Source organism: Equus asinus, chromosome 5 (genome assembly GCF_041296235.1).
Source record: "Equus asinus isolate D_3611 breed Donkey chromosome 5, EquAss-T2T_v2, whole genome shotgun sequence".
Classification (NCBI taxonomy): domain Eukaryota; kingdom Metazoa; phylum Chordata; class Mammalia; order Perissodactyla; family Equidae; genus Equus; species Equus asinus.
The window spans coordinates 89,931,314-90,003,402 of NC_091794.1; the positions used below are offsets into that span (position 1 = coordinate 89,931,314).

The 72,089-nt window shown below is 44.1% G+C and overlaps 1 protein-coding gene and 1 long non-coding RNA gene across 3 annotated transcripts; one reads left to right on the forward strand and one right to left on the reverse strand.

Moving 5' to 3' along the window:
• Nucleotides 1-4,892: 4,892 nt before the first annotated feature.
• Nucleotides 4,893-30,114, reverse strand: LOC123285485 (uncharacterized). Of its 2 annotated transcripts, none has more exons than XR_011503501.1 (4): nucleotides 29,980-30,114; nucleotides 13,957-14,078; nucleotides 8,643-8,704; nucleotides 4,893-5,254 (listed from the first exon to the last, which is right to left on the reverse strand). It is a non-coding gene; the product is annotated as an uncharacterized lncRNA (long non-coding RNA). The 2 variants fall into 2 exon arrangements; XR_006527223.2 differs by lacking the exon at nucleotides 29,980-30,114 and adding an exon at nucleotides 14,334-14,406.
• Nucleotides 30,115-64,233: 34,119 nt separating this feature from the next.
• Nucleotides 64,234-65,678, forward strand: SPOCD1 (SPOC domain containing 1). The gene has a single exon (XM_044770241.2). The coding sequence runs from the start codon at nucleotides 64,308-64,310 to the stop codon at nucleotides 65,676-65,678; it is 1,371 nt and encodes a 456-aa protein (XP_044626176.2). The 5' UTR covers nucleotides 64,234-64,307.
• Nucleotides 65,679-72,089: the final 6,411 nt, after the last annotated feature.

A 72,089-nucleotide genomic window follows, 5' to 3' on the forward strand; every position in this document is an offset into this window, starting at 1 on the left:
TTATATTTGAGCTGGGCTTTGAAGTGTGAGGTGGAAAAAGTTGATGCATGAGATAGCACTTCACATCCACTAGGATGGCTGTACTCAAAAAGATGGACAATAACAAGTCTTGGCAAGAATGTGGAGAAATTGGTACCCTCGTACATTGCCGATGGGAATGTAGAGTGGTACAGCTGCTTTTGAAAAGTTTGGCAGTTTCTCAAAAAGTTAAACATAAAGTTGTCATATGACCCAGTAATTCTAGGTATATCCAATATCCAATTTTAGATATATACCTGAAAGAATTGAAAACAATAGTGGTTGCCTGGGGTGGGGGTGGGAGTGGGGATTGACTGCTAATGGATATGGGGTGATGAAAATGATCTGGAATTACATAGTGGTGCTGGTTGCACAACAGTGTGAATGGACGAGATGCCACTGTGTTGTACACTTACAAAAAAGGGTTGATGTGGGGGAAGTAAATTTCAGGCAGAAGAAATAATACAAGGAAGTGGAAGTATGAAAGAGCAAGGTGTTTGGGAGAAGTGGCATGATTTGGTCCCTCTGTAGGGTATGGATTTGTGCCAGGTGGTTTTGATCATCATCAGACTTGGAAATATGCTAGATACTCCTTCCTTGTGCCTCCCTCACCACCCCCAAGGTCACAACTAATTGGGTCAAAGATAGACAGTTGTCCCAAAGCTAACCAGTGGCCAGCAGATCCTCACTTTCAACCGAAGTAGGCTCTTGGATGTGAGGAGCTAGTAGGGCCAGTGTGTATGTTGGATCCTATGTGAGATGAGAAAACAAAGGACAGAGGGAGGAGGATGGAGTAGCAGCCTAGGGAAGCAAAATGGAGAGGCTATGGCCTGGGAGTAGGGGAGGAATGCCTTGGCTCCAGTCAAATTGCGAGTTCCACTTTCCCATGAGGTCCAGCTGTATGCCCTCCCCTGGAGTCCTTTCAGCGGTTTCTACCCCTTCCCTCACCCCTTTTTTGAAGTAGTTTGAGTCAGTTTCTTAATAACCAATAGAGCCTTGACCTCAAGGGATCATACAAATAGCATGTTAAGTGCTGTGACTGAAGTATCTATAGGAAGAGTGATGATCGATTTGGTAAGTATTTGGGCACCTGCCACATACTAAACACTCTTCTAGGCACGAGCATATAGTAGCAAACAAAATAAACTTGCTGCCCTTATAGGGCTTAAATTCTAGTGGAAAAATAGAGAAGAAACAGGTACACCAATAAGTAATATACTTTCCGAGAATAATTAGTACTATGAAGACAGGAAGAGTAAAGCGGGTAAAGGGCTGGTGACGCGTTATGTATGGAGTTAGGTGGAATGGTCAGGGAAGGTCTCTGAGGAAGGTAAAGGAGCCTGGTATGTGCAGATGCTATGTGAAGATGGTGGAAGCACTTTCCAAGCAGTATGTGTAACTATGTGTAAACTTGCAAGAATGAGCTTGGTCTGTTCAGGGAACAGCAGTGTGGGTAGTATGGCTGGAGTACAGTAAGGAGTGAAGGCGAAATTTAGGCAAAGGCCAAATTCTGCTAATTCGGTGAGACTGGGAAGGTTGAGGTCATATTGTAGAGGGTCTTATGGATCCTAGCAAGAAGTTTGAAAGTTTATCTTCTCTTCCTCAATCAGGAGGAAAGATCAGACACATGGTTTATTCAAAATGTCCATGTCCAGGCACCACGAAGGTCATTATGAATCAGAGTCTCAGGTTGGGAATCTCTGCTTTGGGCGATGGAGAGCCTTTGAAGGTTGGTAAACACAGTGGTCACATGGTCAGATGTGAACTCAAAAAGCTTATTCAAGAAACTCCTTAGAGACCATACGTGTTATCTAAACTCACTGCCTGATTCGTACTGTGCTTGCAACAAGTGTCAGTTGAATGAATGAGAAGGAATTGGAGAGAGAAGCCAAGAGACCATTATGGATGGTGGTTTGATGATCTCTTGCAGGAGGCCAGAACAGAGGTGTTGGGGCCTCAACTAAGGGAACAGCAGAGGAACAGAGTAGAACACTCTTTCCTTTCAGCCACCAGAACCCAGATTACGTGAAAAGGTGACCAGTATATCTGCATTCACATTTCAAGAGATTAATTTACATCAACTGGGATTTCTGGTCATGGGAAAGATTCGCAAAATCGCCCCCACCTCTGGTTTCTCTGCAAATCACACATGCAAATGGAAGCAATTAGAATACCTCGCTGTTTGCAACCTTGCCAACCACTCTGGAAGAGTTCACTGGCAAGTGGTACGACAATGTGACGCCTCTGTCTTCTTTGCTGTTTTGGGTTGGAGGAGTGAGGAAAATGGAGGAAGAAGGGGGTAACCCTAGCCAATATCTGCCAAGTATGGCTGCGTTCAGAATTTCACATGCATTATCTCCTTTAATCTTCATAGGCTTCCACTCATTCCTGACCCCATTTTATAGATGAGGAAACTGTGAAATAATAACAAGCTGGTGGCCAGGCCAGTATTTAAATCTGGGCCTGGCTGATTGTAAAATCGGTACTTGACAGCTTGGCTGTACTGCTGTAGTAGACTGGGAAGATGTTTATGTTCAGGGCACTGCTGTGGGTTTTTCATTCAGTAAGTCCCTGTTGACTGAGCTGCATCTTTATGTCAAGTTGGGGTTGGGGAGCGCATGTGCGTGTAGCAGTTCTGTCTAGTCAGTGGATTTAACTTGTGCAAACTGTGTGTAATGGGCCCTACCAGTAACAAACCAGAACATTTGAGCAGAGTGGTTTATAGTTTATAATTGGCTCCCTATTACTGTTGGCTGGTTCTCCCACACATAGAGTATTACTCCAGGATTGGTATTTGATTTAAGAAATTTTCAAATTGATTTTATCTTCAGTGCATTAATGCGTGGCCTAAATTCCTGCAGAGGCATTAGATAACCAGCTTGGACTTGCTTTAACAATCATAACTGGATCTCAGCTGCCAAAGCTACAGCTTTTATTCAGCATAGATAAATCACTTTTCTGAAAATACTTTTCTCTCTAAGCCCTGTGACTTATTTTTTAGGGCACCTCAAGTTTAGGCCCCTTGAAATTGGAATATATTTCCTGAATCATGCTAAAACACATAAATGGGAGTTTGTTAACACTAATAGATTTAATCTCTATCTTCCTGTCAAAACGGAACACATAAATATTCAAGGAACAGTGTGGAAATCAGCCTAATTTTCAAGGGTGCACAATTGTAATGCCTTTTAAAATCAGGAAATATGAAATGTGACCCCACATGAAAATGCTATAAATGTAACTGAATACATGGAAAACTCGAGAGTGTTCTGCAATTTCATGAGGATTAGCATAGGTGAATGTTTTTAGCAAAAAATGTTTTTCAGTTCTAGAAGTGCAGACACCTAGCTGCATGAAAATACCAATTAATCATCTTTTAATGATTTTATGCAAATAATTATATTTGACTTTCATTTAGAGTTTCCATTAACACCTGGAACCCTAAGGTTGATAACAAGTAAAATTTTAGTGAATACATAAATTAAAGATTTCAATCATGTTTAGATTCATTTATAGCACCTTTATTCATTACTTCAAGTCCTCTTGAAACGTAAAAATCACAGGATGAGACAGAAAATAGAGAAGAGGAGACAGCCTTTGAACTTATCCACTTTTTTAGTGGTGAAAAAGGATGACTTGGAAATGCTGAACTCTGAAGTGTTTTTCCTGCCCTTTGCAATAATTTGCCCGGGTGATAGGCCTGTGAGCGCTACGGAAGACCGTATTTGCTCGCACCCTGACACAACACTGATCTTTTTTTTAATAGAGATTTTTCTTCCTCTGCACTCTCCTCGCTTTAAAAAGTATTTTTTTCAGAATGAAAATAAAAATAGGCTTCTTGTAGAAGTTTTGGGAAATACAGAGGAACTAAAGGGAAAAAACCTCATTGTTCTGCCATCCACGGACAACTGTTCTTAACGTTATGATATATTCCTTTCACCCCTCCTCCTCACCCCCATGGAGAATTGTAATTATGTCATTATGTATCTTGCTTTTTCACGTACATAGCCACAATAATATTTACAATTTATTGCAAGTTTACTATGTGCCAGGCACTATGCTTAATGTTTTAAGTATATTAAATATAATGTATTATTATATAATATATAATAAGTAATAAACATTAAATATATGTTATCTTTTGAGCGGTAGGTTCTATTATCTGCATTTTACAGCTTAGGACATGAAAACTCAGAGAGGGTAAGTAGCTTGCCCAGTATCACACATCTAATAACTGCCAGTGCCAGAATTCAAACTTGAAATGTCTAACTCAGAAACCCTCATCATATCACTGCACTACACTCCCGTTGCATTCAGTAAGTGAAAACTATTATTATTAACTGAAACCAAGTTGTCCCCTGAGGACACTGCTTTCTCAGCGACCTCAAAAACGGAGGCTACTCATTCTCCCATGACCCATGTACTACAAAGGCCAGTGAGAGATGAGGATTCTGCTCTCCATGACCACATGCAAACTATTGCTCTTTTGCCCTTGGGTAATACCAGCTTGAGACAGTTATCATCAGGCTGTTACAACCACTCCCCTCATTGCTGCTGTCCTCTGCCACCCTCCCCATCACGCAATGCATGGAGTTCCTTGGGCCTTGAAAGCCCACCCCTAGTCATTCTCTCATCCTGGGTAAGTTCAGTGCCTCTTCCAGCCCCTCGGCAATGAAGGCCTTTACTACCTGAATGTGAATGGCCCATTCCCATGGGACTGAGGTTGCTGTGCCTCTGATGTGGTGGGGAGGTTGAACGATGTGTGTGGGGAACAATTGTGTGTGTAGGTGTGTATACACATATACATATATACATACACACATATTACTTTACTATAAATTTTACTGATATAAAGGATGAGTAATTTACAATTTAAAAATAATAAAATATGCATTAATCTTTATTGTAAATTCCATAGAGCCAATTGATTCTCACAGAATGCTTCTGTTGGTTTTTGCCAAACTCTTATATCCTAGCTAACCTATGGCTGCAATTGACAAATTCAACATAAAGGTTGGCTGATATTTTCTTTTATGTTAAAGATGCGAAAGTAAGGGGCTGGCCCCGTGGCCGAGTGGTTGAGTTCGCGCGCTCCGCTGCAGGCGGCCCAGTGTTTCGTTGGTTCGAATCCTGGGCGCGGACATGGCACTGCTCATCAAACCACGCTGAGGCGGCGTCCCACATGCCACAACTAGAAGGACTCACAACGAAGAATATACAACTATGTACCGGGGGGCTTCAGGGAGAAAAAGGAAAAAATAAAATCTTTGAAAAAAAATGCGAAAGTACTACAATGAAGACATGTTAGAACTTCACTCAGTTATCAATGATGTGAGTGACTTCTTTTCCGAATTGGATTATAGTTTTTGAATACTGGAAGACTATTTCCTTGATTTTTTTGGTGCCGTCTACAATGTAATGGCTACAGACACAATGCACTTTTAAGTTTAATATGAGTTACTCACATTTTCCCCATTACTTTCTTAAGTGTAGACAATCAATAGAACAATAAATCAAGCTCTGATTTGTAGCACTTGCCAATTTCCATGGTCTAAACACTCCCACCGTGGCCAATTTCAAGCAATCAACTGATGTCACTGAATACAGGGATGGGAAGGGACATGCAGTGGCACACTATTATAGTATTTCCACCACACAGATACAACAAATAATAGCATAAATAATAGTGAAACATAGTAAAATAATTAGGAAATGATGAGTTTTAAGAATTTATGAACTTTGTCTTTAATATGATTGATTTAATTATAAGTTTTTACAACTTAGTTTTTAATAATGCCTGTATTTAACAACCAGCTTCCAAAATTCCTAAAATTCAACCGTCACTTGGTTTGAGCTATCCCAGCACACCACTGTGTATAGTCGTCTCTGTACCTACACTCTGGCCACAGCCCGTCAATCCATCTCTCGCTTTCTCATCCGCAGCACATATACTTACCCTTTGATTTGTTTTCTCTTCTCTCCTGAACCCATCACAACCTGACTTTTGTCCTTTTCATGACAGACCCTGTGCTAGAAAGTCTCGTTTTCCTTCACTGGCACCCAGAATTCCAGTTGTCCCCAGGGCTCTGTCTTAAATGGTCTGCTTCTCTCTTCCTACGCATTTTGCTTTGATCATCTCATCCAAATCCCTGACATTAAGTAGGCTGGTGGCTCCAAAATCTGTAAGTCCAGCCCAGGCCCTCTCCTGAGCTCCATTTGTCCAACTGTCTGTTGGCATCTCTCTTGCTTGACTTACGGCAATTCCAACTCAGCATTTCAAGAATGTATTCACTGTTTCCCCAGACTGCAACCTCCATCCTCCAAATATGACTGTGCCCCTCTTTTTCCTGCCTCAATAAATGGAGATGCCTTATTGACTAAGTCTTCCAAATGGGATACCTGGGATCATCCTTGATTCCTCTTTTCATTGCCTCCACCTTTCACCCTGGTACCAAATCCAGATTTACTTGTTCATTCACTCATCCATCGAAACTTTCAGCAAATATTTATTACAATGGCTACATAGTGTATTGGGTAAGAACATCAGAGCTTGCAGTCAGCCTGCCAAACATCAAATCCTGGTTCTGCTATTTACCTAGCTTTGTAACCTTGGGAAATTTGCTTGACTACTCTGTGTTTCAGCTTTCTTAAATATAAAGTGGAAATAATAATAATACAATCTTCCTCACAAGGAATTGAGAGGATGAAATGGGTTGCTCTGAGTAAAGCACTTTAAACACAGCCTGACACAGAGTAAGCACTCAAGAAATGTTAGCTATTGGTATTTATTGAGCTTTGTAAGTATGCCAGGACAGCATCCTACGTAAGAGGCAGTATATTAGTTTCTTAGGGCTGCTCTAACAAAGTACTACATACTGGGTGGCGTATACAATAGAAATTTATCATCTCATCGTTTTGGAGATTAGAAGTCCAAAGTCCAAATCCAGGGCCACGCTCCCTCTGGAAGCTGTAGGAGACTCTTTCCTTGCCTCTCCTAGCTTCGGGTGGTTTGCTGGCAGTCTTTGGCATTCCTCAATTGCAGCTACGTCACTCCAACCTCTGCCTCCATCATCACATGGCCTTCTCCCTGTGTGTCTCCATCTTCACATGGCTGTCTTCTCACAAGGCTACCAGTCATATTGGATTAGGAGTCCATCCTACAACACTATGACCTCATCTTAACTAATTACGTCGGCAATGACCCCATTTCCAAATAAGGTCACATTCTGAGGTGCTGGGGTTTAGGACTTCAACATATCTGTTTTGGGGGGGACACAATCCAACCCATAGCAGTCAGGAACCATGATCTAGGGATCCCATCTGGTCCCTGACCTTCTTACCTCCTCTCTCCCCACAGCCAGTCTTCGCTCTCTCTGTCGTGCAACACCTCCTGACTAGACCGTAGTCTGGCCCCACCATCACCCATCCTCCACATGGCTGTCAGGATGCTCTTTACAAAACATAAAGTTGATCGGGTCATCTCCTTCCGAAGCACCTTGAGCTTTCAGGTAAAGGTTTAGCACCAAAGACCCTTCTTGCTCCAGCTCCTTCCTGCCTCTCTGCACTGAACCTTACACCACAGCCCCAAAGCTGTAGTTCCCCAACTGTATCCTCTTTCACAACTCTGGACAAGTGCCCTTCTTTCTGCCTTGCACACACTGAGCCTCGCATTTCTTCACCTGGCTGGGGAAGGCTCCCCTCGCACCTTTCCCACCTCTCTTCTGAGCTCCTCTGGCACCCTATGCACACCCTGAACATGGGACTTACCGAATTCATTGTTTTTCTTATGCTTCGTTGACAAGACAGAGTGTCCCTTGAGGACTGGACTGTCTTTGTATCCCCTGTTGTTAGATATTCATGTCATTTTCAATCTTTTCACTATTGTAAATAATACCATGATGAGTATCCTTATGTTTAAATACTGCTTCCAATTTAAAAAAATTTTTAGGCACGACTCAACAACAAAAAGACAAATGACTTAGTTTAAAGAATGGACAAAAGACTTGAATAGACATTTCTCCAAAGAAGATATACAAGTGGCCAATAAGCACCTGAAAAGATGCTTAGTATCATTAGTCATTAGGGAAATGCAAATCAAAACCACAATGACATACCACTTCAGACCACTAGGGCGGCCACAAGAAAAAAAAACAAAAATGAAAACAAAAAAACAGGTAGAAGATGTGGAAATTCCACTCTTAGGTATATACCCAAAAGAATTGGGGGCCGGCCTGGTGGCGCAGCGGTTAAGTTCATATGTTCTGCTTCTCAGCAGCCCGGGGTTCGCCAGTCCGGATCCCCCAGGTGCAGACATGGCACCACTTGGCACGCCATGCTGTGATAGACGTCCCACATATAGAGTAGAGGAAGATGGGCATGGATGTTAGCTCAGGGCCAGTCTTCCTCAGCAAAAAGGGGAGGACTGGCAGTAGTTAGCTCAGGGCTAATCTTCCTCAAAAAAAAAAAAAAAAAAGAATTGAAAACAAGTCTTTAAACAAAAATTTGTACATAAATGTCCATGGCAACACTATTCACAATAACCAAAAGATGGAAATGATCCAAATGTCCATCAGTGGAGGAATGGATAAACAAAATGTATATCCAAACAATGAAATATTACTCACCCGTAAAAAGGTACGAAGCACTGATACATACCACAATGTGGATGAACCTCGAAAACACCATGCTAAGTGAAAGAAGCCAGACACAAAGGTCACATAATATATAACTCCATTGATGTGAAATATTCAGAATACATAAATCCCTAGAGACAGAAAGTAGATCCATGGTTGCCAGGGGCTGGGGCAGGTGGGTCTGGGAGGGGGTCGGGGAGTGACTATTTAATGGCTATGAGGTTTCCTTTTGGGGTAATGAAATGTTCTGGAACTAGACAGTGGTGCTGGTTGCACAACATTATGAATGTATTAAATTGTACACTTTAAAATGATTAAAATGATAAATTTTACGTAATGTGCATTTTACTGCAATAAAAAAATATTTCCTTAGGAAAGATTTTTTTGAAGTGAAGTCAGAGTCAAAGCATGTGGTCTATTGCTGACTTTTGAGAAGGGGTCACTCATTGCCCTCCCACCGGCAGTGTTTGCGAGAGTCTTTCGTGTCCTCACTAGACTTGGGTATTGTGGTTAAAAAATACAAAACTTCCTTCGACAAAGGAGCCTACAATGGAGAAAAGAAAGTCTCTTCAACAAATGGTGCTGGGAAAACTGGAAAGCCAAATGTAAAAGGATGAAAATTGACCATTCTTTTTCACCATTCACCAAAATAAACTCAAAATGGATCAAAGATCTAAAGATTAGGCCTGAAACAATAAGTCTTCTAGAAGAGAATATAGGCAGTACACTCTTTGACATCAGTTTCAAAAGAATGTTTTCGGACACCATAACTCCTCAGACGAGGGAAACAATAGAAAGAATAAACAAATGGGACTTCATCAGACTAAAGAGCTTCTTCAAGGCAAGGGAAAACAGCATTGAAACAAAAAAACAGCCCACTAATTGGGAAAAAATATTTACAAGTTATTTATCCGACAAAGGGTTAATCTCCATAATATATAAAGAACTCACACAGCTCAACAACAAAAAATCAAACAACCCGATCAAAAAATGAGCAGGGGACATAAACAGACATTTCTCCAAAGAAGATATAAGGATGGCCAATAGACACATGAAAAGATGCTCATATCACTAATCATCAGGGAAATGCAAATCAAAACTACACTAAGATATCACCTTACACCTGTTAGAATGGCAAAAATATCCAAAACCAAGAGTGACAAATGTTGGAGAGGTTGTGGAGAAAAAGGAACCCTCATCCACTGTTGGTGGGAGTGCAAATTGGTGCAGCCACTATGGAAAACAGTATGGAGATTTCTCAAAAAGTTAAAAATAGAAATACCTTATGACCCAGCCATCCCACTACTGGGTATCTATCCTAAGAACCTGAAATCAGCAATTCCAAGAGTCCCATGCACCCCTGTGTTCATCGCAGCATTATTCACAATAGCCAAGACGTGGAACCAACCTAAGTGCCCAGCAACTGATGATTGGATAAAGAAGATATGGTATATATACACAATGGAATACTACTCAGTCATAAAAAAGGACAAAATTGTCCCATTCACAACAACATGGATGGACCTTGAGGGTATTATGTTAAGTGAAATAAGCCAGACAGAGAAAGACGAACTCTGTATGACTCCACTCATAGGTGGAAGTTAACATATAGACAAAGAGAACTGATTGGTGGTTACCAGGGGAAAGGGGGGTGGGGTGGGGGGAGGGCACAAGGGTGAAGTGGTACACCTACAACATGACCAACAATGATGTACAACTGTAATTTCACAAGGTTGTAAACTATCATAATCTTAATTGAAAAAAAAAACTCCATCAAGACTGAAAACACACACACACACACAAAATTCAAAACTTCACTAACTTGACATAACGTTGTTCCTCATCAAGAAGTTCCTCGTGCTTCTAAGCATAAGGTTAGATTGAATGAGAAGACTTGTTTAGGAACATAGCCAGAGTAAAGAGATTTTAGAGCTGGGAGGGACCTAGAGAGCATCTAGACCGTTGGATTCCATCCTTATCAGACCAATATTTAGCAACAACCTTACTATTCTGAAATAAAATGCATAGATAACTTACCTAAAGTCTATATGATGTGGTGCTTTAGACAATGTGAATTTTGGAGTAAACTTCCTGGGCTCAAATTCCTGCTCTGCTGCTTATTAGCTGTGTGAACTAGGGTACTATTCTGTGCCTCAGTTTCTTCATCTATAAAATGGGGCCAATGACAGTATCTTCCTCACAGGATTGTTTTGAGGATTAAATTAGTTTATATGTATACTATGTTTAGGATTATAATATCAACTGTAAAAAAAAGGAGAAATAAAAGGAAAGTAATTTATAATAAAATGCATTTTAGATTTGTGAATACCTAGGCATGATTTCCCTAGAAGAGACCGAAATAGTCAGATGTTTGCCCCTATACACAGACTCACTCTGGGTGTTCCGGCTATAAATGTGAACTGATACAGGTGTGCTGCCCCTCACAAACCATGAGCATTGTTATTGGTGACATGCTCTTCCAAAATCAATGCTTGGGCAAATTTCTAAACAGATCAAAGCTCTTGATTTTCACTTGAGTTGAATTCCTGGGAAGTATTATTATTATTATTTTTTTTTTTGAGGAAGATTAGCTCTGAGCTAACAGCTGCTGCCAATCCTCTTTTTGCTGAGGAAGACTGGCCCTGAGCTCACACCCATGCCCATCTTGGGACGCCTGCCACAGCATGGCTTGACAAGCAGTGCGTAGGTCCGCACCCAGGATTCAAACCAGTGAACCCTGGGCCGCTGAAGCAGAACGTTCGAACTTAACCACTGAGCCACCGGGCCAGCCTGTCCTGGGAAGTATTTTTAAAAACCATGCTTGTATGTAAAATGGAGTTAAATGCCGGGTCAGATACTTTTAAAGGTTTTTTTATCTTCCTAAATGTGCAGTGAGGCATTTGAAAGTGGGACATGGGACCATTCTTTATTGTGTGGGACGTCCCACATGTTTCAGGATGTCTAGAATCCCTGGTCCCCTCCTCTAAATGTCAGTATTCTGTAGTGGGTGTTTCCACTCCCACTGAGAACCAGTGAAGCTATTCCAACCATCTCCTTTTCCAGACCAGGTTACTGAGGCTCAGAGAGGGAATTTTAAACGGACGTGGGCACGCACTGCTTTGACTGCCTGTTCTCCCCACCCCCACCGTCAACCACTTGATGTCAATGGGAGATGCCTTGTTAGTAGCAAGGAGCTCTGCCCCTGCCGCATTTGCCCACCTTACTCCTTTCTTTGCCTACACACCATCCTTCTTCCCTCCCCCTTCTTCTTCCCCAGCGCCCAACCCATTAGCAAGTCCAGTTGGCTGTACCTTCAACATGTACCCTCCTGATTCTCCGCTCCCACACTTGCCCCACTGCAACCCCTTCTCAGAGCGTAGCAGCCAAAGGAGCTTTTGAGAAAAGTCACATCAAGCCAGTCCTCTGCTTCAGCTGTGCCAGAGGCTTTCCAAGACATGGGGAATAAAAGGAAAATTCCTCTCCCGGCCCTGCAAGACCCTCCATGGTCTGGCCTCATCCCCTTCCATTCTCCCGACCATGCTCCAGCCACACTGGCCTCACACACCTGCCTCAGGGTCTTCACACCTGCTGTTCCTTCTACCAGGACCTAACTTCTCTTCAGCCAGATCTTTGGAGAGCTGACCCCTTATCCTTCATGTCTATTAAATGTTACCTCCTCAGAGACCATCCCCGGCCACCTTATCGAAAGTCGCCTGTGCCCCATCACTGTCTCTGCCCTTACTCTCATTTTTGTTGTTTAAAGCACTTACCACAGTTTGAAGTGGGAGTGTTCATTTGTTTGCTTGTTTACTGTCTGTCTCCTCAGTAGACTATAGGCTACACTGGGGCGGAGATTTCATTCGTCTCAATCTCCTTGGGATCCCAGGGCCTAGCACCAAGCCTGCAACGGCTGCTCAATACTTTTTTAATAAGTGAACAAAGGCCCAACACACAACTCAAAATGGACCAGTCAGAACCTTTCCCCATGACTTCTGCAACTCGACTCAGAGAGAAGTCTCTTTCTTTTCTTTTTGAATGCCTGGGCCTTAGGATATAAAGGTCAGAAAGTATTGGCAGCTGAATGTTCTGCCTTTGGGCCAGAGAACTGGAAAGGAACCAGCCAGTGGGGAGGTTAGAGAAAGAGAGAGAAGAATGAGGTAGGTATATAGAGAACCAGAGACAAGAGAGAGACAAGCCGAGAGAAAGACAGAGAGAGCATCTTTGCAGCAGTGGCAGGTGGGCACCAGATGTTCCCGGGGCCCAGCTGCAAACCTGTTCTCTCTGTGTGTGTGTGTGCCCGGGTATAGGTCCTCTTTGTTAAAAATCAATTTCATTGAGGTATAATTTACATATAACAAAACCCACTGATGTTAAGCATGCAATTTGATGAGCTTTAACAACTGTATACAGTTGTGTAACTACCACCACAATTAACATACAGAACGTTTCCTTCAACCCAAAAAGCATAAACTGTTTCTCGAGTACCGCATGACACCCCACAATTCTTCTTGTAAAACACAGCTTTGTTGAGATATAATTGATATACAATAAACTGCATGTATTTAAAATGTGTAATTTGATAAGTTTTGACAAACGTGTACACCCATGAAACCATCACTATGATGAAGATAGTAAACATCTCCGTCACCCCCAAAAGTTCTCTCCTGCTCTTTGTCGTCCTTCCCTCCCAGTCCTCTTTGCCTCCCTCTCCGAACAACCACTAATGTGCTGTCTGTCGCGATTAGCCTACAATTTCTAGAGATTTATATAGATGGAATCATACAGTATGCACTCTTTTTTGCCTAGCTTGTTCTCATTCAATATAATTACTTTTAGATTCATCCATGTTGTTTCAAGCATCAGTACTTCATTCTTTTTTATTGCTGAATACTACTCCATAGGATGGATATGCCACAATTTGTTTATCTACTCATCTGTTGATGGACATCTGGGTTGTTTCCAGCTCAGGATTATTACAAATAAAGCTGCTGCGAACATTCCTGTACAAGTCTTTGTATGGACATAATATTTCTTTTTCTGTTGGGTAAATACCTAGGAATAGAATAGCTGGATCATATATTACCCTTACATTATTCTTAATAATATCTTTCTCTTTTTTGCTTAAGCCAGTCAATTTAGGCTTGGACAGGTCCCTCAGGAGAACTCAGTTCCCTCTCTCCCGACTCCCTCCAAGCCGCCTCTGGTCCTGTGCAAGTCACGCTGCTGCGGCAGGCGGAGGGGGCACCTTACCTTCCCGAGCACGTCGCATTTGCGCAGCAGTCTTGGCTTACATAAGCATACTGACCTCTCGCTTCTTGCCAGAGTCTAAAGGCGTGGAATCTTCTGCAAGTGTGCGCTGGCTGCCTCTGGACTGGAATGTTAAGTGCCGGTGGAGTTGTCTGGCTCAACAGTCTGATCAAAATATGTCTGTGGATAGACAAGGTCAGTGATTGACTCCACAGAAGGAGAGCCCTAGATGAAAAGACAGTCTGAGGAGCACAGAGCCATGGGGATGAGCTGTGAGCAAGGCTCATGCATTCAGAGCAGCTTAAAGACAGCCTCACCCGGGCAGCATGTTTTACATTTGAGTTTAATTTATTTCTGAAAAAGGAACACATTCAGATGGTTCAAAGTTCGAGAGCTAGGCTGGGTATACAGTCCTGGGAAAAGTCTTTCTCTTACCTGCGTCCCCAGCCGCCAAGTTCCTCTCCCCAGAGGCAACCACAACTCCTCCCCCCAGTTCCTTGTATATTCTTCCAGAGATTTGCATATACAAGTACACATGTGTCTATCTTGTGTGTGTGTGTGTGTAGCACTTTTTACACAAGTGCTAGCAGACTAAACACGTTGGACGCTTTGATTTTTTTCACTTTGTATATCTTAGAGCTTGGTCTAATGGAAAGACCCTGCTCATTCTTTTTTAATATTTACGTAGTATTCCATTATATTTATTTAACCAGTTGAGGCAGTATTTGACCTCTGGTCTTGGTAGGACAACACGATGACAGGGTGAATAATTTTAGTTTGCACAGTAAATAATGACAAAGCCACAGGTGGCTTCTCTTGGCCTGCTGAACTGCAATATAATCTCGGCGACAGTAGACTGAAGGGAAGGTAATATTTCTAAGCACTTGATATGCCAAATGGTTCATGGAGTAGTGGTTCTTCAACTTTGGTGTCTTTAAGAATTACCAGGGGAGCTAATTAAGAGGGAAGCCGAGCAGACGCTCCCTCTCCTCCACCGCCCCGGAAATTCTGATTCACTGGAGCTAGCGGTGGGGGGAGCACGGAATTCTAATAAAGGTAGTCCTCAGCCCAAACTTGGAGGAAAATAGTGCTCTGCAGAGGGAAAAGAGCTTTCCACTGAAGGAGTAACTGAGTCGTTCATTAATTCAAATTATTAAAAAAATTCCATTCCCATATTTTTAAACCCACAAAGAATTCACGAACATGTAAATGACTTTTTCGAACAGTTGGGAAGGCGATGCAGTCTCCCCATCCCGCCTCCTGGTTTTCTCTCTCTAGAGACAACAGATTCTTGGCAGTCATATTTTTAAAGAGACATAAGGTCCCCACTGCACTGCAGGGAGCACCATTGTCACTGAGGAAGTAGGCCTTGTCCCTACGGAGAGGCAGTGCGTTGGGCTGGGAAGAGCAACAAATTTGCATTTGAGAGTTGCCTTTTTTAAATATCAGCGATTCACTGTGTGCCTGGCACTGAGCTCACGATTTTACGTGCATTATCCTAGTTAATCTTACAACGACCCATTTTATAGAGAGCAAAATCAAGGCTGAGAGGTTTTGTTATTTGCCTGGGTACAGAGAGCTCACACAGCTAAGGAGAAGAACCAGGATTTCAAAGTCTAAGGCCATCGCTCTTCAACACTCTGTTTGAGGTACTAACCACTTCGTCACTGGGCCATTCAGGGAAAAGCTCTTCACCACTCTCAGCTTCTTGGGCCTCCCCAACGCTTTATGGAAACCACTGCATCCTTGTCCTTTTTCCCCACCTTGCGAGCTCTGCGAGGACGCGTCTGTATCTTGTTCTCCACCGTAGATGGAGCACGTTGCCATCTGGGCAGACGATGGGCACCCAGCAGACGACTCTTGCAATGGGGTTTGGGTGGAATATCGGGGAAAATTCACTTAATTCCCACAAGTGTTGCAACTCCTCAGCCCACTAAATTTTTTAAAGGTGGTTTTAATTTTTAATAAATGTTTCCTAATTATAGACTGCTCAGTGCAGACCAGAAAATCATTTTTAAAAAAAATCTAAATAGCCATAATTACATCACCAGGAAAAAACTTTCTTGACCTTCCTCTGATCTTACCTATCTACGTTTTACATATATGATATGTATATAGTATATGATATAGAATACATACATATGTATATGTTGTATATGTGTGTATATATATAAAATGTAGGCAGGCAAGATCATTATATATATATATATACACAATTTTTACATAATTCATATATATAAATATATTCAAATTTATATATAAATTTATATATAATATATGTATATAAAATGTGTGTGTGTGTAGATATCCCCATCCATCTCTCTCCCATTTCCCTTCCGTCAAACAGGCTGAATAATCTCTACGCTTAGGGCTCCAAAGATGCCCCTGAGGGGATTTTCACCAGCGCAGTGCCCGGCACACACTGGCTTGCTTTTCCTACATGAAAGGAAAAACATGGGTATTTCAGGGAATTAGGGGGGCCCAGGCCTGTCTCGTGTTCTACCAAACAGGAGCCTCGAGATTCACCTTCCACTCCACAGGGCTGACTGCAGGGTCACCGAGCGGCCTCCTGGTTACAGCAGGATTTCTCAGGAAGACTCTCTCCAGGAGAGACACTGTGTTCCCAAAGGACCCACGTGTCTGATACCCGTGGTCTTTCTAATTCTCGCTGTAAACAAACATCTTGACCTCCTGTTTATCAATTTGGCTCCTTTGAGTTTGGTTAATGTGGGTCAGTCCTCTGGAGACGGAACACTTCTGGAGCTCTCACAAACTGTGGTTTCTACTTTTGCAAAGTGGACCCAGCTTGAACACTTGCTAACTTCCCCAACAGATTTACTGTCATCTCTCTCAGCTCCAGGAGCATCCCCAGCTGAAGGGCTGTAGTAGATTACATTTCTGTTCAAATTATTCTCTGTCCATCCTAGGAGACGGTTATATACCTCTGCCCTGTTGAATTCAGGAGTGGCCATAGGACGTGATTTAGTCATTGGAATGTGGGTATAAATGGCCATGTCACTTCTGAGCAGATGTTTTAAGAGCTAGCTTGTGGTCTGCTATCTTTTTCTTTTGTCTCTACCACGAGTCCAGCAATGTCCCCGAGAGGGGCTGCTCCATCAGCTTGGAGTGAAGATAACACGGAGTAGAGACAAGCTGGCCTATGATGACGTGCAACATAAGAGAAAATAAATATTTGTCAGAGGAAAAAATGTTGTCTCTGAGATTATGCTACTACAGCATAACCTAGCCCACCCTTCCTCTCCATTGCAGTGGCCTTGGACATGTTAGCTGACCTCTCTGAGACTGAGTATCCTCATCTGTAAAGTGGGGATGATTGTGCTTACTTCGTTAACAGGATTGTTTTGAGGATTTTCATAAAACAATGGATTGAAGCCACTTAGTCTAGTTCCTGGAGCTCAGTAGCTGCTTGTTAAATGTTAGTTGAATTTCAAGCTAATCAGCAACTGGAGAGAGGCCAGACACAGGTTGATGCATGGCGACCTTCCATGGAAAAGCCAGATAGAAGATGGACGTCCATAGCAGCACTATTCACAAAAGTCAAAAGACGGAAACAACCCAGATAACCATCCATGGATGAACAGATAAGCAAAATGTGGTAGAGATATGAAATGGAATACTATTGTGCCTTAAAGAGGAAGGAAATTCTGACAGCTGCTACAACATGATGAATCTGGAAGACATTATACTAAGTGAAATAAGCCAGACACAAAAGGACAAATAATGTGTGATTCTACTTATATGAGGTGGGTAGATGGCCAAGGACTGGGAGCAGGAGGAATGGGGAGTTATTATTCAACGGGAATAGAATTTCAGTTTGGGAAGATGAAAAAGTTCTGGGGATGGATGTTGGCGATGGTTGCACAACAATGTGAAGGTACTTATGCCACTGAACTGTATACTTTAAAACGGTTCAGATGGTCAACTTTATGCTGTGTCTATTTTATCACAACAAAAAAAGCCGGCTAAAGCTTCTATTTCATTAAAAAAGCAAAAACAAAAACACCTCATTCCTTTTTTATTCTGCTTTGTGTTGGGCAGACCTCATTTGGAGCTCTTGCTTGTTCTGGACCACAGATTTTTATCTTTTCCCTTATTTTTATTATACACATCACACATGGTCATTACTTAACAAGTTAAAATACAGACAAGCAGAAAGAAAAGACGTGTACCCATGTACTCACCCTGCAGTAATAACCGCAGTTAATGGCTTGGTGTATCTCATGGCAAACCTTTTTCTAAGCTCGTATATGTATAATTACGCATACATCTATTTACACTACTACAAACTTGCATTTAAACGTAAAATCAGGTCACGGTATATATACCGATATATAACCTGCATTTTTTTCTACTAAATAATAAGTGCGTGAAAAGTTTTCCACGTTATCCAGTGTAGATCTGCACTGAAATTTTTAATGACTGCACGGAATTCCACTGCATAGATGAAGGCAGCATCTTTATTTGACCAATTCCCTATTGATAGACTTTTAGGTTGTTTCCAATTTTTTGTCATTATACACAAGCTTGTGGCAAATATAATAATAATTTATTGATTATTTCCTATGTATCAGATACTGTGCTAAGCCTCCAAACATTATTTAATTTAATCCTCACTAGAATCCTATAAGGTGATATAATTATAATCCCTCTTGTGTAGGAGAGGAAACGGCAATTCAGAGAGGTTAAGTCACTTTTCTACATCATTCAGCAACTGGATGACAATACTGGGATTTGAATGCAGCTCCGCCTGGTTCTACGGCCTGCTCTCTTTCCTCTAAATTGTGCTGTGTCTCCACTACTGAAATAGGGCTCCTTAAATTCCCTTTTCTACAGCCACAGAATGAGACAGAACTGTGGGCAAAGAGCCTGGAAGGTCCCCAACCTAACTCTTGAAACCTAAATGGAGTCAAAAAAGTTGTGGACCCGTTTCCCCTTAAGAAAGTTTATACACTTGCCAACAAAGATGCCACGGCTTCCCTGGGGACCATCTATAAGGTCTTAGATCTGCGTCACCCCTGTCAGGGAGCAGGCCCAGGAGTGCCTGAAGGCACATGCTCTTGAGTTGCAGGTTTGACTGCTGTCCTCTCAGCCCCAGGAGAAGCATGCTGGGCCCTCCATGCTTACCTGTCAGGTGAGGCCTAGAGACTGGCCTGGAGCCTCAGGCTTCCCTGTCAGAGAAGGTGCTCCCATGGGTCAGGTCCATGGTTTCCTTGAGTACACACCCTTGGGAGCAACAGCCACTAAGGGATGGCTCTCATGTCCAGTAACCACTTGGGTAACTGCCTCTCTTAACACAGGACCTGGGGCTGGCCCTGTGGCTGAGTGGTTAAGTTTGCGCGCTCTGCTTCAGTGGCCCAGGGTTTCGCTGGTTCAGATCCTGAGCGTGGACGTGGCACAGCTCATCAAGCCACGCTGAGGCGGCGTCCCACGTACTACAACTAGAAGGACCCATAACTAAAGTATACAACTATGTACTGGGGGAGAAAACGCAGAAAAAAAAAAACGGATTGGCAACAGTTGTTAGCTCAAGTGCCAATCTTAAAAAAAAACCAAACAACAAAACACAGGACCTACTTCCTCCAGAAGCTGACCCTGAGACGTGAATGTAAGTGCACACAGTTCTTCAGAAGTGCAGGAAACACCAGCAGGGGAGTGGGGAAATGATACAGGGAAGGGAAGGCTGCCCAAAAAAGATGTGTTATCATGCGGGCTACCACTTTGCTCAACCAGAGCCAAAGTCCGTGGGGAAACTCTGGAGCCTGGCTCAGGGTGAGCTCACCAGATGGGCAAGGGTGCTGGGGTATTAATACCCTCCCCGTCAGGCACTCTCAGGGCGCAGAGCTCTTTCACAGCTTTGGAAAAAGCCTTCAGGTAACGAGATGCAGAAACTGGAGGACGGAAGTTGACTGGAGCAGACTGAAGTGATGTGATCTGAGGGCGATGGTGGGAGAACCAGCAGGATCCACCAGATCCAGGTACCAACACTCCTAGGGCCAGGATTCCGCTGGTGAACTAAATCTTCCCACACCCAGTCATCGCCCCACCCAGTCCCCAGCTAGAGCTGGAAGCAGTATTTTTACCATCCATGTGGAAGTCCACATGCATTCAAATCTTACATATCCTTGTTTGTAGTTTTGTCTGCTTCTTCTATCAATTATAAGTGAAGTTCGTTATTTTGTCTAGCTTCTTTTTCTGCCCCTCATCAGTTTGGAAGAAGGACTTTCTGTTTCTATTCTTTTTTTTTTCTTGAAGATTGGCACCTGAGCTAACATCTGTTGCCAATCTTTTTTTTCTTCTTCTTCTCCCCAAAGCCCCCCAGTACATAGTAGTATATTCTAGTTGTGAGCGCCTCTGGTTGTGGCATGCGGGACGCCGCCTCAGCATGGCCTGATGAGCGGTGCCGTGTCTGCGTCCAGGATCTGAACTGGCGAAACCCTGGGCCACCGAAGCGGAGCGTGTGAACTTAACCACTCGGCCACGGGGCTGGCCCCCTTTTTTGATTCTTAGGGTAGTTACCCTGGTAATTTCAACTTGCTACCTGACTATCAAAGTCTAAAATCAATCAACATCTTTTTTCCCCTGAACTATGCAACCACCTTAACACTTTAACTCCATCAACCAGCCTCCAACTTCTGTGCTGCTCTTCCTGTATATTTTAGCTTTATCTTATTTTTCTTTTTAACCCCCAGAAGGCATTATCATTATGGTTTTACGTGATCAGTGAATAACATGGATTATTCAGAAGCATAATTCTTAATTTCAAAATACATAGGGATTTTCTGATTATCTTTTCCTTATTAATTTATAAATGCACTGTGGTCTGAAAACACATTCTGTATGATTTTAGTACTGTGAAATTTGTTCAGACTTGCTTGATGGCCCAGGATATGGTTGATTTCTGTAAATGTTCCATGTGTGCTGAAAAAGAATGCGGATTCTGCGTTTGTAGGGTACTGTGTTCTATAGATGTCTACTAGGCCAGGCTTGCAAATCATTAAATCTTCTGTGTTCTTACTGACTGCTTTTTCTCCACTTGTTCTAGAAATTATTGAAAGAGATATGTTAAAATTCCCTGCTATGATTGTGGATTTTTCTATTTCTTCTTGTCATTCTACCATTTTTTTCTTTATATCTTTTTAAAAGCATGTTATTAGGTACATAGAAATTTAGAATAGTTATATCTTCCCGACAAATTGAATTTTTACCATTATGAAATGGCCTCTCCTCTTCCATTATGAAGTGTCCTGGTTTTAAAGTCTATTTTTTCTGTAACTCATCTAGTTCTGCCAGCTTTCTTTTGTTTAGTATTTGTGTAATATGCTTTTTCTACCTCTCCACCTTCAACCCTTTTTTGTATACTTATGCTTTAGATATATTTCTTATAGACAATGTATGGTTGGATTTTTATTTTCCAATCTTTGCCTTTTGATTGAAATATTTATTTTTTAAACCTCAAGATATTGTTGTTATGATTGACAGTCGATGTTCATTTAGACTTTCCAGTCTGTTTTTTGTCTGCCTGTAATAAAATATTCAGAATGGCTTTAGTGTATCTGATCTGCTGGCGGCAAACTGTCTCAGTTTTTGTTTGTCTGAAAATGTTGCCTTTATGGTTGTTTTTCTTCCGGATGTTAATATGCTGGAAGAAAACAAATGTCAGTTCAGAATTCTACACCCAGCAGAAATATCCTTCAAGAATGAAGACGACATAAAGACGTATCATTCCACTGAGCTCTTGGTTCTTCCCACCCCAAAGCTGCTCTTCTCTAGCAATTCCAAGAATTGGAGCGGGGAGCACAAAAATATTGAGGTTATCCGAGATTCATCTTCTTTTTTCTTTATCTCATATCCAGTTCTTTGTTACATCTTGTAAACTCTGTTTCAATCTAACCACTTCTTCCTTCCTCTATTTCTACTGCCTTAGCTCAAACCACCATCATCTCTCACCTAATCTGGAGCAACAGCCTCCCATTTGGTGTCTCTACTTCCCCTCTCACCACCCACATGATGTTGACATGGCATCCTTTTATAATGCAAAAGAGATATTGTTATTTCCCTGCTCTGAACCCTCCAATGTCTTCCCATCACATTTAGCATAAAATGCAAACTCTGTACATAGTATGCATGATGTGACTTCTGTCTACCTCCCTGACTTCATTTCATACCATGCTCTCCCTTGTTCCCTGAGCTCCAGTCACACAGGAATCTTCTGTTCCTCGCTCATGCCCCGTTTGTTTCCACCTCAGGGCCCTTCCGCATGCTCTTGCTTCTGCCTGGAGTGCTCCCCCTAGATCGAGCCTGACTCCCTCCCTCACTTCATTCTGTTTCTGCCCAAATTCATCAGTAAGAGTGTCCCTGAACTCTCCTTCTAAAATAAAGTCCTCTCACTCTTTCTTCCCTTCTCTGCTTTCATTTTCCTCTTAATTATTATAACTACCTGACATTATTTCATATGCACCAGCGTGTAAGCTCCATGAGGATAAGGACTTTATTTTATTCACTTTATTTATCTCTAGTGTCTCAAACAGTCCCTGGCACAGAGGAGGTTCTCAATAAACACCCATTGAATGAATAGATCTGCACTGTTGTTTATTTTACAGAGAGAAAGCATACTAAAAATTTTTAATGCAAATGTAGCCCAAGCATCTAACCTCCTCAGCTTGTCACTGCAAAGCTGGGTTTAATTGCTGAGTCACCTTTTCGCACTCAACTTATAATGACTTAACACCCCATTCATGTGATGACAAATCCTCAGTCTCTCCTCAAATGGCCCCCCAGTTATTCTGGAAGTCCCCACAGAAGGGCTCCCAGGAGTGGCATGGTAGCGTTAGCATGTGCAGGCTCCCGAGAGCTTATTGTTAAATATTCAGGAATTCTGTGAAGTGACTATTATTCTGTGGTAGCTTGAAATTGGCCACATTGGGAATTTTTACACCATGGAAATCATTGAATGCAACAAATCAGGGTGTTTTTTAAATTAAAAATATTTTTTTAGAACCGGTTTACCAGTGCAAGTAATTAGTAAGCTACTGTCCCCATTTGTTGCCAATCTTCCTCTTTTTTTTTCTCCCCAAAGCCCCAATACATAGTTGTATATCCGAGCTGTAGATCATTCTAGTTCTTCTATGTGGGATGCTGCCCCAGCATGGCTTGCTGAGCGGTATGTAGGTCTGCGCCCAGGATCGGAACCAGTGAACTCAGGCTGCCGAAGTGGAGCATGGGAACTTAACCACGCGGCCCTGGGGCCAGCCCCCAACTGCCCATCTTGAGAAGGCCCATGTCCCTGCCGAGGTTGGTCTATCATATACTCTCAAGCAGCCGATGGTGAAATTAAGGGCTGCCTCCTCAGTAGGTACAGAAACAGAATGGACCTTTGAAGATACAGGGTTTCTCCAAAACCTTCCTCAGCTTTTCCTCTCACCAGCTGACTTCTAAAGCTCTTAGACCTTTGGTGTTTTTTTTTTTTTTTTCAAATCAAGGCTTCATACTGGTGGTCCCAAAGTGTGGCTGGGGGACTTTCTCCCCACAAGGGAAGACTCTGCTAGTTGAGTTTTCCGTTTCCGTTCCTGCTTCTTCCTTATGGTGGCTGTGATGACAGAGCAGTGAATAGCAGAGCAGGAGATAGAAGAAGCCACCATAAGTTCCCTGGGGACAAAATAAAGTCCCTTTACTCACTTACGCCACTGCTGGCTGGCTTACCTGCTGCTTGAATCAATTCCCAGTTGAAACACTTCTCTATAATACCCATCAGCTCCCCCAAGCCACTTAAGTGAAAACACACATTTTCTATGCAAGTACAACAACAAAACAAGACCCCTAGGCATTCTCCGCACAACCAGATCCCTGCCTCCAGGCCCCTACATAGACTCTGGAGCTGCCTTTGTGATTCCACATACGTCCCCTTCCGGCGTATCCTGCGCTACCCCCTCCCCACTAACCCACCCAAGCAGGAGGTACTCAGAAGATCTTTCTCCCGAACCTGCTTCCTGCATAGGTCAAAGCCTTTATGTGGAGAGGACAGTAGACTGTGGGCTTTGAGGCTTGTAGTTTCAGTCCTGGCATTTGTAAGCATCCTGGGGAAGGTTATTTGTTTAATTCCCAGTTTTCTCATCTGTAAAATAGGGTCAATACTCTCAGCCTCATAGGGTTGACTACTGTGAGGATTAAATGAAAAAGTGCCCAGACTAACTGCTCAGTGGGTACTCGTTCTTACAGACTGTGTTGCAATGAACATCATGGTCCACACAATAAACCCGATCATTTCCTTGGGATAAATTCCTAAAAGAGGAATTTCTGGGTTACAGTTTCTGCTCATTCAGAATTTTGACAGATACTGAAAACTGCTCCCCAAAAGGGTTTAAACCAGTTTAAGACTATCCCATTTCTTCAGAACTTCATTAGTACTATGTATTGTCAATCTCTTTATCTTTGTGATCTTTTAGGCAAAAATAGTATCTCATTTTTTTCTCATTAATGTTCAAGTTGGATGTATCTTTAATTACCAACAGGGTTGATCACATTCTCATGTTTGTTAGTCGTTTGAATACCTTTTGCGAATCGCCTGTTCTCACCCTCTGCCCATTTTTCTCTTGGGTTGTCGGGGTGAGGGAGAGGGAGGAGTTGAGGTTGGTTTGGATGACGTGGTCCCTGGCGGTGGAAAAAACAATAAGTAGATGGATGTGAGAGAAGTTTAAAAGGCAGAATGGATGTTGGTTTCGGTGATGGTTTGGATGCAGGTGGAGAGGAGAGAAAGCAGTTCAGAAGGGCATGTGGGTTTCTGGTTTGAAGTTGGTCTCATCAGGTTTCAGTTGGTTAGATGATGGTGGCACTTTCTGAGATGGGGAAGATTGCGAGCGAAGATGATGTTTTTCCACGTGGTCATTTGAGTTTGGGATGCTCTGGGGAACATCAAGGTTCGCAAATAAACTGTTGGATTTGTCGATCTGGAGCTCTGAAGATCGAGGTGAGGGGCAGAGCCCTTGAACCGCCAGCGGAGACTCTGAGGGAGGAGGTTGTCTGTACTGGAGAAACAGGAGCAGCGCCAATGGTGAAGAGATGGGCAGAGGAAGAAAGGACAGCGGGAAGGCGTGATGGGAAAAATAAATGGGAAACTAGGGGTGTGAGGGTCATGGAAACTAAGAGAAGAAGGTGTTTCAAGAAGGAGGTGGTGAACAGTATCAGAGAAGGTGAACAGGACAAAGACGAAGAAATAGCCATTTGAGTTTAAACATGAGGCAAGAGCAGTTTAAGGACCCAGTGGTGGCGGAAGTCAGACTACAGTGGTTGAGGAGAGAATGGAGGGTGAGGAAGCAGATACCAAGGGTCCAGTCTCTACAGGTTTGGAACTGCTGAGGAAGCAAGAGTGTAGGTAGTGGGTAAGTGGCCATGCCTATTTCCCCACACCCTCACCAACTCCAGATCTGGCCCATTTTTAATCTTCACCTGTCTGATAGGTAAAGCGCCTTCTCACTATTTTTATTTTCACTTATTTGATTATCGCTGTGGTTGATTAGTTATTTGTTTTTTCTTAGAAAAGTCTACCCTCCCCAGAGTTGCTAGATTTAGCACATAAAAATACGGGATGCCCAGTTAAATTTGGATTCCAGATAAACAAGAAATCCTTTTTTTTGGTTTTGCTTTTTTACTCCCCAGATCCCCCCAGTATATAGTTGTGTATTTTTAGTTGTGGGTCCTTCTAGTTGTGGCATGTGGGATGCCGCCTCACTGTGGCCTGATGAGCGGTGCCATGTCTGCACCCAGGATCCGAACCGGTGAAACCCTGGGCTGCCGAAGCGGAGCGCGCAAACTTAACCACTCGGCCACAGGGCCAGCCCCAAGAAATCCTTTTGAAGTATAAGTATGTCCCAAATCTTGCATGGGGCATACTTATCCTGTATTTTATCTGGCAACTTTCCCTCCACCTCAAGCTTATAAAAAATATTCACCTGTACATCTTTCTAGCATATTATAGTTTCATTTAGATTTTTAAGCCATCTCAAATTTATTTTGTGAGATATGGTCCTAACTTAGCTTTTTCTTAAATGGTTGGTTGTCTCAGCACAATTTATTGAATAATCTAGCAATTTCTCACTGATTTGGAAAGACATCCTTATCATATATTGAATTCTTTTACGTACTTTTGGTCTCATCTTTCTGTTTCATTGATCACTTATCTGCTCTGTTGTACTAATCATTTAAAAAATTTTCTGTATTTTATGATGCTTTGATATTTTGGGGCCTTCCTAATCCTGGAGAGACTGCCCCTCCCAGGACTAGTTCATGCCTAGAGATAGTAAACAATTTGCCTACAAGTACGCCTTCCAAAACCCACACCCCCAATCTGCTTTATCTAACTCTTGCGCTAAGCCAATATTCTGCCTGCCCCAAATTACCCCAGGACCAGGGACCAGACAACTAGGGACCACTCCTAGTTGGTCCAAAATTATTCAAACTATCCAATTCTGAATGTTTGGCTGCTTACCCCGCCTCACCCATTCCTTCCTGTGAAAACCACAGTCAAGGCTGCGGCCCACGGTTTCCCCCTCACTCCTTCTGCCTCCTACCAACCCTTTTGATTCCTCACGTGGCCCTGCGCAGTGTGGCGTCCTCCATCCTCTTGGGAATTGTAAATAATAAGCTCCTCTTTCAAAGGCAGTTATCTTTGTGTCTGTCTCCTTACTATACCTGATTGAAACAAAATCCCAGGTACATTGTAAAACATCTGTGCCGGTGCCATATTGTTTTCACCTCCAAAACTTTATAATATTTTAATGGATAGGCAAGTCCTTTCTTACTCTTCATTTTTTCAGAATTTTCCTGAATATTCTTAGAGCATTATTCTTCAAGTTAACTTTAGAACTGCTTTGTTCAGTTCTAAGATAAGGCCTTTGGGATTTTGAGTTGAAATATGTAAGTTTTTATGGTAATTTGAATAAAATAGTGGATTTTTAACATTGAGTGTTTCTATTCGAGACATGGTGTGTGTCTCCAAGTCTTCTCCCACGTTCCTCAATAGACTTTTCTCCCCATAAAGGTCTTGCACGCTTTCTATAAGTTTATTTCTAGTTATTTTATATCTTTACGGATATTATAAATGGGACCTTTCCTCATTGTATTTTATGACTGCTTCTTATTGTTTGATGGGAATGCTATTGATTTTTGCATATTTATTTTGTAATTGGCCATATTCCTGGACTCATTGAATATTTTAATGGATTTTGAGGGAATTTCCAGATAAATAATCATATTAACTTTAAATAATGGATCATTTTGCCTACTTCTTTCTAATACTTACACCTTTTTTAATGTGTTTCCCTAATTAAATCAACTAGAACCTTCAGAACCATGTTAATTAACAGTTGTGGTAGGGATCCTCAATTGTTCTTTACCTAATGGAACTATTTCTAGAGTTTCATTGTGAAGCATGATGCTTAAAGTTGGTTTGAGACATTTAAAAAAGTAATCATAAGAAAGCATTTTCTTTCTGTTTTACTAAGATTTTAAAAACTTAGTTATGGAAATTAAATTTATCAAATGCATTTTCATTATCTTTTGGTAATATTATATGGTTTTATTTTTCTACTTATTAATAAGATAAATTTTATTAATAGATTTTCTAATATTCATCTATCTTTTTATTTCTGTAAAGGAATACCACTTGGTCACGGTATATTTTTCTTTTAAACTATTAATGTAGTCTCTTTTCTAGAATAAATTATATTAATAGATTTATTAATATTGAACTAACAACATTCCTATAATAAATACCACTTGATCCTGGCATATTTCTCTCTTAATACACTATTAGATTCTCTTTGCTAATATTTTTTAAAGAGTGTAACTCAGTTATAAACTCAGTTGCACAAGAAATATCACCTTTCTCATTCTGCCACAATCTTGTTCAGAAGTTTTGCATTAATATGAGTAAATGAGGTTGGTCTATTGTTTCCATTTTCTGCACTGTCCTTGAGTTTGGGGGACAAGGTCTTCCTAAAGAAAACCAGCAATATTTCCTTCTTTCTCTGTGCCCTGGTACAGTTGTCCCTGATGAGTGACATAACTGTCCAATACGTAGGCTGCATTCTTCCCATGTTTTCCTGGAGACCGGGGTTCAGACCGGCCTTCATGAAGCCTGGCATCCAGGCCTCGGGGAGGCCAGCCTCGTCAGTGGAAGGCAATGGAGCATGGCGGTTAAGAGTCTGGGATCTAGGGCTAAGCTAACCAGCCAGGTGACCTGGAGTTCTTATGAGACTTTAACAAGATGATTGTGTACAGAACTGAGAACAATACCTGGCACGTAGTAGATACGAAATAGACAGGAATTGAAAACAGAAGGGGAACAAAACCAAACCCAGGAGGCTATTGGATGAACCAGGAATCAGGCTAACGAAGGACAGTCCTGAGGATGGCTCCTTCTGAGCTGAGGAAAAGCCATAGAAACTCTCTCTGCCCATGGCAGCACCCCGACTCTAGAACCCGTATCGCATGTGCCTTCCAGATTCAGCACCCCTTGCCAGGACAGAATTGCAGGGGCCGCCCCGGTGGAGCAGCGGTTAATTCCCACATTCTGCTTTGGCAGCCCAGGGTTCGCCAGCCCAGATCCCTGGTGTGGACATGGCACTGCTTGGCATGCCATGCTGTGGTAGGCGTCCCACATACAAAGTAGAGGAAGATGCGCACGGATGTTAGCTCAGAGCCAGTCTTCCTCAGCAAAAAGAGGAGGATTGGCAGCAGTTAGCTCAGGGCTAATCTTCAAAAAAAAAAACAAAAAAAAAAAAACGAATTGCAGGGACCATCTCAACAGTCAGCTTTCTGCCTGGAGACCCCAGATTCTCCTAAACCAGGGCCCTACATGGTCCATCTGGGGCTTGGGATTGTATTTGGTTGCTGTATGTTCAGCAACCAAAGTAAAAACAATTCACACTTTTACTGGCGTGTCTTAAATAACGTAAAAGGGGATTCAATGAAGACTATTCATACCTAAAATTGCCTCCTTGCCTCTCAATTTGTCTCGCTTACACCTCCCAGTTGCCTTGAACACTCAGCCATTCACTCGCAGCTCCCCCTCCAGCCGGGTGATCATCTTCTCTCTCCTTCCTGTCCTCCCAGCCCCGTTCCCTTCCTTCTCCACGCTGTGCCCGCTCACGGCCCCCAGCCCCTCGGCACGACCCTCCCCTGGTAGCTTGTCTGGGCTCTGATTGCTTCTACCGCAGGAAGCGGCTGTCCCTGGGCTTTGTCGATGCGGTTCTTTGGTGCCCTTGAGGATGACTTTTGTCTACAGAGAAGACGATTTGAAGGTTTGTTTTTGGTTTTAAAAATGGAGTCAGTTTATTAAAATTACAAATTCAACAACCTTAGTTCTTCCTCAGGCTTTTATGTTCAGCTTACAAAACTTACTATTCTATTTATAAGCCTAATACATTTTAAGAATAATTTTAAAGGAGACTCTGAATCATGTTTGGTCCCATTTACGAACTCAGTTAATTGAACACCTTCACCGTTGTGAAACTGTGCTGATAAATTTAAATACATTCAATTTCTTTTTAAGTGTTTAAATTTCCTCAGTTCACAAACGAAACCTTCCTAAGTACAAAATAATTCTTAGCAGTCTAGAAAATTTAGCTAATAAATGCGGTGAGCCTAAAACTCACTTAGATGGTCTGATACTGTGCATTACTTGAGTAAGATTTCAACTTGTAATCGTAAGTCTTAGTGAATTACTCGATTACACGTTTAAATTGGAGTGACATGGTTGTCATTCTAATGGACCAAATACTCTTAAACATTACAAATACATAAAATACCAAACATGAGTAGATTTCTTCTTATCATAACGTTATTCGTGCTATGGTTTTGAGTCTCTTTTTCTACACTATTTTAAATAATAATCAGCTAACGCTTATGTCGTATTTTCTGTGTGCCAGCTTCTGCTCCAAGTGCTTCTCATATATTGTATATTAGCTGGTTTAATTCTCGCCATTCTTGACCACAGATGTCTTCAAGTGGGCCCTGAAGGCTGCCTGGCTGTCACACTATATACCAACAGACCCTTCACTCTCACCTGCTTTTAAGCGGCTATTTCATCCATTCTGCTCTCTTCTCAACCGCCAAACACCTTCTTCCCGCCTCAGTCTCAGCCAGTGACCTGTCTCACGATGATGCACTGGATTATTCCCATCAGCAAACAAATAGAGATGTTGTGATTTCTCCTAGCTGATAAAACAAAATAGACATTTCTTACCAGATTTTCCTTACCAGTTATCAGCCCGCTTTTAAAAATTCACCTTTGCAGCAAAACTCAAAAGCATCGTTGTCGTTGTTCTCCATTCCTCTCCCTCCATTCCCTTCTAAACCCACTCCAAGGAGCCCTTCTCTTCCGCTCTCCACCTAAATCGCCTTCCTTCACCTATCTGACCCGTCATTGGCGTTTGACCCTGCTCTTCACTCTCTTCATCCGTCTCCCTAGGTTTTCCTCCTAACTCACTGGTCATCCCAACTCTGTCTGCTTTGTCCTTCTTCCTCTTCTCTCTTCTCTCCTGATGTTGGATGCCTCGGTCTTGGTCCTTGCTGCTCTTCTCTTGCCTAAGTGCTCTCATCCAGTCCCATGGTTTTTAATACATGTATTTAATGACTCTCAAATTTTTATCATCGGCCCAGATCTCTCTTTTCAACTCCATACTCAAGTCTCCAACCACCTATTCAACACTTCTCCTTGGATACCTAATAGACATCTCAAACTAAACCTGTTCAAAACTGGATTCCTGATCTTTCCCCCACCCCAAAACCTGCTCCAGCTGAAGCTTCTCCCATCTCAGTTGATGAGTGTCCTTCTAGTTGCTCAGACCAAAATCTGTGGATTCCACTCTTTCTCTCACAACCCATATTCCAATTGGGAAATTACCTTGGTTTTGCCATCAAAATATATCCAGAATTCAACCACTGCTTACCGCCTCCACTGCTCTCACCCTTGTCTGAACCACCATCTCTCTTGGATTACCACAACAGCTTCCTAACTAGTCTCCCTGCTTCTACTCTGTCCACAGACATTCTATTCTTAACATCGTAGCCAGAGGGATCCTTTGAAAATGTAATTCAGATCATGTCACTCCTCTGCTCAAAACGTTCAGTGGCTCCCCATTTCACTCAGAGTAAAAGCCAAAGTCCTTGCAGTGGCCTCCAGGACCCTCCTCTGTCGGATTCCTTTTCCTCCTCGTTTTCCCCTACTCAGCTCCTGCCACATTGGCCTCCTTATTGTTTCTCCAGCATCACAAGCAAGCTCCTGCTGTGCGGCCCTTATACCAGCTGTTCCCTTGGCCTGGAAAGCTTTCCCCAGATACCTGCTTTTACTCACTCCACCTCCTTCACGTCCTCACTCAAATCTCACCATTTCAATGAGGCCAACTCTGTCCACCCTATTAATACAGCAACAGCCCTCCCGGCCCTCTCTCCATCTTACTCTGCTCTGCTTTTCCTTCCCACAGCACTTATCGTCTCCAAAAAGACAGGTAACTTACCTGAGTATTGTGCTTACTGTTTGTCTCCCCTGCTAGAGGCCAAAATCTTTGTTCCCTGATGGCTCCTAAATGCCTAGAATAATGCCTGACATTTGTAAGCACTCAGTCAAATACTTTTTACATGAACAATCCCATTAGAGAAGTACAATTTTTATTTCCATGTTACAGATGAGGAAGCTGAGGCACAGAGAAGATAAGGAACTTGTCCCAGGTCACCCAGCCAATAAGTGGTGCAGCTGGGAATAGAACTGAGAATCCACGTGCTTAATCACTTCTCTAAACTACTTTTTTGAAACTTAGAAAGTGGGAACCTCCTTGTAGGCTACTCCCTGGCTGCAAGTTACTCAAAGGAGGCTGTACTCCCACTCAGGTTGGGGCTGGATTTTGCATTTCTTTATCTCTTAACATATGTAAACATGGTTTTCCATTTTACAGGAAAGACCTTGGAACTGGATGGGGTCTTTCATTCCACCATGTTCTTATGGTCTCACAATTCTACAGACAAGCTCCATGAGGACACGTAGTCTTGAATACTCTCTTTTTTGTTCCTTATTGATTCCCCAGTGCCTAGAACAGTGTCTGGAGCAAAGGACATGCTCCACTAACGTTTGTTAAATGTTGAGTGGATGATATCTAGCTACATTTAACTATATCACATGGCTTTGTCTAACTCGCAGTCACAATTCATCATACCATTCTTCAATTTGTACACACTACTTGATCCTTTCCTGATTTCATTGTCTGAAGGTGCCGGAGTGCCTACCGTAGACTGTGCTCCTCCCCCAGTTCACGGGCCCTTGAGTAACTCCTCCCACCTCCACGTGATCTGGGTGGATCTATCGATCATGGTGCCCCAACCCCACAACCATGGAGTGGAGGAGCATGACCCAGCCCGGGCCAATCCTGGGATTGACTGACCGGCAACCCAAGCTAGGCAATCAGCCAGGAGTTTTTATTATTGTTGTAATTATTATTATTACTATTAACAGGACAGGCAGCATTCTTTCTTATATTTCACAAGGCAGAGAGGAGTAGGCTGTCAGTGAGGTCGCCTCTGAGGTTGCCAGTGGATCTCTTTTTGGTCACATAGAGACTGTGTAACATGAGGGCATGGAGCCAGCATAAAATAAAGGTAGAGAGGGGGAGAGAGAGGGAGAAAATGAGAGAAGGAGGGAGAGAGACCTATGCTGTGTTTTAATGGTAGTTCTTTAACAGTCTTTTAAATCTTTTCTTTGATTATTGATCTGTTCAGCTTTTCTACTTCTTCTTGAGAGAATTTGGATAATTTATGTTTTGATTGTCATTCTCCTGTGGACTTACACATTTGTTGCCATAATCTTATATTTTAAATTCCTGTAGCCACTTGTATATATAGTTATATCTCCTTTCTCAATATGTATATATATCTTTTTTACTTAATTAAACTTGCTAGTGGTTTTGTACTTTTAAAAAAATATTTTCAAAGAACCAGTTCTAATTTGTCCTTTTAACTGCTTTTGCTTTCTTTATTAATTTCTTGCTTTATTTTTGTTAATTTTCTTCTACTTTTCTTTATTTTGTACTTTTTCTAGGTCTTAAGTGCCTATTTGCTTTCAGCATTTTTTAACGATAAAATAATTTGAATAGTTTGAAAATAATTGAAAATCTTCTGAAGGAAGAGCACTGTACCCCATAGGTTTTAATATAAAGGACATCTCTTTTACTTAATTTGATTATTGTAATTTCTGTTTTTATTTCCTCTTTACCCAGGTATTTTCCTCCACCTGCTTTTTCTGGCTAATTCTCACTTGTTCTTTAGATTCCACTTAGACTTTATTCCTCAGGAAGTCTTTCTGACCCCCCAAATCAGCTTAGGGCTTCTTTTTTTTTTTTTGAGGAAGATTAGCCCTGAACTAACTACTGCCAGTCCTCCTCTTTTTGCTGAGGAAGCCTGGCCCTGAGCTAACATTGTACCCATCTTCCTCTACTTTATACGTGGGACGCCTACCACAGCATGGCTTGCCAAGCGTCGGCACCCGGGATCCGAACCGGCGAACCCCGGGCCAAGAAACGGAATGTACGAACTTAACCGCTGCCCACCGGGCCGGCCCTAGGTTAGCGCTTCTAATTGTAAACTCTTATAGAATTGATACTTCTGCAATTTATATAATGTTATAAACCAATGTGACCTCCATAAAAAATAAATAAATAAAAATAAAGGCAAAAAAATAGAATTGAGACTTCTGCCTCTTAATACACATCATGAACGATTATATGCGTGATTATCCACTCATTCTTACTTCCGTACCAGACTGTAAGCTCCTGAATGCAGGGACCATGTTTATCTTTTTCACTCTTTCAATATGTATTTTCAATTGAATGAATGAGTGAAAAATGGTTATTAGGGAGAATGTGAAATAGTACAATTCTTTGGGAGGCGAACTTGGCAATCCCTAAAAAACATACATGACGACTTATGCATTTGCCCTTTGGTGCAGCAATCCTACTTCCAGGATTCTAACCTAAAGATACATTGGAAAACAATGCTAAAATGATTTATGCACAAGGTTATTCATAGTGGCATTGTTTGAGACAACAAAAGATTGGAAACAATCCAGATGTCCATCACTAGGAGACTGGCAGAGTGAGCCGTGGGACATTCACAAAGTGGAATATCGTCCAGCTGTAAAAAGAACCGTGGACAATGCATAGCAGTGGTGTGATCTCCAGGATATACTGTTAAGGGAAAGACACAAAGTGTAGAACCACTATGTAGCATGCTACGCTGTCGTGTGTAACAATAGGGTGGGAAGGGGTATAAATATGTATGCAAATTGTTTAAATTTGCAAAAAGAAACACTGGAAGAATAAGCCAAAAAAAAAAAAAACCTAATAAAAATGATTACCTACGGGGGAAAGAACAGGGTGGAGGGACAGTGATGGAAGAGGATTTTTCTAAATACATATTGTTATGTATTTGACTTTGGAATCAGATAAATATTTTACTTAAAAATAATACTAAATCAAAAGGAAAGGAGAAAAAAGCAATCTCTAAAATTTGAAAACAATCTGAAATGAAAGACCTCAAATGTATATCAAGTTGGTAATAGAACCACTCAGTGAGAATAATTATTTCAAGTGACTATAACACAGCATATCAATTACAGCTTTAAAGAAATATTTCCTAACGACAAAAAAAAGCTGCAAAGAAATCTTAAAACTTCATTTGGCAGTCTTATTGTTAGTAAAAATATTGGTATTAGTTTTGAAATTATTTTATGTAAATCTGAGATAATGCAAATAGGTAATTATGTTAACGCTAGAATCCAAGATCTTTAGTGTATGAGAAAAGAGATAGGAGGATAGGACCAAAGAAGTAAAAACCCTGCAATGTTACATTTGAATTGGAAATATTAGCAGAAATTCATAGTCTTTTTGTTTTTCTGTTCAAAATTGTATTTTCTGGCTCTCTCCATTGAAAAATTTAAAAGCAATGATAACTCACCATCAGTGAGCACACCTAGTGCCCAGACGTGTTCTCCAACTACCAAGAACCAGGGCTCCTTGGAAGACTGGCTAATTCCAGGTCTGAACTAGGAAATAGACAACATGAGCCTGAGACATCTTGGGCCAGAAAGCAAGGACATCATCAAAGAGTAAGGAGCTCACCTCCAGAGGACATACATGAACCAACAAGAAGGGATGCCCACAGGTTAAAGATGGGGCGATTTGAACATCAGAAAGAATAATGACTGATAACGATTGAAACGTACGGGATATATAAATACTCATTTGTTGGGGCTGGCCCGGTGGCACAGCGGTTAAGTGCACACGTTCTGCTTCCATGGCCCGGAGTTCACTGGTTCGGATCCTGGGTGCGGACATGGCACCGCTTGACATACCGTGCTGTGGTAGGCGTCCCACATATAAAGTAGAGGAAGATGGGCACAGATGTTAGCTCAGGGCCAGTCTTCCTCAGCAAAAAGAGGAGGATTGGCAGCAGATGTTAGCTCAGGGCTAATCTTCCTCAAAAAAAAAAAACAACTCATTTGTTCATATTGATACTCAAAGAGAAAGAGAAAGCCTCAAATCGAACAAATATCATTGAATACCATTGGAGGTAACTAGCACACAGTTCCCCCTCCTGAGAATTAGCAACGGAAAAAAAGAATGAGGCCTTTATCCTGGCATTCCTCTACTATTTCATCTCGACCTAAGAGCCCCAGTTTATGAGGGAAAGTTCCTTATAAAAACAATCTCAACTAATGAATGTGGAAAGATTGATAGGATTAGAAAATCATCTTTTTTACAACCTCTAGTAAACTAATGGATTCAGGCAACAATCGCCAATGGATGAAATTATTATATGAAAGGTTGATGGGGTCTTTTATAATGGAGGGATCAGGCTGTCACCGCCTGAGCCCACTGGTCAATCTTAGCACCACTATGTGTGTCTCCTGATGTGATGTTACCTGACGTGCACAGCCCCATCTATGAAGTATCTGCCTTAGTTTGGATTCCCCCAAAAAGCAGACCCTAGGAGAAGGATTCGAGTGCAAGTAGTTTATTTGGAAGATGATCCCAGGAAGTACCTTTAAGGCAGCCAGGAAGTGAGGCAGGGAAGAAAGAAAGCCAGTGAAGAGTAAATTAATGAGTGGGACACTCAGAAGACTGGGACCTAGTTCTTCTGGGAACCCTCTGAAAGACTGTGCAGAACACATCAGAAACCTCCTCTGAGGGGCAAGGAAGCTGGAGTGCTGAACCACCAGCTCCCGCCCTGTGCTGGTCAAAGGTCGCTTCTGGGGTACTAACTCCCCCTGCTCCTCTCAGGACCAGAGAATGACCTCAGGTTATGAGGCTCAAAGGGCATTGGTGCAACACACCTGCAAGTGGGCTCCAAGATTGGCCAAGAGGTTTTGATGGAGCACCAACACCACCTGTTGTGGTGCCTGGCTAGAAGGGCTGGACTTAGGGTTGAATTCTATTCACAGGAATACAGGCATGGAGGAACAAGGTAAATGATACCACAAAGAAGCAAGTAGACAAATACACAATGCAGGACATCCTACAGGACAAATGATTTCTTTAACATAGGGTGAAGTTCTCTGAGCTGGTTACCACTGTGGGCTACTGTGCTCAATCCCACTGGGGGCCCTCTGAAGAATCATGAGGAATGGGCCTCAGAATTATTCCACTTCAGGCCAGAAAGCTGAGGCATTTATCCAGGACTCCAGTCCCCCATTATTGAGGGTTGCCCCAGGGCATCAGCTTCCTGCATTTCCAAATTGCACCCTCTTGCTTGAGGGCGGAGTGGCCTTCCCCAGCTAAAGAGAAAGCCCTGAGGCGGAAGGACCAGAGGAAGCCAGAGGGAACATTTGAAGTGGGGTTCAAAACTGGGCCCCCAGCTGCCACCCATCAGTGGGCCAACGGGATGTGGGGAGGGCACCACCAGTGTCTGTAAGATTCTCACTAGGGCTCAACAACAAGTTCCTGCTGCCAGGTGTTGTTATCGCCCTGCTGGGAACTTCCAGCAGACACCCCTGGCCCTCAGAAGGGTCCAGAATGTCTCTGTGCAAGCTGTAACAGATGTTCGGGGCCCCGCCATGGTGTGTGATGTGTGGGTGTGAGGGTATGTGTGGTGTGAAAGTGCTTTGTAGCCCCTGCCTTGCTCTCAGAAGTACCAGGTGCATCTCAGAGTGTTTGTGTTGGGCCCGGCCCATTTCCTCCTCTTAGACTTGAGCTCTGTGAACACTCGAGTTCAGTCATGTCACTTCCTTGCTTAAGATCATCCAGCCAGCCTCGGAGGGTCCCTGAGCTTCCAGACCCTGAGATGCTGGAATGGGGCTGGAGGATAGGCTGCTTGGGTCAGGCACCTGGGACCGTGGGGTCGACTGGGGTCTTGAGGCCTGTTGGGGTATAACGGAGGTGGACCCCTTCATAGGCCTACGCAGGTGCCTGGTCTCTGCCGTGGACCTCGTTAGGCCCCTGTTGCTGTCCTGGTCCCCGTCTCTCATCTCTCTGGCTCTCTCGACCTCACTTTCCCCTATCTCTCCATGTGCTTCCGTCTCTCCTTCTCCTTCCCGTCCCTCTCTCCTCCCACCTCAGCACCAGTTCCCCTCCTATGGACCCCGTTTCTGCTTCCCTCTTGGCCTCTGGCTGGCACCTCTCACTTCCCAGTGCTCTTCGTGTCCTTCCTCCTCCTTCAGAGAAATTCTCTGCCTTCCCGTCAGGAGACAGTTAAAAAATATTCTTATAAAAAGATTTTAATTACAAACATACTCTAAAGAGACATGAAAAGTTGGATAGAGGAAAAAATTAATCCCGTCATTCTAACTCAGCAGCTGTGGTCAATTTGGGTTATTTCCTTTCAGTCTTTTAAAAAGGGGTTTTTAAACATATCATCCTATACGTTGATTTTATATTCCGTTTTTTAGCTTAATAATAAATCCCTCCAGGGGTTTTCAATCTCAGGACAAAAATCAAAGTGCCTTTATGATGGCCTCTGAGGCCCCGCACCATCTGCCTACCCACCCCACCTCCCACCGGAGACCCTGTGGTGGGGTCCTTGTGGACCCCACCTTGCGGACCCCTCTCCTCTCCCTCTGTCACTCTGCTGCAACCACATTGGCCTCTTTGCTTTGCAGAGCATGCTAGGCATGCTCCAGCCTCAGGGCCTTCACACTGGCTGTTCGCGCTGCCTGGAATGTCTTGTTCCAAAAATTGGTGTGGATAACTTCTCACCATTTTTAAGAGTTTACTGAAGGATCACCTGTTCAGTCAATGGATCTACCTCAGTAGTGTCAATGCCTGGCAACTACACTCCCAATCTGTTACCCAAGTTTTCACTATTACAACAAGGTTGCAAAACAACTCTACCACACACGTGTTAGACAGAACTCCTTACTCATGATTTGCTCAACCATCCCCTGGTGGGACATTTTGACTGAAGTGGAATTGTTGGGTTTAAAGGTGCACACACTTCAAATTTCTCTGGAATTGTGAAATTTCTCTTTACTGAGCCTTCGCCAATGAATACTTCCACCAATGGCATGTGACAGTGTTTTCTCCCCTGATTTGTGTTTCTAATTTTTGCTAATTTGGTAAGCAACGTGTATCTTACTGTTTTAATTTGCATTTTCCTAATTAGAACTGACACTGAACATCTTTTCGTATACTTATTAGATGTTTGCATTTCTCCTGTGAATTTTATTTTTCATATCTTTGCCCATTTTTCTATTTGGTTATTGGTCTATTTTTTGTTGATTTATAGGAGTTCTTTATATCTTGAGGATGTATTTAGATAGGGTAGATTTAACCACTATCCAGTTTCAACCACCTTCAGATTGCACAGGGTCTTCATTTCCTCTGTAGGTGTTAAAGATCCCACCCCCTGGCTTGGGAGGCTGATGAATGGCCCGAGCCACTTGAAAAGAGGATGCATGAACAAGGATATGTGTGGATGGAGCTCCTTAGCAAAGTCTCGGGACATGGGTGGGCAACGCATCTGCTGAGCACTCCAGCCAGCTGTCAATGAAACCCCTGGCTGGACAGTGAAGAGCTGAATGGCTAATGCCGCTCTTCAGCCAAGGTGGCCTGTGGTGCCCACTTAAGCGGCCATATTGGATCTGGATGGCCTGGTCCCCGGGAAGCTCCCTGGTAGTGGTGGTGGAGGGGGCTCGGCAGTCTCCGGGCACCGACTCCGTTTTCCTCCTCTTGGTCCTGCAGGTCCAGTTCCCTCATCCCAGAGCCCCCTCGCCTCTTTCAAGGTCATGCCTTATCCCGCTCCCTTTCTCTCTCCCAGCCCAGTGACCCCATTTACTTCCCCAGGCGGCATGGCACGTGGTCTGGGTCTTCTCTGTTCTCTTTTCAATCTACAGTTAAGGCAAAAACTCTATCTCCAGCTTCCTTCAGGGCCTTCCCTTTTGATTTTCAAGAGTGTTTTCTTCTCTCAGCAAAAGCAGCCTCTTGCAGATCAAAGGCTCTGCCTTTCAAAAGCGTGGCTGCTGGTGTGGGCTTCAGCAGACTATCGGGGAAGTTAAAAAACAATCACATCTGAACGTTGGCTGTTTCTCTCTCTTTGTATTCTTGCTATAAAAGCATTAATTCTCCCGGAGGTAACATGGAACCTCTGATTGACATGAGGAAGTGGAAAAATAAAAGCAAAATTGTTATTTCGATATATATTCTTGTTGTTTTCCTGTCTGTCTGTGGGAGGTTTGCTGTCCCAGTCTGTCATTTGTCTTTTAACTCAGCTCATGCAGAAGTTAAATGTTTTTTTTTGTTGTCAAATCTATCCACCTTGCCTACTTTTCTTCTAATGCTTTTATAGGGTTTTGTTTTTTACATTTAGTTTTTTTAAATCAAAGTTACCTTGTATATGTGTCTGGTGTGAGATGGAGTTCAAATTTTATATTTTTCAAATTGGAGAGCCATTTTTTCTCGTGCCATTGATTAAATAGTCTATATTTTCCTTGTGGATTTGAAATGCTACACTTATAGTTATGTAGATAAATATATATCTATCTTGTTTTATAAGTATTTTTATTTCCAGCTTGATAGTTCCCCCTTAGCTGTAGTCACTAAATTTTTTTTTTTCTTGTGGGAAAAGGGATTGGAGAGTTATTGTTCAATGTGTACAGAATTTTAGTTTAGGATGGTGAAAGTGTTCTGGAGATGGATGGTGGTGATGGTTGCACGACAATATGAATGTACTTAATGCCACTGAACTGTACACTTAAAAATGATTAAAATGGTAAATTTTATGTTTTGTATATTTTACCACAATAAAAAAAATTCTAAAAAATGTTTTCCTTGGATATTTTATTCTTGTGTATTTTCTATGTATTTTTTCTTCTAGTTTAACTTGTGAATCAGCTTGTCAAATTCCATAAAACATACCTTTGATATTTTGATTGAAATTACATTAAATTTATAGATTACTTCAGGGAGAACTGACATCTCTATAACGCTGAGTCTTTCCATCCAGGAACGTGGTGTGTCTCTCCATTTATTCAGATCTCCTTTTATGACCTTCAGTAAAGTTTTATAATTTTATTCATATCAGCTTATTCTTAGATATATGATGGCTTTACTTGCTCCTGTGTGTGGAATCATGAGTCTAGCACAGGTGCTGCTCTTCAGGTCTGTCCCCAGCTGAGCCCCTGGAATGAACGACTGGGACCAAAAGACACGTGAGACAGGAAGTAAAAATCACATGAGTCATTTCACCAAAAGCCTCTGCAGTAGGCAGCAGTGGACCCAAGGGCGCTGAGCTGAAGGGGCTGGCAAGGTCAAGAGGAGGCACCTTCAGGATCAGACAAACCTGAGTTTGTCATCAGAGGGGTCATGAGGAGGGAGAAACTGTGATGCTGGAGGTCAGGACTAATACTTAACATTAATACTAATGTAGCTAAAATGCCTGTTTCGTTCTCTAGATTGTGGCTTTGGAGCCAGGAGACCTGTGTTTGAACCCTGACTCTGTCACTAGCTGTGTGGCCTTGGGCCAGTTACTTACTTTCTCAGAAACCCAGTGTCCTCACTCACCAGCAAAATAGGAGTGAATTCTAATTATATATATTCAGTCTTTTAATTCTTTGCCTGTCTCCCACTGGACTGTAACTCCACGTGGGGAGGGACCACATGAGTTTAATTCATTAACGTGCGGGGCTGCTGCCAGCCCCTATGGTGCTTTCGAGGGAATAAGAAAAGGGCATCCTTTTAAGCATACACAGCTTTGTGAGCCCACAGGTTTGGTGATTGGTCTGTGGGCTGGGTCTTGGCCTCGAGTTGTCCCTCAACTGGGTGTCCTTGTGCAGTGAGTGACCTGCCCTGGTGTGCATAGCCCACGCTTAGCACAGGCCTGGGACATGGAGGTGCTCAAGATGTTTATTCAATAAATAGGTTAGATGCAGGTGTTTAGAGAAAAGGAGATGAGAGAGCCCCTGAAGGGTCCTCACCTGTGCTCAAAAAGAAGCCTTCTGCTTCCGGGTGCAGAATAACATGGAACTTTCCAAGTGCGTTATTTCCTGTATTTCTGCAGGGGCTGGGGATGGTGTCCACTAGCACCCAGGCTGGGACCCCTACAGGGAAGGACCAATCTGATGACCTGGTGAGATGACCCCAGGGCTTATTTGCATGAGGCCTAGGGAGCCTCCAAAAAGCATTCTCCCTGGGGCCGGCCCCATGGCACAGAGGTTAAGTTCGCACGTTCTGCTTCGGTGGCCCAGGGTTCGCCGGTTCTGATCCCGGGTGTGGACTTGGCACACCATGCTGTGGCAGGTGTCCACATATAAAGCAGAGGAAGATGGGCACTGATGTTAGCTCAGGGCCAGTCTTCCTCAGCAAAAAGAGTAGGATTGGCGGCAGTTAGCTCTGGGCTAATCTTCCTCAAAAAAAAAAGCATCCTCCTTGTGGAGGAGGGAGCCTGTCCTGGTAAGAAAATCTTGAGCAATCCAGGGAAGTGGAGATAAAGAGTAATGGGGGAGCTGTCTGAGGAGGGGAAAGATGTGGTGACCTGAAGAGTGAGCAGGAGCCAGACACGTGAAGAGCACAGAAGAGCATTTGAGGCAAGGGGAAGGAATGTGCAAAAGTCCTGAGGCCAGAGAGAGGTTGCTTGACTCCTTTGGGGAGCTGAATATTGGGCAAAGTAGCTGGCTCTTCCATGTATCATTTCATAGAATCTTCACTAATCAGGTGCCCTTTGAGATTTCCTGTAACTGTCCTCCTCTTTGTGAACTTTGTAAAGTTCAAATAACTGAGTCATACCCTCAACTACACCACCATCTCTCAGTACAGTCAGCGTAGGGGTTGATAGAGTCATCCCACCAAGATAGATAAGAATCTCAGCTCCACTGTGTGTCGGCTGTGGACTTTGTCAACCTGTCACAGCCTCCTTCTCCATCTGTAAAATGGGTATAAGAATACTGACCTTGGGCCAGCCCTGTTGACCTAGTAGTTAAGTTGGATGTGCTCCAGTTTGGCGGCCCCAGTTTGGTTCCTGGGTGTGGACCTACACCACTTGTCTTTCAGTGGCCATGCTGTGGTGGTGGCTTGCATACAAAAAGAGGAAGATTGGCAGTGGTTGCTAGCTCAGGGCAAATCTTCCTCACCCCCCCCCCCCAAAAAAAAAACCCGACCTTACCAATTTATTGGGAAAATCCTGCCCTCAATAATAAAGACAAATAGTGCAAAAACAAAGAAAAGATAATGAAAAACTCCAGGAAAAACATAAAGATTCAGAAGGAAGGAAATAGACAAGCACACTCAATTCAACAATGAACTATATTTAGATGGTCCTAGTAATCCTTAAGCTTTTGATTTTTTTTTTCTTTCTGTGCTGGCTGGAATTTCCAGTGCAACGTTGAACAAAAGCAGTAATAGTGGGCAGCCTCGCCTTGTTCCTGACTTTAAAAGGAATAGTTTGAATGTGCACCATCACCTATGAATGCTAACTTAAGCAACAGCGGGAATGGTGAAATCTGAGTCCTCACAGAACCTCTGATCCTTTTCTTCTTGCAGCTAAACAGTAATTTTCATGCTTCAACCATTGCAGGACTCCACATTGCCTGTGGGATAAAGTTTAAGCCTTTTAAAAGCTTAACACTCAAGGCTTCTCGCCCTTTCCCAATCTTGAGTCTTCAGGGTTCACCCGCTCATCCCGTTCCAAATGTCTGGACGTTCCAGAGCACACCCTTGATGATATCTTGAATTCTATCTCAGAATATTTGTTCCATGCCTTCACGCCTGCCTGACTTTGCATACGCTCTGCTCTTTGCCTCGATACCCTTCCTCTCATGCACTTCCATTCAGCTTTCAAAGGCCAAGTCACCCCTTCAAGGAAGCTTTCGTCCCACTCTCTGGAGCACTTGGTATAAGACTCGTTTATAGACTGGGGCACAGGGCCTAACACATACTAGACTCTCTAAGGGTCTGTTGAATAGACACGTAAAAGGAACCCCTGACTAGGGCTCTAAGTCACCAAAACGAAAAAAGTCCTATTCTCCCAACAAATCGACACTGTGCAGTTGCTTCAGCCTCCAAACTCCCACACATGTTCAAAAATGTTGTCGTCTGCCTTTATACTTGATCAACAGTCTGGCTGAAAATAAAATTCTGGGACTTCCTTTCCTTGCTGGCTTTGTAGGTGGTGTTCTGTTGAATTCTAATGCTGGCTGCTGCCACAGAGAAGTCAGAGGCCAACCTGGTATTTTCCCTTTTGTCCAAAGGACTCTTTCTTAACTTTGAGATCTAATAACTTTTTTAGAATATATCTGGTATTGATCATTCTGAGTCAATTTCCCTGGGTCTCATGAACTTTTCAACCTCTCCTTTTTTCCTAAGACATTCTCTTGAATTATATCTGACAGTATGTGTTTGATGCCATCATTTTGGTTTACTTCTTCTGTTATGTGGATATGGTCTCTCTTGTAATTTTCTCTCATCATTTAAACTTAAAAACCAATCTTTTTGTTTCATTTCTCTCACTTTCCTCATTTCTATCCTCTCTGTCCTTATTGTGCTTCAGCAGAGTCTGTTTTCTTTATGCTACTTTCTCTTTGACTTTCATTTCTGCAACATTGTAACTTTTCTGAACCCTGACAGCTCATTTTATTTCCTTTTGTCATCTTGCTATTACTTCCATGAGCTCTTATATCTCTTCTCTGTACTCTTGTTTTATAGAAATAAATGCTTCATTGAGGATTTTTGTTTTGTTGTGTTTTTATTCTGGTCAGCGGTCTTTGAGTTTGTTGACTTGGTTCTTCTTTTTCATTTCTTTGCTTGTTCTTGTCCTCTGTCGGTTTCTTGTATTTGTGTACAGATCGTGAGATGGTCCGTTGTCGATTACTAATGTTTGAAGGATGCAAATTTTCCCTGGACCAGCTATTTGCAAGAGGTTCATGTTGGGGAGGGGCCAGAGCTATTTCCAGGACGGCAGGAATTATTCTTATGACTTGGGGGTGGATATGAGATCTTTGAGCCGCTACTTCTCCATCGCTAATGAAGACAGGGCTTTCACAGTTCAGAGTCCCTCTCCTCCCCAAAATCTCATTTGTCCGTGTGTGATTCTCAATTCAGCCTCAATTCCCGTGTTTCACGAAACCCACACAGGTCCAGGGAAGCTCCCGACACTGGCCTCTACCCACCCCATGCATTCTATTTCCCTTGCTGGGTGCCTCTTACCATCTCCCTCTGAGATACGAATTCTCTCCTTCCTCCTGAACTCCTTTCCAAGCCTCCCAGCTTTTGTCTGCCCTTCCACTTAATTGTGATTCCATTTCAGGTTCCTCCTGGTTTCCTCAAAGATGGGCTTTCTATGTTTTTTCCCCCTTCTTGTTGCTTTCTGAGTGGAGAAGTGGGAAAGTACTCACTGTAGCATTTGCAAACAAGACGTTCCAGCTATGTCTTCCATGCATCCACTTCTCTCCTCTTCAGTGGCTTCCATTGTGCCTAAATTAAAGACCAACTGCTCATCCGGCCTACAAGTTCTGTCAACCTCTCTGGCCTCATTTTGATTGTGCTCCACTCTGCCCACAGTGACCTCTTCCATTTCTTTTCCTTGAAAGCCCAAGATCTTCCCTGTCTTAGGGCTTTTACTCGCACTTCTCCCTCTTCCTTCTGTTCTTTGCTTGGCTGACTCCTACTCATCCTCTGGATCGCAGCTGAAAAAGTCACCTCCCCAGGGCCACCTCCTTGGCTCCCCAGCTGAGGTTCTGCAGCCCCGTCCAGTGCTCCAGGACTCTGCGCCTCTCCTTCTGGTGCACAGAGTCAGGACACATTGTAATCCTTCCTCGGCGTTGCTCTAATTCCATCCAAGGAGTGACACTGGGTACTGCATCCACCCCTGAGGTCTTGTTCAGGGTGAAAGCACAATTTCTGTCTGGCCGTTTGAAATACTGACAGTAGTACCCGGATCCCCACTGCAGAGGTACCCAGCGTTCCTGGGGTACCCTGGGGCGAGATGAGGGTCTTAGTGAGGAAATGCCAGCTGCCTCTCCAGGGATTTTTAATCCAATGAAGAGGGACGGAAGATTCAGCAGGGTTGTTTCCTGGTATTGTTTGGGCAAAACCACGAGTGTTGGCCAATGGCAGGGTGGGGCGCTGGTCCTTGGAGCTCTGTGGAGGGACAGGGGCTAAACTGCCTTCCGGAGGCAGCTTGGTTGTTCTTTTAATTGTGTTTTGATTGCACAAATGATATTTAAACAGCATTAAAGGCAATGTTTAAGAAGAAAGAAAAGTCACTGGACCCCATCCATCCGACACAGCTGATGTGTTGGAAAGAGGACTGGACTTGGAGTCCAATACACCAGGGTTGGCATCCCTCTCTGCCAGTTACTGGCTGCGCCACCTGGGCCAGAGATTGCCCTTCTATAAGCCTTAATTGCCTTCCCTTTAAAGGCAGCTCCTACCCCGTGGAGGTTTGGGGAGAACCGGGGGATCTAGCGAGGTCGTGTACATGGAAGGCCTCGGCGTAGCGTCTGACGTGTGGTGGGCGCTCTGTACCATTTCTCTTTTTTACCAATTGTTTTCATTTTCTTGTATTTTCTGCCAAGCTTTCCTCAAGTCCAGATGAGCATTTTGCACACTTATGATCGTGCTTTAAATTTAACTTTGCAGTCTGCTTGTAAACTTACTATACCATAAGCATTTGTTTCAACATTTTCCTAACTATTTAATGAGGGAACACCAGGCCACTGAATCAATGTATCATTATTTATGTGACTGTTCTTCTGTGATTGGACGTTTTTTAGTGTTATAAATAATTCTGTATTGAATTCTGTAGTCTGTATTATTGTTGCCTGCCTTTGTTTCTCATTTTTATTTCTCCGATTGAAGGTTGGATATTCTTCCATGTTTACTTACTACTTCTATTTCCTCACTTGAACTGCCTGCTTATGACCTTTGTCCAGATGTCTCTTAGCAACTGAGACATTTTTTATTGATGTGTAGGAAATCTTTACATAATGTAGACACTAACCATTTGCCATTTTCCCCATTCCCAGGTGACATTTTCACTTTAGCTCTTTTTCTAATGTATGAACGTTAAATGTTTTATCCATCAGTCTTTGCATTTATGACTTCTTTGACTGGGTTAGCTGTTTATCCAACAAACCCTGCGTGAGCACACGATTACTGTGACAGGTACATGTCACAGAGGTATGGGGCAGCGGGAGTAAAGGACACCCCAGGTCTTGATTTCCAGAAGGTCTCAGTTGAGCTTGGGATACAGAAATCAAAACGGTCACAATGTTGCCCCAATAAGTGCTAGAACAGTGGAATTGCAAACAGTAGCAGCAGTAGCAGTCAATGAGCTATCTCTCTGTGCCCGCCTTCATTCTAAGAACTTGCACATACTAACTCATTTAAATCTCACAACAATTCTGTGACTTAGATACTATATTATTCGCATTTTATAGACAAGGAGAATAGTCCTCAGAAGAATTGTATGAGTTACCCAAACCCCAACAGCTAGTAAGAGCTGAAGCCAGTATTTGAAATCAGCCAGTTACAGCAGAGCTTGCTTTCTTAATACTAAACCAGCTCCCCAGGGCAGGGGGGTGGTGGTGGTGATGAGGGCCATGGTAGGGATGCACTTGTATATCAAGGAACGCCTCCAGGAGGAGGTGAGTCAAAACTGAGAACTGAAAGATGAAGACACTTTCACCATGAGGCAAGGCATTGGGGAGGAATGGGCGTTCCATAAAGCAGCAGCTTTTCCAAAGGCATAGAGCTACGGCCCCCTGAGAGACTGTAAGTTGGCCAGTAGTGTCAAACTACAGGTGGTTCTTTTATTACCCACATTTGGTTTATCTGTTTATTCATCACAGGCTCTGTCTTAGGTGTTGGGGAAATAGAGTCATGTGAACAAGACATTCAGGATACCTACCCCATGGAGCTTTCTTTCGAGATGGGGGAAATAGACAGGAAAGAAGATGTACTGAATGTCTCTTATTCATCACAACCCAACAATTTTAAAAATTCCTTTCTACATTTTGATTATTCCTAGTATCTTGAGTTCCTCCTTCCCAAGGCAGAAGCCAGCCTCCCTTGGAGCTAGCATGCAGGTGTGTGACCTACTTTCTTCCAATCACACTCATGGAACTGAGATACCAACCAGCAAATGAGCTACATGGGGGAACAGCTGCACATGGGGCGTCCCTTTTGCCGGCCTGGGTAGTGGCCAAGGCAGTATGGTTCTGGGGTCAGTGACAGCAGCAGCAGCTCCCCCATTAGTCCCATTCTACAGCGCACTTCTTGGAGAGGCTCCTGGAAGCTGTATCTAGAGGCTGTTTCTCCACAATCCATGAGTTTAGCATCGCAAATAAATTCCCTGTCTACTTCAACTGGCCAGAGTGGACTCTGGTATCTGCAAGCAAGAGTACTGACAGACACGCAAACAAATAGATAAATATACACATTGAGGAAACTAAGGGACTGAGCGGGTAAGAGACTGGCCTGGGATCTCCCAGAGTCCAGCTGAGATCCAAACCCAGGAGAGCGAAAATCCAGACCCCAAACCCTCATCTTAGACGCTGCTGGATCGACACCTCAGCCAGGTGGGATCAGTCCTATAGGGCTTGCTGGCAAACTCAGATGATCGTCCAGACTTCCTCCTTTCACATTCAACCTGGACGGAAGAGCACAGATTTCACCTCCCCTCGTCAGGTGCACAGATAGCAGGGAGCTGAGAAGAGAACGTGCGCACCTGGTGCCCTGGCTCCAGGCTCCTGACCTCTTGCAGGAACTGCTGGACTATCCTCTTCCCTTGAGGACTGCAGTGTGATGGCCTTGTAGGTTTTTATTAATGTTATTGTCATGTAATTCTGTATCTATCTCCTGGTCAGAAATAAGCCAGCGGCTGGAGCCTGACTGGACCTGTCCCAGGAAGGGAAAATGGGGAGAAAAAATCCGGGGGCGTGTGGCCTTGCCATTGTGGGCCATCCAGGCCCTGCATGTCTACATGAAGGAGGCTGGCTTGGTGCCCTGGAAGCCAGGGTTATGCCCTTTGACATCGGAGTTAAGACTAGCCGCAGAGGGGAAAATGGGGGTTCCTGTCCAAAATTCAGGATCTGCTTTAATGAAATCAATGTCTTGTCCGGGAGACAAAACAGCTCCCCGAGCGCACTGAACTGACGTCAGGCGAAGTCGATCGCATAGAAGTGGCTTATCCACCGGCAGGGCCAGCCTCTAGCAGCTCCAAGATGAGAGGTGTTTTTCTGTTGGATGCTTTTCTTTGCATTTTCCAAGGCTGGTCGATCAATAGCTACAAACAGCTCAAATCAATTTCTGTCTCGGCTCCCCACGCCCTCAGACGGGGAGATGGGCCATCTGTTAATTCAGGTTCCCACCAGGGGTTACTGCTGTCTGTGGCCTCTCTAGATCCCCACAACAGCCCTGTAAGGACAGAGCTACTGTGCCCATTTCAGAGATATGGAAACTGAGGCTCAGAGAGGGACGTCATTACCCAGAGTCCCCAAGCTGGTCATTGGCCTCAAGGTCTCTGTGCACATAAGCTGTTTGTTATTACAAGCTGGTTATTACCGTTGTCAGTTTCCCAGGATAGAGAGTAATAATGACCCTCAGAGAGGGAAAGTTGCTTGCCCAAGGTCACACAGCCCGTGAATGGCAGGGTTGGAGTTAGCAGCCAGCTTGTTGGATTGCAGAGCCCTCTGCTAGGAAAGCTCTCGAGCCTGGGCTGGTCCAGCCTCTGCATGCCTACCCTGGGAACCAAGGGGAGAATGGCTGGAGGCACCAAGATCTGAGATTCTCTGAGAGGCCCCTGGAGGGAGAAGCAGGCTCCTTTCTCATCCACAGTACCAAGGGCATCAATTCCCGGCTCTAGAAGGAACTGCTCCCCAAGGCTGCAGCTCTATTTTTAGCCTTGAATCCATCAATAAATGGAGCCTGGCAGAGCAGGCAGCTCCTGGCCGCCTGATATTAATAAGAGAGAAAGGAACCATTTATTAAGCATTTTCCGCTGGGCATTATATGAAGCGCTTCACATGGATTATCTACTTAAATCTTTACGACATTCCTATGAAATGACTACTATTATTATCATCATTTTATAAACAGAGAAAAGGAGGCTCAAAGAGGTTAGGGAACCGGCTTGCGGCCACACAGGTGATGAGCTGCAGAGCCAGGGTTCAAATGCAGATCCCACCCAGGTGTGTGGGACCTTCGGCAAATAATCACAACACTGGGGAGGTTCTATAAGGCAGGAAGGAGCCACAAGCCTGGGCCCTCCGGTTGGTTGGTTTCTGTCACTGAGAACAGACACCTGGACCTGGGAGTCGCCAGATGGAGAAAGGATGGAAGAGCATTGTAGGCAGAGGGAACAGCACAGGCAAAGGCAAGGAGATGTGAAGTGCAAGGGCTGTTGAGGGAAAAGTGAACAGTCTGGTGGAATTTGGGTTGAGAAGGAAGATAAGGCCAGGGCGCAGAGCAGGGCAGGATTCTGTAGGATCTTGAATCCCACATGGTTTCTGGATTCTGGATTCTGGAAGGATTGTGAGTGGAAGAGCGACATTGTCACGGCTGAGCTTTAGAGGAGAGGACGGGTTTGAGGGAGAGGCTGAGAGACGGAGACAAACGACTGTTGCTGCTACCTACAGTGACAATAGCTTCTGTTTATTGAGCACCTACTCTGTGCGTTAGGCATCATCTGAGGTGCTTTTCAGAAGTTATCACGCAGTACATGGAGCAGGTGATAAGTCAATGGGAGCTATTTGAAGGCCATTATTGTCCCTGTTTTTCAGATAAGGAAACTGAGGTTTTGAGCAATCAAGTGACCGCCCAGGGCCACTAGAGTTGGAACCCAAGTCTGATTGATTCCAGAGACCTTGAGGCTACACTGGCCAGATGGGAGGGTGTGTATTGAAAATAGTCTCAGGCAAAAGGACATTTATCTCAAGTCCAGGAATGGAGAAGATAAGGTAGGTTTCAAAGATAACAGAGAGGCAGATGTTTTGTTTTGTTTTGTCCTTTCAATAAGTTTATTCACACACTGAAGATAGCAGTCACACCACTAAGGTGACAAAGCTCTCCTAGGCCAGAACCGGCTGACAGGCTCCGCCAGGGGAAAGCGCATTGTTTCTGCAGGGCAGTGGCTGGGGGAGCGGGAGAGGGCAGGGTCTAACGTTCAGTGCCTGGCAGCCCCGAGGTCCCCAAGATCAGAGGTGCAGCCAGGGCTCGGGGTTCGGAGGCCCAGCAGGATGTGGCAGGGGTGCATGAAGGAGGGGGGTCAGTGAGTCTCAACCACATCTGGTATCTGACATCGGGGGGTTAAAAGTCCCCAAGGAGGTAGGAAATATACCCCCCCACACACACAGAATGACAGTGGTATGTCACAATGTCAAAGAGACGCAGAGCCGATTCAAAGAGCTCCCAGCGACCAAGGCTGGAAAAGTTTGAACAACAGAATAAATACAGAATAAATACGGCAGCATTGCACGCCGACCCAGCGCATAAAATAAACATCCACGCGTCCATACTGATAAGAATATATGATAGAATAAACAATATAAATAAATGATCGAGAAGACACAAGTCTCCCGTGCGGAATTCCAAATAATTTACGTAGCTATTCCACCTCAAGGAGGGGCTCATGACGCCCCACTGCTTAAGTGTGGGCTGCGCATAACGACCTCCTTCCTAAGACAGCCCTGTGGAAGAGGAGGCAGAGAAAGCTTTTCGGTGGAGAAACGTACCAAACACGACCTCAGTCAGGAGATCAAGGTCAACATCGACATCGATACGTCACGTTGAGAAGATGGGGGCCCATCAGCAGCCTTGGTCAGGGCGCCAGCAGCCCCTGGCAGCCTTGGAAAAAGTCCATTTTTTGTAAGCACAGGGATATCCACCTGCAGCAGCCACAGCTCCAGTTTGCTCCTGGCAGTGTGTCCACGTCCCTGCGGGATGGGGATCAGCAGCCCTGGCGCATCTGGCTGTCGCCTCAGCTGCTAGGAGCTCAGAGGCACAGGAAATGCAGTCACTTCGGTTGCAGCCCAAGACTTAGAGGTGCGGCCACGTTCAGCGGCCCAGCAGTGCCCGCAAATTTGACCGGGACCTGCAGCGACAGGGTCTGCAGTGGCCGGTGGCAGCAGGCATGGCCTCGAATGCAGAGGAGTAACAGTGTCTAGAGGAGGTCTCAGGGGCTGGAGTCAGAGGGGTAGCGGCAACTGGCAGCCTTAGCAGGGTCCTGTCGGTGGCCCTCAGGTGCAGCCGTGTCCATCCTTAGGCAAAGACTGAGCCTCAGGATGTGGAGCTGCATGCCCTGTGTTCTGGAGCCTCTTGCCTGGGGCCCAGAGGGTTTCCCCCCGCTTCTGGTTTTCCAATTCATGAGGTCAACAACCTTGAACACGTCTTTCAGCAGATCAGAGAAATGGGGAGGCAGAGTGACGATGAGCCGGAGGCATGTCCCAGCCGGGCTCGGTCGAGCTGTGGACAGCGGTGGTGACCTCTGGCCGAGCAGCCCCACTGCCTTCTGCCAAGGGGCCCTGGGGCTTGGGGTGCCCAGTGCACAGCAACAGCGCCCACTGCTGGCTGGTAGGGGCTGAGCAGACACGGACGGCAGCGTCAGGGGGCGACTCTGGGGAAGTGCAGTTCCCAGCGACTTTCTGTTCTCTCTCCGGGAGGGTCACCTCCCAGCTGCTCACTGTGGCCCACATCAGCCCCCTCTTTCCCTCGCTTCCACAGCTTGTAAAACTGAGTTGAAGAATGTGCTCAAAGGCATTCAAGGAGAACAAAATTTTGTCCTCCCTACCTCTCCCCAGCAGCGGGAGAAGCCAATTTACAGAACTCAGTCCACCTCAGGAAGTAGGACTGAGAGCTTCCCCAGAGCTGAATCCAGTGTGGCAGCCAGAGGGAAAGAGCACGGGAAGGCCCACCCTCCTGTGTGGTCTGCTGATGAGAATCCCACCGGATGAGAGCTGCCTGGTGCCCCAGGAAGGGCCCCCAGCCCTGGGGGGAAAAAGCAGAGAGAGAGGTGGAGTCCACAGACTCGACGGCTGATGAGAGGGCCCAGACAAGGCTAACTGCCAGGCTTCTGGCTGGGGAGACTCGGTGGGTGGACCCCAGGACACTGGGATGGGGATGAAGGAGGCAGAAACCAACCGGGCAGGGGCCACGCAGGCTGGCTAGAGGCTGGGGCTGGCAGGCTAGAGGCTGAGCGTGGAGCTGCTCCTCTTGGGCCAGGCAGGACAGAGCCCTTTTCCGTCAGGACTCCATATCTACTCTCTTGGCTATGCCCAGCCAGTGAGGCCTAGCTCCAAGCCCCTAATCAACGGCAATTTCCCTGCCACACCTGCAGCTCCTCGGCCTCTGCCACTGGCACCCTCAGCCCTCCCTGATTCTCAGGAGCCCCTTTGAGTCTCCCCATCTGGGCCCCTTCCTCCCTCCCTCAGACTCATGGAATTCCCGGCCCCGCACCCCACTCAGCAAAGTGTCACTGGCACGAAACCTCCCGGCTTCTGAACCTAGACTGGGCCTCGGCCCACAGACTGGGGGAGGAAGGGAGGGAAAGAAGCACCGAGGGTTGAGTACCCACTGGTCTAGGTGCTCCTTGGCCCTCACAGCCACTCTGCGGGGCATGTTGTCACCCTCTCTTACACCTCATTAGTGGCAGCCCTGGGATCTGAACCCACATCTGTCTGGCTCCAAAGTCAGTGCCTTTGCATAAGAAGAGAGAACAGTGATGCCCACGTTGCTCTCAACGCTGAGCCAGCCCCTCGCTGCCACGTCTCCATCACCTTCTCCCTGGCTCCTTCTCATTTGGCTATAAACTCAATGCTCCCTTTCTGGGAATCCTCCCCACTTGACCTTGCAATCCTCTCCTTCCTTTTGGTATCAAACCTCTCGCTTGGTTCCAGTCAATCTGTCGTCTCCACCCCTCATCCCTCTGAGCTTTGATCAGCTCACCCCCAACCCAGCGACTCCCCCTGGAGTCACCAACAGCCTGGGGCCTCACCGTGTGCCTTTTCTTAGTCTTTAACCCAAGCCCCCTGTCGCAGCTGACACTCTCCACAGATAAACTACTCCTTGACAAAAATAAAAGATTTATTTCTGCTTCTGAATTTAAAAGAAATATAGGCAAAAAACAAGACAAAGAAAACCCCTACACAGACACACGTTTATTATAGAAAGAAAGAAAGAAAGAAGAGAGAGAGAGAAGCTACCAAGAGTCAGAAAGTGGTCACTAAGAAGCTTGCAAATACCATGTGTAAGATAGGACAAGAAATCCATCGGGTTCCTCGTCCACTGCTGATGGGCATGTAAGGCGGCACGACCACTTGCAAACACAGATGGGCATTAGTTTGTAAAGTCGAACATTCCTCTATGCTATCTGGTAGTTGCCTCTGGCGCCAGTGTCACAGCCCCTTAGCTCACCTTGAATTTAAGCCACGGCTGCAGTGCCCTCCCTGCTCCCCAGCTCAGGACTCACCCCGTGCTGACAGGTCCCACCTCAGCACAAGTCACACACCTTTCTGTTTCCTGCCCGGGGTTTTCTCCACTGGGTGTCTGGGGGTGGGAGGATTCAGCCCTTACACAAACACAGCCCGGAAGCGGGAGGAAATGAGCATCCCAGAGGCAGCCCTTGACCCACGGAGCTCAGGAGCCCGCAGATAAATGCCCCGCTGTCCATCCTTTAGGCCCACAATCCCAGGAATCGCACCCCCAGCAGTGACCTCAATGTTGCCCCCTTGTGCTATATTTTCGTCCTTCCCCATCTCACTCGCGCTGCTCCCTCACTCCCACTTCCTGGCATCACTCCCCGAAGAAACTGTCTGCATCTTAGTCTTTGTCTCAGGCTCTGCTTTAGGGAGACCGGAATCAAGACGACTATGACCCAGCAATTCCAGTCCACATTCAAGAGAAACTCCTACTATGTCCATCAGGAGACACGTACAAGGATGTTCCTGTGAGCACAAAACCACTGGCAGGAGAACAAACATGTGAATTCTAGAATAACACACACTGGAATGTTATGCAGTAGTCACAATCAATGCAATAGGGTTAAGTGCAACAATATGGATGGAATTTAGCAATATGATTTTCAGTGATAAAAGTGTAGTCCCAAATATCACACTCAACACAGTATTCTTTTTTATATAAATTGAACGGTAGAAAAAATATATAATTTTGGGAAATAGATATAGATGTGATAAAACTACATAAAAAGGAAAGCAAGAGGACACTGAACACAGGATTCAAATTCACTTTGGGAGGATGAAAGGGAGGAGGACCATATTGGTAGATGCAAGTTCTCACCAGCGTTTTATTTTTCATATTGGGCACTGGTTCCATGGATCTTTTTATATTATTAAAATAAACCAGTACATATGTAAATTAAGGAAGGCTTTTCATGTACCAATGATGAGAATGTGTACTATATACCTAATGCTTATGATAAACTTAATTCAATGCGCTTGAGGTCCAACAAAAAAGTTGAACAAGATTATTGTAAATAAAATGGAAAAATACATAAAATCACAATGAAGAAATAAAAATTACCACCCAGTGATAACCCCAACTATCAACATTTAATGAAAGTCTTATAATTTTTCCTATGAATAAACGTATCTGTATGTATTGTTTGTAAAATGGAGGTGATCCTACAGTTTTTAAAAACTTTAAAAATGTTCAAATCATATACATTTGTTGTACAGCAGTGAAAAACGAAGAAAGGCAAAAGAGAAGAAAAGAAGCAACTTAGAAAGAGTCCGTCACCATTTTGACGCATTTCTTCCCACTCTCCGCCTATGCTTAACATCACAAGATGACTTTCTCCATGTTACTAAATATCCTTTGAAAATGTTACCTCTCTCCATCTTAGAACTCTTAAAACAGTAACTTTGCAGTGAAGAAGTCTGCAAAACACTATCTTACCACGTGATGAAGGTTAATACCACCTGTGACGTCATGTGGCTATCACGTGCTCCTGAGATGATGTGAGAAGGCACTTCCGCTCTGTGGCATTCTTTTGTGTGTGTGTGAGGAACATTGGCCCTGAGCTGACGTCTGTTGCCAATCTTCCATGTTTTGCTTGAGGCAGATGTCACTGAGCTAACATCTGTGCCAGTCTTTCTCTATTTTATGTGGCTTGACGAGCAGCGCTAGGTCTGTGCCTGGGCTCCAAACCAGTGAACCCCAGGCCACCAAAGCTGAGCGTCTGAACTTAACCACTCGCCACCAGGCTGGCCCCCTTCTGTGGCATTCTTGCCAGAAACCCTTATGACCAGTTTAATTGAGAGAAAAACAACAGAGAAACCCAAACTGAGGAACACTCCACAAAATACCTGACTTGTATTCCTCAAGACTGTCAAGGTCATGAAAAACAAGGAAAGAGAAACTGTCACAGACCAGAGGAGAATGGGGAGACACGAGAGCTAAATGCAACGTGGCAGCAGGTCTCACATGACAGGCGAGTGCGCACTGCCCCGGGTTGCTGCTCTGGACCCTGAAACAGGAAAAAAACCCACATTAATGCGAAAACTGGTGAAATCCAAAGAAAGTTTGTAGTTGAGTGAATAGTAACGTGCCAGTGTTGGTTTCTTAGTTGTGACAAATGTGGCACAACGATGTAAGATGCTAACAATGGAGGGCAATGGGCCAGGGGTGTACAGACTCCCTGTATTATATTAGCAAGTTTTCTGGGAGCCTAAAATTATTCCAAGAGAAATCATTTATTAGAAGGAAAAAACCCCACAAAAACCAAAACACTCTTTCCTTGGCTTCTATGATATTGTGAAACTCTTCTCTTCCTACCCCTGTGTGCGTGTGTTTTCTTAGTACGTGAACAGCCGCCACATCCGGTACTGTGATAACCTGGCCAACAAGGCAGACCCCTCTGTTTCCTGCTCTCGTGGGAGTGTAGCTTAGACCAGGGACTGTGGATAGAGGTGAACTTGAGGTTGAACCACAAGCTCTGCTTCCCCCCAGATCTTGCACGATCCCGGGCAAGTCATTGCACCTATTTGAACCTCAGATTTCCTCTTCTGTGAAAAGCAAATAATGGTGCTGACCCTACAGTGTTGATGCGAAGATTAAATGAGATAATATACAGAAAGCCCTTGCCCACAGCAAATATTCAGTGAACATTTACCAAAGAAACCATGGGGCGCCTGGATCATGTCTGCAGCCTCCACGTAGTTACTCCGTCTCTAGTTTCACTCCTTCTATGGAAGGAGTTTAATGCAAGAAGCAACCGACAGCAAAAAAATAGGTAAATCCTGGTGATAAACTGAAATAAGTATTGACTGTAAAAGAAAATCAAAGAATAGTTTTTATACCTCTTAAAAGTAAAGAAAAAAAGGCTGAAATTAAATGACAGAAATGGACATGTCCACCACTGGGGAGTAGTGACAGCGTGCTAAGGAAATCGTCTTGCTCGGGAAAAGGACAAAAATGTCAATTTAGACTTTCTTGGAGAAATACAAATTAAAGTACATATGTTATAAATTTAAGGATGACTGTTAAAGATTAGAAATAGGAAAACATAATTTCCAGCCTGTTTGAGGAAAATAAGGGGGTAAGCATAATTCGACAAATTCTGAAAAGGCAAAAAGGAATAAAAAGGAAGCAGAGAATTTGTGATAAGAAAGCATAAAAAGCAAAGGTAGAAATAGGACCAACTATGTCAGTAGTCCCAATCACACGGACAGGATAGACACACTGATGGAAGACAAAGATGCTCTGGTTGGGTTTCTAAAGTCTAGCTAGGGGGCTGGCCTGGTGGCGCAGCAGTTAAGTGCACACGTTCTGCTTTGGCGGCCCTGGGTTTGCCGATTCGGATCCTGGCTGCAGACATGGCACCGCTTGGCAAGCCATGCTGCGGCAGCGTCCCAAGTATAAAGTAGAGGAAGATGGGCATGGATGTTAGCTCAGGGCCAGTCTTCCTCAGCAAAAAGAGGAGGATTGGTGGCAGCAGTTAGCTCAGGGCTAATCTTCCTCAAAAAAAAAAAAAAAAACTCCCCCCAAAATAAAGTGCAGCTATAGCCATTTACGAGAGGAATGGTGAAAAACAAAACTACACATAAAGGTTAAAAGTAAAAGGATAGAACTAGTATATCAAGTAAATACTGACTGAAAAGAAGTATACTAATATTAATATAAAAAAATAGAATTAAAGCAAAAGAACATTAATAGGAAGAAAGAAGAACACCTGCACTGATAAAAGTTATAATCTACCAAAGCATGGAAAAATTTATGAATTTGTATGCACTTTAAAAAGTGTTTGAGAGAAATAAAACAGGGACTTACTGAAATAAAGGAAAAAACCGGGAAGTCCGCAATAATAGTGTGAGTTTTACAATACACCTCTCAGGAATTGATAGGTCAAGTACATGCAAAATAATTTTTAAAATATTGTAGACGATAAGGCGGACTGACTCACTCAGATCTGTCCTCATATCCTGGTGGGCCTTCTGACACCGCAGAGGACGGAGGGCTGAAAACCATTTCCCAGATTCTTTTACAACTCGTGTTCCAGATGTGGATTAGTTTCCACCACTCGGTGCCATTGTGTCAGAACTGCAATGTGGATGAGAGGTGGGGACCATCGTCCTTTTCCGTGAGCTGTTGCAGCTTACAAGCACAATCAGAGTTGTCGAGTTTTTCGGTGCCGGTGTCTGGCCTCCGGTTTGAGAAGGTTGGGAAGGAGTGGCAGCAATCGTGTCTGGATCTTTGGCCTTGTTACAGCAGTATATGTGTAAACATAATTCTAGTGGCGGCCTCCCAGAGACCCAGCCTGGAGTGTGCTCCTGTGGCCCTTCCAATGACTCTGCAGACACCCACTGCCCCATCCTGCTTCAAACACCTGGAGTGGTTTCTGTTTTCTGCACTGAACACTGGTATCTATAGAATGAAGTTACCATAGATAAATATGGATTTGAAAAATATGATTAAAAGGCTTGAGTTATTAAATAAAGAGGCAAGGAAAACTTATACTATTAAACTGAGAATTTACATTATATCAAGCTCACAACAAATATTAACAAGGACTCACAAAGCATCAGATCTCAAAGGAAACCTTAAACATTTCTCAAAAAATCAATACTATATAGACAATTTTATCTCATCATAATGCAATAAAATTACATTTATTTATTTACTTATTTTAAGATTTCATTTTTCCTTTTTCTCCCCAAAGCCTCCCAGTACATAGTTGTATATTTTTAGCTGTGGGTCCTTCTAGTTGCGGCATGTGGGATGCCACCTCAGTATGGCCCAATGAGCAGTGTCATGTTCATGCCCAGGATCCAAACCGGTGAAACCCTGGGCCGCCAAAGCGGAGCCCGCAAACTTAACCACTCGACCACGGGGCTGGCCCCACTTTATTTTATTTTATTTTTTAAAATTTTTTATTGCGTTAATGATTGGTTACAATCTTGTGAAATTTCAGTTGTACATTAATGTTTGTCATTTGTGTTGTAGGTGCACCACTTCACCCTTTGTGCCCACCCCCAACCCCACCTTTCCCCTGGTAGCCACTAATCTGTTCTCTTTGTCTACATTTTTAAATTCCTCACATGAGTGGAGTCATACAGAGATTGTCGTTCTCTATCTGGCTTATTTCACTTAATATAATTCCCTCAAGGCCCATCCATGTTGTTGCAAATGGGACGATTTTGTTCTTTTTTATGGCTGAGTAGTATTCCATTGTATATATATATATACCACAGCTTCTTTATCCAATCATCTGTTGACGGGCACTTAGGTTGCTTCCACGTCTTGGCTACTGTGAATAATGCTGCAATAAACATTGGTGTGAGGGGCCGGCTCTGTGGTCGAGTGGTTAAGTTCGGGCGCTCCGCTGTGGTGGCCCAGGGTTTGGATCCTGGGTGCGGACATGGCACCGCTCGTCAGGCCACGTTGAGGCAGTGTCCCACATCCCACAACTAGAAGGACCTGCAACTATGATATACAACTATGTACAGGGGAGGTTTGGGGAGATAAAGCAGAGAAAAAAAAAAAAAAAAGATTGGCAACAGTTGTTAGCCCAGGTGCCAATCTTTAAAAAAAAAAAAAAATTGGTGTGCATAGGACTTTTGGAATTGCTGACTTCAAGTTCTTTGGATAGATACCCAATAGTGGGATGGCTGGATCGTATGGTAGTTCTATTTTTAATTTTTTGAGGAATCTCCATACTGTTTTCCATAGTGGCTGCACCAGTTTGCATTCCCACCAGCAGCGTATGAGGGTTCCTTTTTCTCCACAACCTCTCCAACATTTGTTACTATTAGTTTTAGATATTTTTGTCATTCTAACAGGTGTAAGGTGATCTTAGTGTAGCTTTGATTTGCATTTCCCTGACGATCAGCGATGTTGAGCATCTTTTCATGTGCCTATTGGCCATCAGTATATCTTCTTGGGAGAAAGGTCTGTTCATGTCTTCTGGCTGGCCCCACTTTATTTTTAATAATAACATGTAGCTTTAAAATTTTTCATTTATTTGAAGGCTAAATATACACATAAATCTATAAATTATTCATAAGTTAGAGAGTAAATTATAATGGAAATTTTCAATATTTATAGCTGAATGACAATAAAAGCTTCATCATCACCTACTAGGGCTCGTAGGATGCAGCCAAAGAAGTGCTTAGAGAGGACGGTATAGCAGTGAATGAATTAACTACAAATGAAAAAGATTCTAAAAATGAGCTGCAGGTTCAGGTTAAGAAGGAATTCAAACAACAAGAGTAAACCAAAGAAGGCAGAAGAAGTTAAAGAATAAAAGAGCGGAGGATAATGAAATAGAAAATACAATGACAAAAAAAGAACAGAGATAATAAGCAAAACAAAAATCTAATTCTTTAGAAAAAAGCCCTAGAAAGACTGATTGAGAGAAAGAAAGAGAGCAAGCAGAAATATTAGGAATGAATAGGAAAATATAACTCTGATACAATAGAGATTTTTGGGGGTTTTTTTGTTTGGTTTTTTTTTTAAAGACTTTATTTTTTTCCTTTTTCTCCCCAAAGCCTCCCAGTACATAGTTGTATATTCTTCGTTGTGAGTCCTTCTAGTTGTGGCATGTGGGACGCTGCCTCAGCGTGGCTTGATGAGCGGTGCCATGTCCACGCCCAGGATTCGAACCGACGAAACACTGGGCTGCCTGCAGCGGAGCGCACGAACTTAACCACTCGGCCACGGGGCCAGCCCCGGTAGAGATTTTTTGAATCATGGGAATATCATGAACAATTTTATGCCATTACACTTGAAAACCTAGATGAAACGGACAAATTCTAGGAAAACACAAATTACTGAAATTGGTTCAAAAAGAAATAGAACTGAACAGACCAACAGTGATCTACTAAATTGAGGTAGTAGTAAAAAGTCTCACTCATCAAAAGGCACAAGATAATTTCCCAGCGAATTTCACCAAATGTTCAAGGAATAGGAAATCCATACACACTGTTCCAGAGGCCAGAAAAAGAAGAGATCTACCGAATTCAGTCTATAAGGATAGCACAAACTTGACATTAAAACTAGAAAAGGCACAATAGGAAAATAAAATCATCAGTCTATCTTTCTTATAAACATAGATGCAAAAACCTGATTAAAATGTATGAAGTCAAATGTAGTCATGTTTTAAAAAATAATACACCATATCTACGTAGGGGTTGTATTACAAATGCAGAGATGGTTCAACATTAGAAAATTCTATCAATGTATTTTATCACATCAACTCTTTTAAGCAGAAAAGATATCAAAAGATATGAAGGAAAACATACAAGAAAATTCAAAACCCCAAAATGGAAAAAGTATTTAGTAACTTAACAGAAGGGAACTTCCTTAACCTAATGTATATTATCTATCAAAGTCTATAGCAAAAATTGTGAAACTTTAGAAATTTTTCATTTAAGTAAAAAACAAAACAAAGATTCCTGTGCATCTACTCAATATTGCACTAGAAGTCCTAAACAATGCAATAAGATAAGAAAAAGAAATACGACATATAAGGAATGGTGCAATCTACCAAAAAGATGTAAATGAAAAGGGAAATATAACTCTGGTGCAATGCAAGATGGAATTGTCATTATTTTCAGCCATATGATCATATAGTGACGTACACTTACAAAAGAATCAATAGAAAAATTATTAGAATTAGTAAGAGAGTTCAGCAAAATTTCTGGATACATGGTCAACAAAATACAATTGACTTCCTTTACATTGCTAATAACCAAGTGGAAAGGTAATAAGAAAAAAAGCAACAAAAATTATAAAGTACAGAATAATTTAATAAAAATGTACAATATTTTGATGGAGAAAAATTACAAAAATGAATTGAAGACCTGAAAGAATAGAAAGAAATATATCTCATTTATGGGTGAGAAGACTTAGTATTATAAATATTCAATTATACCTCTCATGTGTAAATTCAATGAAATTTTAATATAAATCCCAACAGAACGCTTCAGGGTTGGGGCCAGCCCAGTGGTGCAGTGGTTAGGTTAGCTTGTTCTGCCGCAGCCTGGGGTTCACAGGTTTGGATCCCAGGCATGGACCTACGCACTGCTTGTGGGGCCACGCTGTGGCAGGCACCCCACATATAAAGTAGAGTAAGATGGGCACAGATGTTAGCTCAGGGCCAGTCTTCCTCAACACAAAGAGGAGGATTGGTGGCAGATGTTAGCTCAGGGCTAATCTTCCGAAAAAAAAAAAAAAGGCATTGGGTCAAAACCTGGCCCAATTTGATTATTTTTTATAGCAATGAGACATTTTAGAATCTCAGGAGATAGAGAGATGTCTGCGTTCCCAAATCAACTCTCTACCACTTACTAACCTTGGGCAAGTTACTTGATCTCTCTGTGCTTATTTCCTCATCTGTAAAGTAGGGTTCATAACAGTACTTACCTCATACACTTGGTGTAAGGATTAACAGAGGTAACGAAATACGTAAATATAGGGTTAATATAGGCAAAGCATTTAGGCCAGTCCCTGGCTCACAGCAGCACTATATCTCTTAGCTGTCAGGGTCCTTTTGTCCCCAGTACCACATGTGATCTAACACCTCCACTTTGCCTCCCTTTCTTCGCCTAGTGGTCAGAGACTTCCATTATCCAAATGCACCAGACTAACAGGTCACTTGGTCTTAGGAGACTTGGTCCAAGTCTCTGCCATCATGACCAGTATATTCCATAGTGAGAGGTCTTCTCACTTGAAAAAATTATTTATTTAGAGCAATAATTGGAGTCATCGGTGACATCCAATCTCAACTCTTCTTGTGACCCTGACAACCAGATCATGACAGCTTTCAATATAGATCACATACAGCTGCCTGGTTTGTTTTTTCTTTTTGCAGCAAACTTTATTTTTTAGAAGCATTTTAGATTTACAGAAAAAATTTGAAGATTAGTACAGTGAGTTCCCATATACTTTGGCACTCAGTTTCCCTTATTACGAACATTATCTTGCTTTTTTAAATTCAACATTATGTATTGGAGACACATCTATATTGATATATAGATCTAATTTAGTCATCCTAATAGCAGTGTAGTATTCCATTGACCCAGAAGCTTCTCAGGGTCTCACACAGCACAGGGTTAGTGCCAGGGAATTCCATCTCCCTCTCAGTAGGTCTATCAAATCTCTAGTTCGGCAGTGAAAGTATGTACATAGTCATAACGTTATAAATTTCATTTGGTTTTCAGTGTTAAGGATCAATCTAAGGCAAAGTATGGCAAACTGAATTATCATTACAGGATAGAATGTACCTGCTGCAAATCTTTTTTTTTTTTAAAGATTGGCATCTGAGCTAACATCTGTTGCCAATCTTTTTTTGTTTTCCTTCTTCTCCCCAAAGCCCTCCAGTACATAGTTGTATATTTTAGTTGTGGGTCCTTCTGGTTGTGGCATGTGGGACGCTGCCTCAACACGGCCTATTGAGCGGTGCCATGTCCACACCCAGGATCAGAACCCGAGAAACCCTGGGCCACTGAAGTGGAACGTGTGAACTTAACCACTCGGCCACCTGGCTGGCCCCAGTTTTTAACTTTTTATTTCAATCGTTTTATTGGGCTTGCATATGTATTTTCATCCATTGAATTATATATGAGATAACTAAAATAAATAATTATGCAAAACTCTAGATCTAATTCCGACATTCCCCTAGAGGTGCAGAAGCAGACACTTTCAGTAACTCCCCATCGCCCTAGGATCAAGATTAAAGCCTCAGGCAGGCTTTGTCACCTGAGACCCCTCCTCCCAGGAACCCACCTACTCCTGCTCAGGAGCCCGGATTGGCACCTCCTCCGGGAAGCCCTCAGGAGGGAGAGAGCGCCCTCTGCCGGGGCAGGGACGCCAGCACGCTTGGGGTACCGCCCTTTGCTCATCATCAGGGACTCCGCCCCCATCCCTCACCCGGGCTCCCGCATCACGTGATCCCAGCTCCTCAGTTCCCGGGGACCCCAGGTGAGAGCGTCTGGATTGGTGGCGGCCCGGTTCCCTGAGCGGCGTGGGACTGCCCTGGTCAGGCCTGGGACCTTGACTGGAGTGGCTATCAGAAGGGGACCGAGGTGAGGGAGGCAGGAGGGGTGAGGGCGTTAACCCCTGTCCCTGTCTGCCCCGTGCGGAGTGGTTCAGAGCTGGGCTTTCCGTTCGGGAGAGCAGCCCGGCTCTTCCAGATCCCATCTGCGTGGCCTTGGGCGAGTCACTCAGTGTTCTCACCTGTGGCTGCCTGAGTGAAATGACGTAATAACACGTACGTAAGTAATTAATAAGTGGTAACTAGTTACTGTAGCCCCTTTCAGCAAAAGTGTCAACTCTCAGAGATGGGAAGACCCTGTGTGGAGGCGGGCCTCCTCTCCTTCACCTGGGGCGCTTACACACTGGGTGCTGTCTCCTTGGGGGTACAACCTGGAAAGGAGGCTGCCTCCCAGGTGCCCGCTGGCCTGGCGCCTGAATGTGCTGGCGGGTGAAACACTCCGTGTTAAGGTCTCTTCTCTCTGTCTCCTCGCAGGGCCTGTTTTTTGCTTTTGGCCCCTGTAGGTGGACAGACATGCCTCAGGAGGGGGCTGCAGAGGGCTCCAGTACAGAGGACCCTGTTATCAGTCCGCAGCACAGCTGTGGGCTTTCCCAGAAGGACGTGCAAGAAACCAGTTCCATGTCAGGTCTGGCACCAGACATGCCAGGGGCAAGCTCCGGGGCCCAAGCCTGGGCTGGCCGCAGGAAGAGGGTCCTCAGGGAAGAGGCCTGTCGAGGTGCCAGGTCCCGGGATTTGGTGCACAGCCCTGGGTGCCACATCCAGCTGCCCACAGTGCCTGCTCAGAAGACGGCTCAGGCCTCCAGGAGGCTCCGGATTTCCCTGCACGACATGTTAGCTGAAAGCTGGCCCGGGAACCTGTGCGGTCTGTCTGTGGGTCTCCCAGAGAGAGCATTGGTCGGCAGGGAGAGGCCGGCAGGGGTGGAGAAGGGGACCTGCCCCAGGCCCAGGGAGGCTGGAAAAGGTGGGACTTCACCAGAGTGTGATGGAAGAAGCCCCACCCTCAGCAAAGAGGAGCCCCCCGAAGCGGACCTGCCATCCTCACCAGACCCAGCCCCAGTGGGGACAAGGAAGAAAAACAGGAAGTGTAAGGCCTACCCAGAGGATGGGGAGGGGGCTGGTGGCTTCTTGTGGCTTGGTCAGAGCCCTGGTGGGGACAAAGCCCCGTCTGTGGGAGGCTCCCCACAAGGTGCTGACCTGGAGTCCCTGGGGGGTCCTTGCAGTCCCCTCTCTCCTGGGTCTGCGCCTGGAGATCCAGGTGGAAGTTGGGTGGCATGTGCCTCAGGGACTGAGAAGTTCGAATATTTGCCTGCTGCCAGGGATGGGGCCCAGGCAGGTGTTGGGTTCCCACTGCCCGTTGGAGGAGGGTCCCTCAGGCCAGCTGCCCAGGATCCTCCTCAGAGTCCTGTGCGGTGCCTGGGAGTGTCTGGAAAGGCTTCCCCAGAGCGGCAGGAAGCTGAGCACATCGTAAGGGCTGGTGGTGGTGAGGGCCCTGCTGCATCACCCAACCAGGAGGAGCCGGAGGTCAAGGCTCGGCCGGAGTCCAGGGGAAGGCCAGGGCGTGGACTCACGGCTCCCTCCGACACCTCCGTCAGCTCCCGGGAGCCTGCAGCCGGCAAGGCTAGCTCAGGTTTCTCCATGGGGCAGAGAAGATCCAAGTGTGCCAAGAAGTCCAGGAGGGGCCCGGGGCCCCAGGCCCATAAGCAGGGCACAGGCAGAAGCTCAGACAACTCCAGCCAGTGCCAGCTGGAGGACTCCCGCCCAGGAGGCTGCTGCCAGCTGGTAAGTTGAGTCTGAGAGGTTGGGATAGGAAGGGCTGGGCGGGTCTCTCAACATCACGCTTGGTGGTGACATTTAATAGAACTCAACTAGATGGACTGTTCATGAGCATTATCCCTCACACCCACTTTATACATGAGTAAACTGAGGCCCAAAAGTCAGGAAAGAGAAAACAAACTACATTTACTGACATCTTGTGAGGGGTCAGTATCTTTTGGAGTTGGTGAGTCCTGGGTTCACATCTTCCCTCTGCCCACTTCCTAGCCAAGTGATCTTGGAATATCTTTTAACCTAAATTTCCTCATCTGTAAAAAGGACCTACAATTCCAATTTAATGGGGTTGTTTGAGGATTCAGTGAGATGATGGTGTAAAATAATGTGCCTAGCACAGCATAAGGCACAAGGTAAATTACTGAATTTATGTTGAATTTGCTTTCCCTTGAGTGTTACAATAGCCCCGTAAGATATGCCTTAGGCCCGTATTTCCAGATGGGGAAACTGAGGCTCAGGAAGTTAACAAACTTCTCCAAACTCACACAGCAAGGAAGTCAGTGCCTGGCCATGTTCCCTGTATCCACTGCTTCCCTTTCCATTGTTCGTTATAATCATAATTGTCATTTTATTAATAATCATAGCTAAAGTTTATATACCAAAGGCAGAAGATGGCACCACCTGTCTTTAGTGTATATATCTCACCTAGTTGAATTTTTATCATATTTATTGACTATGTATTATGTGCTAGGTGCTTTTGGTTTAATCTTCACATGAAGCCCAGAGAGGTACGGTTATACGCCCAAGGTCACACAGCCGGTAAATGACAGAGCCAGGATACAAACCCAGGCAGTCTGCCTGGAGAGCTTGCTGCACCGCCTGGTTGAACATATTCCCCATGAGCATCACGGTAGTAATAGCACCTGGCCTGCTTACCGTGGGCTGGGCCCTGTGCTGAGCACTTTATCTTCAGTCTTCCTAAGAACCCTATGAGGTAGGGGCTATTGATATGTACCCATTTTACTGAGGTGGACACTGAGGCTCAGAGAGCGAAAACGACTAGTTCAAGGCCAAACAGCAAATTAGTAGAACTGGGATAGGAACCAGTGAGCTGCCTGTGCAGTTCACCACTGTTTGGTAGGATAAAGACATTGGAATGCTAGTACATTGTCTTCGTAAACATCACTCAAAAACATTAATTTTTTAATAAAAAACCTAATATGTGCTTATCACAGAAAATAAAGAAATAAAAATCCCCATAAATGCCAGCATTCAGAGCTATCTCCTGTTGACATTTTGGTATATGTCTTCCATCTTTTTCCTGTGCATATGTATCTTTTCTTCACCGAGAAATGGGATCACGTGTGTCCAATATTTTAACTTTTTTTGGTATTTAAAAAAAATTTCACAATTGACTTGTTAACACAGAATGAGGAATTGCCTTTGAATGCCCCCGGCCCTTCGTCTGGAGATAACCACTGTTAATGGATAGCATCCTTCCAGTCTCCCTCTTTTGAACTTGTGCACATATACGGCCATCTGCTATGGCACCTTTTTGTATGTAAATAGGCGCATCCTACGCTTCATTGTTCTGGGACTTGCGCTTTGTTTGTTTTTCAAGTGCTATAGTATTTGAAGATCTTTCCAACTTGGTACATGTTGTTTTGGCAAATCCGTCCTTTCCCTGAACCTTGCATCATAGCAGCCCCCAGACCTATTTGTCAGAGCCGCAGCCCCTGCTGGGACTAGAGGATGGGCTGGGCCTTCCCCCTCTCATTTCCGACCGCTGTCCTGTAGTGAAGAGCACGAAGCCTGGTGGCCGACAGTCCAGCGTGCCGTCCAGGCTTTGCCACTACCTGAATGACCTAGGCAAGTGGCTTCACCTTTCCGAGCGTAATTTCCTCATTTGCAAAACAGGGGTGTTAGAAGGCCTTACCTCACAGGGTGGTGATGAGGAGCAAATGAGATGACGCGCGTTTGGCATTTAGCACGGTGACTGGTACAAGAAAAATACTCAAAAATGTTACCTGTTATCAGCAGACAGTTTTGTCCTGCTCTCAGTAATGCTGGGGTGAACGTCCCTGCGCGTCTGGCTTCTCCCCATTTCAGACTGTTTATTTGGGCCAGATGCCCAGAATTGGGATCCCTGGGTCTGCAGTGTTTTGAGGGGTTGCTTGAGCTTGCTGGTGGAGCCAGGTTCCCGCCTGCCTTGAGTGGAAGCAGCCCACAGCTGCTCTCTCCTCTGGGCCCCATCCTTGACTCTGCGGCATAGCCAGTCATCCCACAGCTTCCCAAACAACTGTCGCCATGGCAACTGGTGCCAGCTGCAGGAGAAGAATGCAGGCTTGGCTGTGACAGGGACAGGCAGGTGGTTGAGGGCGGGGCTGAGTGGGGCAGGGGCAGGCGTGGGTATAGTGCCCAGCTGGTCTGGAGCCCCTTTTGGGGCCCTATCACCTTCTTCTGGAGGCAGCCTGACTCGTGCTGGGGGCAGACAGATGGGTTCAGGGTCAGCCTCTGTTTCTTACTACAGGGCAACTTTAGACACAATGCCTCTTCTCTGAGTCGTAGTTGCTTCTTCTAGGGAATGGGGGCTTCACCTGGGCCTCAGATGGCTGGGAATCTGGTAGGAGAGGCAGGTTGTGGCGTTCTGGCCTGAAATAGAGCCCCTTGGACGGGTGTGAGGAGGTGGGTTGAAGCGCCATTTTCTTCTCTGTCCTGAGCGCCGCAGTGGCCCGTGCAGTCTGGAGCTGCTCTGTGGATGGGACAGCCAGGAACGTGGGGCGAGCAGCTCTGCCAGTGTCCCCTGCTCTACCCATCACAACCAGGGAGGCACACAGCTCCTCGGGCCCCACCTGGGCTCCCAGGCTCAGGTACCCCGTCTGCAGCTCCAGGATGTTAGGAGGTTGGGAGGGAGGAGTGTGTCTTTCCAGGCAGCCTGAGAGTAGCTCTCTTTACTGAGTGCTTGATGTATACCAGGGACTTCACGTGTCATCAGTTCATAGTTAATCCTCACGATAGTGTTAAAAGTCAGTATTAATACCCCTGTTTTGCTGATTGGGAAAACTGACATTCAGAGAAGTTAAGTGACTCATGCAGGGTCACACAGCAAATAAGTGGTAGAGCCACAGTTTGAATCCAGGCCTGTATGACTCCAGAGTTCATGCTCTGAGCCAGGCTGCCAAAGGCCTGGCTAAGGGGTTTGGATTTTTATGGAACTTTATTATAATTTGTTCAACAAGCATGGGAACTCCTCCAGGGATCTCATAGTCCGATGAAGGGAGTCAAACAAATAACCAGAGAATCGAGATAATAGGCCGAATCCTGGCGGACCCTGGATACCCAGATGGCAATTCAGTTTCCATGTATGTGGGATTGGTTTCTGGTCTCCCTATACTCATCTCGTTCAAATTTCTTTCCCTTTGCTAAAGTTATACAATGTTAATTATAATAGCTTATTAATAGTTCTTGATTATCTGGTGAGACAAGTCTCCCAACTTTTTTGTTTTCTGGAGGATCTCTGCTTTTATATTCTTTTGCTCTTTAATATAAATATTACACTCAGCTTGTCAGTTTACACACACACACAAAACCTGTTGGGATTTTGATTGGAAATATACCAAACCTATAAATCAGTTTAAGGAGAATTAACATCTTTACAATATTGAGTCTTTCAATCCATGAACATAGTATTTTCTTCCATTTATTTTGATCATTTTTAATGTCCTTCAGTGAAGTTTTATATTTTCTCATAAAAATTTTGTATATCTTTTTCACATTTAATCCTAAATACTATATCGATATCTATATCTATACATAACTTGTTCTGGAAAATTTCAAATATATGTAAAAGTAGACTGAATTGTAAGCAGGGATTGGCAAGTTATGGCCCGTGGGTTGGCCACCTCACCTGGTTTTGTGAATAAAGTTTTATTGGAACACAGACGTGATTGTTTGCCTACGTATTGTCTCTGGCTCACTTTATGCTACAATGGCAGAGTTGAGTGGTTGCAATAGAGACCATATATTTGGTTTAAAATATTTTCTCTCTGACTCTTTTCAGAAAAGAATACCTGGCCCCTGGCATGAAATCCCTTGTACTCATCACCCAACGCTACCAACCATGTGTTAACTTGCCTAAAAGTTGACAATAACTCCTTAATTTCATCAAACATTCACTCAGTATCCAAATTTCAATAGTCTCACAAAGATAACGTAGTTTATCTTTTTAAAGTAAGGATCTCAATGAAGTCCACATGTTGCAAGTGGTTGATATGCCTTTTAAGCCTCTTTTAACGTATAGGGTCTCTCTCCGTATCTTGTTTTTCCAGCAGTCTGTTTTTTTTTTTTTTTAAAGATTTTATTTTTTCCTTTTTCTCCCCAAAGCCCCCCAGTACATAGTTGTGTATTCTTCGCTGTGGGTTCTTCTAGTTGTGGCATGTGGGATGCCGCCTCAGCGTGGTTTGATGAGCAGTGCCATGTCCGCACCCAGGACTCGAACCAACGAAACACTGGGCCGCCTGCAGCGGAGCGCGCAAACTCAACCACTCGGCCACGGGGCCAGCCCCACCAGCAGTCTGTTTTTGAAGAAGCTAGATTGTCCTGTAGCTTCTTGTGTCCCCATGGTACAGTTAGACCTGTGCCTGTCTTCCGTATTTCCTGTGAACAGGTGATTGAATCTGGAGCTTTGATTAGATTCGGGTTCAAAGTTTAAGGCTTGACCGCTTTACAGGTGGTATTGTGGTCTTTCCATCTGAAGGCACATAGTGTCTTATTGTATTATGTTGTATTTTTTGATGCTATTATAAAATGATAACTTTTAAAAATTGCCGTTTCTAACGGTTGCTAGCAGCCCTGGGGGTCTAGTGGTTGAGATTTGGCGCTTTCATCACTGCGGCCCAGATTCGTTTTCGGTCAGGGAACCACACCACCCGTCTGACTGTTGTCATACTGTGGCGCCTGCATGTTCCTGTGATACTGGAAGTTTTTGCCACCAGTATTTCAAATACCAGCAGGGTCACCCATGGTGGACAGATTTCAGCACAGCTTCCCAACTAGGACGAGGAAGAAGGACCTGGCCACACACTTCTGAAAAATTGGCCATGAAAACCCTGTGAACAGCAGCAGAGCATTGTCTGATAGAGCGCTGGGAGGTGAGAGCATGGTGCAAAAACACTGGGCAGGGCTCCACTCTGCTGTCCACAGGGTCACTAGGAGTGGAATCCACTTGACGGCACTAACAACAAAAACCTGTTGCTAGTGTATAAAAATGCAACTGATTTTGCAGAAATCTTTCTGAACCTTTTAATTAATTCATATAATTTCTCTATTAGGATTTTGTTTTCTATGTAGACAATCATATCATCTGCAAATAATGACAGTTTTATTTCCTGTCCAATTCTTACATCTCCCCCGGCCCCTTTCCTTGTTGTGTGGCTAAGACCTTTAGTATAAGATTGAATAGAAGTGGTGATAGTGGGGACCCTGGTCTTCTTCTGAAGTTTAAAGGGAATGTGGTCATCATTTCACCATGAGAGTGATGTTTGCGATGTTTATACATAGATGCTCTTTATCAAGTGAAGGAAGCTTGCTCTATTCCTGGTTTGCTCATTATTCTGAATGGACAGTATAGTTTAACAAATACGTTTTCTGCATTTTTTAGATAATAATACGCTTTTTATTCTCTAATTTATTAATGTGGTAAATTTAATGAGTTGAGTTTTTAAAATGTCAGTCTTTCATTTCTGAAATAAACTCAACTTGATCATGTTATATCTTTTTTACACTTTCTGAATTCATTATGATAATATTTGGTTTGGAATTTTTGCATTTCTACTGATGAGTTAACTGTCCTGAAATGATTTGTTCTCTTACTATCCTTATGAGATTTTGGTATCAAGGCTTTGCCAGCTTCATAGAATGAATTGAAGAGTGTTTTCTCTTTTTCTGTTTGCCGCAATAATTTGTATGAAATTGGACTTATTTGTTCTTTGAAACTTTGGTAGAATCACTGGTTAAAAAAAATGTCTAGACTGATGTTTTCTTTTCTTCCCTTTTTTTTTTTTTTTTTTGCTGAGGAAGATTCACCCTGAGCTAACATCTATGCCAGTCCTCCTCTATTTTTTTTTCCTGTTGTCAGTTGTATCTTCCCTCTTTTCCTTAATCTTGCCAGAGAATTGTCTATTTTTTTTTAAAGATTTTATTTTTTTCCTTTTTGTCCCCAAAGCCCCCCGGTACATAGTTGTATATTCTTCATTGTGGGTCCTTCTAGTTGTGGCATGTGGGATGCTGCCTCAGCGTGGTTTGATGAGCAGTGCCATGTCCGCGCCCAGGATTTGAACCAACGAAACACTGGGCCGTCTGCAGTGGAGCACGGGAACTTAACCACTTGGCCACGGGGCCAGCCCCGAGAATTGTCTATTTTTTAATAGTCTT

What these genes read in the sequence shown, in the direction of transcription:
- SPOCD1 (XM_044770241.2), top strand. Translation starts at nt 64,308, where the DNA reads ATGTGCTGGCGGGTGAAACACTCCGTGTTAAGGTCTCTTCTCTCTGTC.